Source organism: Oncorhynchus mykiss, chromosome 21, assembly GCF_013265735.2.
Source record: "Oncorhynchus mykiss isolate Arlee chromosome 21, USDA_OmykA_1.1, whole genome shotgun sequence".
Classification (NCBI taxonomy): domain Eukaryota; kingdom Metazoa; phylum Chordata; class Actinopteri; order Salmoniformes; family Salmonidae; genus Oncorhynchus; species Oncorhynchus mykiss.
Window position 1 is genome coordinate 40,309,171 of NC_048585.1, and position 61,320 is coordinate 40,370,490.

Here is a 61,320-nt window from a genome sequence, read left to right on the forward strand (position 1 = left end):
GTGCGCACGCATGTGTTTGTGTGCACTATACACAGTCTCTGCAAGTCTTTCAGTGTGTCTCTACTGAGTGTAATTACTGAGATACATAGCAAGCCAGAGAGACGATTTATATTTTCTTCATAATAATTTTTGATTCCCTCATAGATTCAAAACTGCAATGTCTGTCTAAAACACATTTTATGGATTTTTCCTAATTTTCTGTTTCTTACCCTCGCCCTCTTTCTCTCTCTCCCCTTCTCTTTCTCCCCATCTCTCTTTCCCTCTTAATCTCCCTGCCTCTCTCTTTGTCTCTCTCTCTGTATTCCTGCCTCGCTCTCTTTTTCTCTCATTTTCATCACACCACACCTCCCTCCCTCCCTCCCACCGCTTGCACTCATTAGCACTATAAGTCGAAGTGTCACATTCCCAGTTCCCACCATGCATCTGGTCTTAAGGAGGTGACAGGATGTACAGTCCGCGTATCATACTGTGCATTTCACAAGGCTTGATTTAGAAGAGCAGAGCACATGTATTCACTTATTTAAGGATAAATAATTTTAGATCACCTTGCATTGTTTTGGTATCATAGGTTATCATAACTTTAATATAGTATAGGTTGATTGCTTCGCTTATATTTTATCATCCACTTTATTTACATCCAAGATTGGTGACATGACTATCACATTTGTGTAAACAGTGCCATCTCCTCTGTCTTCATTTGTTTGACAGCAAACACAATTTACAATGACCACTGCAGCCTACCATTTGACAGACTAGGAGAACCAGACTAGGTGGGAGCGAAGGAAACTGTGTGCTAGCTTAGACAGCTAGCCCTACGGAGTACCCCGGGGCACAGCAGGATGGGGCGACACTGTGTGCTAATTAGCTAACTAGCAAGCTAGCACACTGTTGGTAGCACACAGTGTCGCCCCTGCCTCCCGCCTGCTGTATACCAGAGTAGCTAGAGGTAGGTGGGGGCGACACCGGTAGACAGTGTCCCTGGTATCGCCTGTCGGGCACGGTTTTCTCAGGTACACAACAGGCAGGGTTGACTCTATGTGCTAGCTAACTAGCAAGCTAGCACATGGTGTCGCTAACGAGCAAGCGGTGTTGCTCCACTAATGGGATGCTCTAGGGAATGCCCTGAATTGTGGGCTGCAGTTGCATACTGTTGAACATTTTGGGCGACTTGACCAAATTAACACAGTCAAGCAATCTCCATAGACAAAAATTGTCAGTAGAATGGCCTTACATTTCCGGTCACAACTTGCAGACTTGTTGCTGTGCATTTTGTTGCCAACCTTACTTTGCTACCTGGCAACTTTACGTTTTTAACTTTTTAATTACCGTTTATATTTTTAGTTTTTCCCTCACTCAACTTTTTTTTCATTCAACTTTTTCACTCCGGACGCTTTATCTGGACATGGTTCGTCAGGACTTCCAACAGCCGACGCTAAGTAGTAACATTAACACGATGCCTTCTAATTGCAGTCACTCTACTCATAATATACAGGAGAACGATCGCCTTATGGCGAGGATAGCTGTACTGCAAGCCCAGCTTCAGACGTAAGCGTTAGGCAAGGGTAATTTCAGTGTAGGAAAGAATGAAACAGTGTCTGTGCCACCAGAAAGTACAGATAGTAACGTTAGTATAAATCCCCTCACACGGTCTCCGCAGCCGGACAACTTTCTCATGGCTTCTGGAGGGAAATGCTGTAGGAATGCTCAACTGGTGTCGCTCATTCAGCCGACAGAAACTTTCAACCGGTTTTCCCCATTAAGCAGCTAGTCGGAGTCTGAGGCCGAGCCTTCTCTTGTCTCTACTCCTCCCGTTACGGGGTCTGAGACGCCGAAGCTTCCCACCATAAGCTCTGACAAATTGAAATCCCTAGTCATTGGCAACTCCATTACCCGCAGTATTAGACTTTAAACGAATCATCCAGCGATCATACGCTGTTTACCAGGGAGCAGGGCTAACGATGTTAAGGCTAATCTGAAGATGGTGCTGCCTAAAGCTAAAACTGCCAAATGTAGAGAGTATAGAGATATTGTTATCCACGTCGGCACCAACGATGTTAGGATGAAACAGTCAGAGGTCACCAAGCGCAACGTAGCTTCAGCGTGTAAATCAGCTAGAAAGATGTGTCGGCATCGAGTAATTGTCTCTGGCCCCCTCCTAGTTAGGGGGAGTGATGAGCTCTACAGCAGTCTCACAATTCAATCGCTGGTTGAAAACTGTTTTCTGCCCCTCCCGAAAGATACAATTTGTAGATAATTGTCCCTCTTTCTGGGAATCATCCACAAACAGGACCAAGTCTGGCCTGCTGAGGAGTGACGGACTCCATCCTAGCTGGAGGGGTGCTCTCATCTTATCTACCAACATAGACAAGGCTCTAACTCCTTTAGCTCCACAATGAAATAGGGTGCAAGCCAGGCAGCAGGCTGTTAGCCAGCCTGCCAGCTTAGTGAAGTCTGCCACTAGCACAGTCAGTGTAGTCAGCTCAGCTATCCCCATTGAGACAGTGTCTGTGCCTCGACCTAGGTTGGGCAAAACTAAACATGGCAGTGTTCGCCTTAGCAATCTCACTAGGATAAAGACCTCCTCCATTCCTGACATTATTGAAAGAGATACCTCACATCTCAAAATAGGGCTACTTAATGTTAGATCCCTCACTTCAAAGGCAGTTATAGTCAATGAACTAATCACTGATCATAATCTTGATGTGATTGGTCTGACTGAAACATGGCTTAAGCCTGATGAATATACTGTGTTAAATGAGGCCTCACCTCCTGGTTACACTAGTCACCATATCCCCCTAGCATCCCGCAAAGGCGAAGGTGTTGCTAACATTTATGATAGCAAATTTCAATTTACAAAAAAAAAGACATTTTCGTCTTTTGGGCTTCTAGTCATGAAATCTATGCAGCCTACTCAATCACTTTTTATAGCTACTGTTTACAGGCCTCCTGGCCCATATACAGCGTTCCTCACTGAGTTCCCTGAATTCCTATCAGGCCTTGTAGTCATAGCAGATAATATTCTAATTGTTGGTGATTTTAATATTCACATGGAAAAGTCCACAGACCCACTCCTAAAGGCTTTCAGAGACATCATCGACTCAGTGGGTTTTGTCCAACATGTCTCTGGACCTACTCACTGTCACAGTCATACTCTGGACATAGTTTTGTCCCATGGAATAAATGTTGTGGATCTTAATGTTTTTCCTCATAATCCTGGACTATCGGACCACCATTTTATTATGTTTGCAATCGCAACAAATAATCTGCTCAGACACCAACCAAGGAGCATCAAAATTCGTGCTATAAATTCTCAGACAACCCAAAGATTCCTTGGTGCCCTTCCAGACTCCCTCTGCCTACCCAAGGACGTCAGAGGACAAAAATCAGTTAACCACCTAACTGAGGAACTCAATTTAAACTTGTGCAATACCTTAGATGCAGTTGCACCCCGAAAAACTAAAAACATTTGTCATAAGAAACTAGCTCCCTGGTATACAGAAAATTCCCGACCTCTGAAGCAAGCTTCCAGAAAATTGGAACGGAAATGGCGCCACACCAAACTGGAAGTCTTCCGACTAGCTTGGAAATACAGTACTGTGTAGTTTCGAAGAGCCCTCACTGTTGCTCATCCTATTTTTCCAACTTATTTGAGGAAAATAAGAACAATCTGAAATGTATTTTTTATACTGTCGCAAAGCTAAGAGAGGATGGCTTTCTTTGAGGAAAAGATCATGGTCATTAGAAAGCAAATTACGGACTCCTCTTTAAATCTGCGTATTCCTCCAAAGCTCAGTTGTCCTGAGCCTGCACAACTCTGCCAGGACCTAGGATCAAGAGAGACACTCAAGTGTTTTAGTACTAAATCTCTTGACACAATGATGAAAATAATCATGGCCTCTAAACCTTCAAGCTGCATACTGGACCCTATTCCAACTAAACTACTGAAAGAGCTGCTTCCTGTGCTTGGCCCTCCTATGTTGAACATAATAAATGGCTCTCTATCCACCAGATGTGTACCAAACTCACTAAAAGTGGCAGTAATAAAGCCTCCCTTGAAAAAGCCAAACCTTGACCCAGAAAATATAAAAATCTATCGGCCTATATCGAATCTTCCATTCCTCTCAAAAATTTAAGAAAAAGCTGTTGCGCAGCAAATCACTGCCTTCCTGAAGACAAACTATGTATACGAAACGCTTCAGTCTGGTTTTAGACCCCATCATAGCACTGAGACTGCACTTGTGAAAGTGGTAAATTACCTTTTAATGGTGTCAGACCCTAGACCTTAGTGCTGCTTTTGATACCATCGATCACCACATTCTTTTGGAGAGATTGGAAACTCAAATTGGTCTACACGGACAAGTTCTGGCCTGGTTTAGATCTTATCTGTCGGAAAGATATCCGTTCGTCTCTGTGAATAGTTTGTCCTCTGACAAATCAACTGTAAATGTTGGTGTTCCTCAAGGTTCCATTTTAGGACCACTATTGTTTTCACTATATATTTTACCTCTTGGGGATGTCATTCGAAATCATAATGTTAACTTTCACTGCTATGCGGATGACACACAGCTGTACATTTCAATTAAACATGGTGAAGCCCCAAAATTGCTCTCGCTAGAAGCCTGTGTTTTAGACATAAGGAAGTGGATGGCTGCAAACTTTCTACTTTTAAACTCGGACAAAACAGAGATGCTTGTTCTAGGTTCCAAGAAACAAAGAGATCTTCTGTTGAATCTGACAATTAATCTTGATGGTTGTACAGTCATCTCAAATAAAACTGTGAAGGACCTCGGTGTTACTCTGGACCCTGATCTCACTTTTGACGAACATATCAAGGCTGTTTCAAGGACAGCTTTTTTTCCATCTATGTAACATTGCAAAAATCAGAAACTTTCTGTGCAAAAAAATTAATCCATGCTTTTGTTACTTCTAGGTTAGACTACTGCAATGCTCTACTTTCCGGCTACCCAGATAAAGCACTAAATAAACTTCAGTTGGTGCTAAATACGGCTGCTAGAACCCTGACTAGAACCAAAAAATGTGATCATATTACTCCAGTGCTAGCCTCCCTAAACTGGCTTCCTGTTAAGGCAAGGGCTGAATTCAAGGTTTTACTGCTAACCTACAAAGCATTACATGGTCTTGCTCCTATCTATCTTTCCAATGGTCCTGCCGTACATACCTACACGTACTCTACGGTCACAAGACGCAGGCCTCCTGATTGTCCCTAGAATTTCTAAGCAAACAGCTGGAGGCAGGGCTTACTCCTATAGAGCTCAATTGTTATGGAATGGTCTGCCTACCCATGTGAGACGCAAACTCGGTCTCAACCTTTAAATCTTTACTGAAGACTCATCTCTTCAGTGGGTCATTTGATTGCTGTCTCAACCTGGCCGGTTCCCCTCTCTCCACCATGGTCAGTCTGAATTTAAGTATGCTCTCTCTAATTCTCTCTTTCTCTCTTTTTTTCTCTCTCTCTCAGAGGACCTGAGCCCTAGGACCATGCCTCAGGACTACCTGGCACGATGACTCCTTGCTTTCCCCAGTCCACCTGGCCGTGCTGCTGCTCCAGTTTCAACTGTTCTGCCTGCGGCTGTCCCAGACCTGCTGTTTTCAACTCTCTAGAGACAGCAGGAGCCGTAGAGATACTCTTAATGATCGGCTATGAAAAGCCAGCTGACATTTACTCCTGAGGTGATGACTTGCTGCACCCTCGACAACTTCTCTGATTATTATTATTTGACCATGCTGGTCATTTATGAACATTTGAACACCTTGACCATGTTCAGCCAGAAGAGAACTGGCCACCCCTCATAGCCTGGTTCCTCTCTAGGTTTCTTCCTAGGTTTTGGCCTTTCTAGGGAGTTTTTCCTAGCCACTGTGCTTCTACACCTGCATTGCTTGCTGTTTGGGGTTTTAGGCTGGGTTTCTGTACAGCACTTTGAGATATCAGCTGATGTAAGAAGGGCTATACAAATACATTTGATTTGATACTGAAGTGACTTTCAACGTGGCACTGTTATAGGATTTCACCTTTCCAACAAGTCAGTGTGTCAAATTTCTGCACCGGTCATCTGCAAGTGCTATTATTTTGAAGTGGAAACATTGAGGAGCAACAACGGCTCAGCCGCGAATTGGTAGGTCACACAGGCTCACAGAACGGGACCGCCAAGTGCTGAAGCGCATAGCGTGTAAAAAGCATATTTCCTCAGTTGCAACACTCAACATTCTCTGGAGTGATGAATAACGCTTCACGATCTGGCAGTCTGACGGATGAATCTGAGTTTGGCGGATGCCAGGAGAACTCAACCTTCCCCAATGCATGGTGCCAACTGTAAAGTTTGGTGGGGGAGGAATAATGGTCTGGGGTTGTTTTCATGGTTTGGCTAGGCCCCTTAGTTACAGTCAAGGGAAATCTTAACTCTACAGCATACATTGACATTCAAGGGACCATTCTGATTTTCCACCTTTGTGGCAACAGTTTGGGGAAGGCCCTTTCTTGTTTCAGCATGACAATGCCCCCGTCCACAAAACGAGGTCCACACAGAAATGTTTTGCCGAGAGTGGTGTGGAAGAACTTGACTGGCCTGCACAGAGCCCTGACCTCAACCCCATCGAACACCTTTGGGATGATTTGGAACGCCGGCTGCGAGTCAGGCCTAATCGGCCAACATCAGTGCCCGACCTCACTAATATTCTTGTGGCTGAATGGAAGCATGTCCCCGCAGCAATGTACCAACATCTAGTGGAAAGCCTTCCCAGAAGAGTTGAGGCTGTTATAGCAGCAAAGGGGGGACCAATTCCATATAAATGCCCATGATTTTAGAAAGGGAGGTTCGACGAGCAGGTGTCCACATTATTTTGGTCATGTAGTGTATTTCACAGCAGTTTTGATGGTAAAATGATTCTCTACACTGTTCATTGGTTGTTTTGTCACATAAACTGAAATAAAGCAAATTATTTCAATATTAGCAACCAGGGAATGGCGGAGCGATTCTGCATATTGCACCTTTAAGATGCACTGAATGCCATAATATTATGCTATTAATTGCCTGTATATGCAAAGGAACTGACTGATAATCATAGTGACTGAGATGTTTTAACATGTGCGGTGCCATTACTGCTATGGCCAGAGGAGGGTGCTGTTTTCCACTGAGGTACACTACGGTCGTCATTGCCTAGGGGGATTGTCCTAACACACACACACACACACACACACACACACACACACACACACACACACACACACACACACACACACACACACACACCACAAACATTCATGCACGCATGCACATGCAGGTTTGGTTGTCGACCGTCAAATAAATACACACACTCACCCTCTCTCTCTCTCTCTCTCTCTCTCTCTCTCTCTCTCTCTCTCTCTCTCTCTTTCTTGCTCTCTTTCTCTCACACACCACCAATAAGATAGAAGTTATTCCAACCTTCATTTAACTTCCCCAAATACTGTACCTACCACCCTTCTGCCCCTGTCTCCCTGGCATCTAAATAGGCACAAACTGTATGAGCCAGCATATGACATGGAGGAGGAGAGGATCAGGTTGCAAACTGTTATTAATAACTCTCCTCTCCTTTCTACTTGGTAAACTAAAATCTGACATGCTCTCTCTCTCTTTAGCTCTCTTTCTCCAGCTCTAGCACTCTCTCTCTCTTTAGGTCTCTCTCCTTCTTTCTAGCTCTCTCTCTCTGGCTCTAGCACTATCTCTCTTTAGCTCTCTCTCCTTCTCTCTCTCTCTGGCTCTAGTGCTCTCACTCTCGAGCTCTCACTCCTGTCTAGCTCTCTCAATCTCTTGCTCTAACTCTGTCTCTAGCTCTCTCCCCTTCTCTCTGGCGCTCTCTCCTTCTCTCTAGCTCTCTCTCCTTTTCTCTAGCTCTCTCTCCTTCTCTCTAGCTCACTCTCTCTCGCTCTCTCTGGCTCTAGTGCTCTCTCTCACTCTAGCTTCCTCTCTCTACCTTCGCTGTCTCCAAGATCCCCTAAATATATATACACTCACTTGTGCATATACTGTACCTAGGCTACATGTGCACACACACACACAATACTAGCTAACATATTACTGAGTGCACAAACATTAGGAACACCCACTCTTTCCATGACATAGACTGAGATCCCTTATTGATGTCACCTATTAAATCCACCTCAATCAGTGTAGATGAGGGGGAGAAGACAGGTTAAAGAAGGATTTTTAAGCCTTGAGACAATTGAGAGATGGAATGTGTATGTGTGCCATTCAGAGGGTGAATGGGCATGACAAAATATTTATTTAAACCATACTGGTTTAAGTGTGTCAAGCACTGCAATGCTGCAGTGTTATTTATTTATTTATTTATTTCACCTTTATTTAACCAGGTAGGCTAGTTGAGAACAAGTTCTCATTTGCAACTGCGACCTGGCCAAGATAAAGCATAGCAGTTCGTCACATACAACAACACAGAGTTACACATAGAATAAACAAACATGCCATCAATAATACAGTAGAAAAATATATATACAGCATGTGCAAATGAGGTAGGATAAGAGAGGTAAAGGCAATAAATAGGCCATGGTGGTGAAGTAATTACAATGTAGCGATTAAACACTGGAATGGTAGGGTGTGCAGAAGATGAATGTGCAAGTAAAGATACTGGGGTGCGAAGGAACAAGATAAATAAATAAATAAATACAGTATGGGGATGAGGTAGATTGGATGCGCTATTTACAGATGAGCTATGTACAGGTGCAGTGATCTGTGAGCTGCTCTGACAGCTAATGCTTAAAGCTAGTGAGGGAGGTAAGAGTCTCCAGCTTCAGAGATTTTTGCAGTTCGTTCCAATCATTGGCAGCAGAGAACTGGAAGGAGAGGCGGCCAAAGGAAGAATTGGCTTTGGGGGTGACTAGTGAGATATACATGCTGGAGAGCGTGCTACGGGTGGGTGCTACTATCGTGACCAGTGAGCTGAGATAAGGCTGGGCTTTACCTAGCAGAGACTTGTAGATGACCTGGAGCCAGTGGGTTTGGCGACGAGTATGAAGCGAGGGCCAGCCATCGAGAGCATACAGGTCGCAGTGGTGGTTAGTATATGGGGCTTTGGTGACAAAACGGATGGCACTGTGATAGACTGCATCTGATTTGTTGCATAGATTGTTGGAGGCTATTTTGTAAATTATATCGCCGAAGTCGAGGATCGGTAGGATGGTCAGTTTTACAAGGGTATGTTTGGCAGCATGAGTGAAGGATGCTTTGTTGCGAAATAGGAAGCCGATTATAGATTTAATTTTGGATTGGAGATGTTCAATGTGAGTCTGGAAGGAGTTTACAGTCTAACCAGACACCTAGGTATTTGTAGTTGTCCACATATTCTAAGTCAGATCTGTCCAGAGTAGTGATGCTGGACGGGCGGGCAGGTGCGGGCAGCAAACGAGAGCATGCATTTAGTTTTATTTGCATTTAAGAGCAGTTGGAAGCCACGGAAGGAGAGTAGTATGGCATTGAAGCTCATCTGGAGGTTAGTTGACACAGTGTCCAAAGAAGGGTCAGAGGTATACAGAATGGTGTTGTCTGCGTAGAGGTGGATCAGAGAATCACCAGCAGCGAGAGCGACATCATTGATGTATACAGAGAAGAGAGTCAGCCCGAGAATTGAACCCTGTGGCACCCCCATAGAGACTGCCAAAGGCCCGGACAACAGGCCCTCCGATTTGACATACTGAACTCTATCGGAGAAGTAATTGGTGAACCAAGCGAGGCAATCATTTGAGAAACCAAGGCTGTTCAGTCTGCCATTAAGAATGTTGTGATTGACAGAGTCGCAAGCCTTATCCAGGTCCAAGATTACAGCTGCACAGTAATGTTATGGTTATGATATCGTTTAGGACCTTGACCTTGGCTGAGGTGCACCCATGACCAGCTCTGAAGCCAGATTGCATAGCGGAGAAGGTATGGTGAGATTCGAAATGGTCGGTAATCGGTTTGTTAAATTGGCTTTCAAAGAACTTAGGAAGGCAGGGTAGAATAAATATAGGTCTGTAGCAGTTTGGGTCTAGAGTGTCTCCCCCTTTGAAGAGGGGGATGACCGCGGCAGCGTTCTAATATATGGGAATCTCAGACGATACGAAAGAGAGGTTGAACATGCTAGTAATAGGGGTTGCAACAATTTCGGCAGATAATTTTAAAAAGAGAGGGTCCAGATTGTCTAGCCCGGATGATTTGTAGGGGTCCAGATTTTTCAGCTCTTTCAGAACATCAGCTATCTGGATTTGGGTGAAGGAGAAGTGAGGGAGGTTTGGGTGAGTTGCTGTGGGGAGTGCAGGGCTGATGACCGGGGTAGGGGTAGCCAGGTGGAAAGCATGGCCAGCCGTAGAAAAAGGCTTATTGAAATTCTCAATTATTGTGGATTTATCGGTAGTGACAGTGTTTACCTCAGCTTCAGTGCAGTGGGCAGCTGGGAGGAGGTGCTTTTATTCTCTATGGACTTTACAGTGTCCCAGAACCTTTTTGAGTTTGTACTACAGGATGCAAATTTGTGTTTGAAAAATCTTTCCTATCTGCCTGTGTATATTGGTTCGTAATTTCCCTGAAAGTTGCATATCACGTGGGCTATTCGATGCTAATGCAGAACGCCACAGGATGTTTTTGTGCTGGTCAAGGGCAAATAGGTCTGGAGTGAACCAAGGGCTATATCTATTCCTGGTTCTAAATGTTTTGAATGGAGCATGCTTATTTAAGATGATGAGAAAGGCACTTTTAAAGAATAACCAGGCATCCTCTACTGACGGGATGAGGTCAATGTCATTCCAGGATACCCCAGCCAGGTCGATTAGAAAGGCTTGTTCGCTGAAGTGTTTTAGGGAGCGTTTGACAGTGATGAAGGGTGGTCGTTTGACCGCAGACCCATTCCCGATGCAGGCAATGAGGCAGTGATCGCTGAGATCTTGGTTGAAAACAGCAGAGCTGTATTTGGAGGGTGAGTTAGTTAGGATGATATCTATGAGGGTGCCCGTGTTTATGGATTTGTGGTTGTACCTGTTAGGTTCCTTGATAATTTGTGTTAGATTGAGGGCATCAAGCTTAGATTGTAGGAGGGCCGGGGTGTTAAGCATGTCCCAGTTTAGGTCACCTAGCAGCACGAGCTCAGAATATAGATGGGGGGGAAATCAATTCACATATGTTGTCCAGAGCACAGCTGGGGGCAGAGGGTGGTCTATAGCAAGAGGCAACGGTGAGAGACTTGTCTCTGGAAAGGTGCATTTTTAGAAGTAGAAGCTTGAATTGTTTTGGTACAGACCCGAATAGTAAGACAGAACTCTGCAGGCTATCTCTGCAGTAGATTGCAATACTGCCCCCTTTGGCAGTTCTATCTTGGCGGAATATGTTATAGTTAGGGATGGAAATTTCAGTGTTTTTTGTGGTTTTCCTAAGCCAGGATTCAGACAGGGCTAAGACATCCGGGTTGGCAGAATGTGCTAAAGCAGTGAATAAAGCAAACTTAGGGAGTAGGCTTCTAATGTTAACATGCATGAAACCAAGGCTTTTACGGTTACATAAGTCAACAAATGAGAGCACCTGGGGAGTAGGAGTGAAGCTAGGCACTACAGGTCCTGGATTAACCTCTACATCACCAGAGGAACAGAGGAGAAGTAGGATAAGGGTACGGCTAAAGACTATAAGAACTGGCCGTCTAGCACGTTCGGAACAGAGAGTGAAAGGAGCAGGTTTCTGGGCACGATAGCATAGCATTGGAAGACTATCCATATAGACAGAGGCTTTTGCCTTTCTAGTTTTGTGTTTTACTTGCGTTTCTTAATTTTCTATAGGAAATGTAATAACAGTCACAAAATGTCCAGTAAAAGCATTGAAGATTGCTGTTCTTCTTGTCCATCATGGGAACCTACACTCTTAGAAAAAAGGGTTCTGAAAGGGTTCTTCATCTGTCCCCATAGTATAACCCTTTTTGGTTCCAGGTAGAACCCTTTTTGGGTTTCCTTAAGATGTTTTAACATGCTCATAGATGACCAGCAGGGTCAAACAATAATCAAAGTGTTTATTGAGTTATAGAGTCAGCACCCCAGGAGTAAATGTCAGTTGGCTTTTCACAGCCAAGCATTCAAAGGTCGAAAGAGAGCGAGAGACGAAACAGCGAGTCCGGGGTAAAGGTAGCACGTCCGGTGAACAAGTCAGGGTTCAATAGGCAGAATTGAAGAAACTGGATCAGCAGCACAACCAGGTGGACTGGGAACAGGGGAAGCTAGGAGTCATCACCATGACTCTGAATGTACAGTATTTCAAGGCCTTTACGCTGTGCCAAAGAATCTGTGCCATCCTGTCTGTTTGTCTGTCTAGGCACTCAGCTATGCACCGCACTGGCAGACTACAGTCGGGCCGACCTAGTTCGACATCTATGTGTCTCATGCCGTTTATACTCTGTGCCACCCTGAATATGCCTTTCTCTGTCTGTTTCTCTTTGTCTGCCACCCAGCTACGCACTGGTAGACAACTACCAAGTTCAACATAATCACCAATGTGCATCATGCCCTATACTCTGTGCCTATGACATTATGCCCCATTCTCAATATGCCCCATTCTCTCTCTCTCTCTCTCTCTCTCTGTCTCTCTCTCTCTTTGAACTTGCAGGCTACAGTACACCTCCATCAAACCAAGCTCATCAACCCTCAGGATTCCATGGTGGCCATCTTGCTCACACCGTTTGTGTCAGTATTTTTAGCCGTGGTCAGGGTCCCCTACAAAACTTAATATGGGAATGGAATCCTCTCTCTCTCTCTCTCTCTCTCTCTCTCTCTCTCTCTTTCTCTCTCTCTCTCTCTCTCTCTCTCTCGCCCTCCCTTTGTAGCCATGGTATCCAACAGGTGGCCATGCGATCCAAAGATAGCCCCTCCCACGTTTCCATCCATTTGCTATTTACTAACCCCCCTCAAACCCATTGTCACCAAGCCCCCCCCCCATCCCCCTCTCACTTTCTCTCCCTACTTTTTGGTTGCCCACTCTCCCCGGGTTGCAGCCTGCTTCTCTCTCCCTCCAACTCGCCCTCGTCGTTGGAACCCCACCCCTCACTCACCCCCTTGGACGGTAGTGTCTGAGCCCGCATGTAAAAGGGGGGGTTCAACACTCCGACCTGCTCTTCTCTGGCCGGCGTCGAAACGAAGTGGACCTTGTTCCTAAGTGGCGTTTTTTAATTTTTAATTTTAGGAACAACGCAAAAATATATTCTTCCGCAACATTAAACAATTCAGCAATTGACGTCCAAGTCGTGGGAGACCTGAGTGGGGGGAACCAACAATAACCTGGAACAATGAAGTGGGGTTGGGTGTTTCTGGGGGCCCTGCTCTCTTTGGGGAACATGTCCTGGGGAGAGAAGGGTCTGGAGATCCCTGAGTATGATGGGAAAGACCGCGTCCATGATCTCAATGCTAAGAACTACAAGTCTGTGATGAAGAAGTACGATGTCATGGTGATCTACTACCATGCACATGTGGAGAGCAACAAAAACGCCCAGAAAGCATTCGAGATGGAGGAGCTCGCCCTGGAGGTGGGTCCTATGGAGGGAATGGATGGAGGAATGGAAGGGAAGAGGGAGTAAGGATGAGTGAAATGGAGGAGTTGACCCTGGATGTGGGTGTTGGGACAGCATGACGAAACTGAGGGATAAGGGGAAAAGGGGTTGGAGGGATGAAGGGTTGAGGGAGGACTTATGAGGGAGATGGAGGAGAAGGTACGTGAGGCTAGATAACATGACTTCTGATGTGGGGCAAAAGGATGATGAGAAAGGGGGCGAGTGGATAGAAGGAAACTGAGGGATGAGAGAATGGAGGGAGGGGCAACAATGAGGGAGAGAGACAACATAGTTTGCGCTGCAGTTCCATTCTAGGAAGCCAGCAGCATCATAAACCCAGGGGGAAATGGAGAGAAGAGGGGATGAGGGAGAGAGAGAAAGAGACAATGTGGCCGGGGAGAACACTACACGCTGAGAGATGCTAAAAAAGCACCTTAATAGAAATGATAGTCTGTCTTTCCTAAGAATATTAGGAGCCTGGTTAGTTAGACTGAACCATGATGTGGAGCACTCCAAATGGTTGGGCCTTGGACACATCACGTTATTGGTTGTTGGAAAGCAAGAGTTGAAGCTGGTCAGGTCTAGTCTGCGAAGCTGAGTCCTAAATCCATAGGTTTTTTGCTTCGGGGGTTCTCTGGGCTATTTAGTTCTGCTTGAGGGTGTCCAAGCGGCTTGTCGGTGTATGAGACTGTGTGCGTGCGTACAGGTACAGTATGTGGGTGTAGTGGATGAACTATCAAACTGCTGAATTCAAAGAGGATCAAAATGAAACTATGACATCATAACAACAACCGATATCTACCCCTGCAGTTCTTCTGCACCCTGCACTGCACGCCCACAGCAGATCAGGGTAAGTCCGGCTCTGTATGTATCAAGCGTCTCAAAGAAGGAGTGCTGATCTAGTATCAGTTTTTTGATCATAGTCTATAAGATTACATGGACAGGAGGGACCTGGGGCTATTTCTATCAAGAGTATTGAAGTAAGAGTACTGATCTAGGATCAGGCCCCCCCTATCCATGTCATCTTATTCATTGTGATCAAAAAGGGAAAATGTATCCTATATCAGCACTCATACTTTGAGATGCTTGATACATACAGTGTCTTCTTACAGGTCTAGAGTAGCGCTAGCTGTCATAACTGCAAATAGCCCTGGACAGGGATGGCGTAGTTACCAAGAAGGCGAAGAGCCTTCCGGGGAGAGACAGAGAGACATATATCACAGCTCTAACTTCTATCAGTGCTTTCAATGCTCTCCCTGCACCATAATACACAACGCTAGGCCGCAGGTGAACATCTTAACCTTTTACTGCAGTGGGCTAAATCAGGGTCACACAGAGTGTTTCTTGGTAGTCTTAACCTTTGAGACAAAAGTACACAGCTCACACATATGGTTATGAGCTTAAAAAAAAGATACCTGGAGCATGCCAGATGTAGAGTTGAAATGTGTTACATTTTTTAGTTTGCATCTCAATATTACACTTTATATAAATCACAGAAGACTGAAATATTACAAAACCGTTTGACATAGAAACAACGGATTTTCAGCGTTTTAGAAATATATATGTTTATTAATTATGAAATTATGAAAAATATGAATAACATTCCAACCATGAGGCCACTGCGTCATTTGACTGCAGGAACGGGCTACAACATCGTTTATGTACCTACCACACTTTGAATACGATAGATTGACTACAAGCACGTGTGTGCCCATGTGCAGCCATGTAGCTGAGTTGAGTAGTGTATGTGTGTGTATGTGTGTGTGTGTGTGGGTGTGTGTGTGTGTGCGCGTGTGTGTGTGCGTGTGTGTGTGAGTAGCTAGACTGCTGAGTTGCTGAGTAGCTTGACCCCTCACTGTCTTACTGCTGACTCCTGGTCAATGTGGAGCGTTAGTTAGCCAATCAGAAACAAGCTTTCAGGGGTCTAAAATACATACTGAAAATAGCATTTCCACCAAACAGGATATATTAATTATTAAATGATGCACCCTGACAAAATCAGATGTAATTGGATTTTTAAGAGTACAAAACTCAATATCCCCCAGTATATAAAATATGTGAATGGTTTTATTGCAGGAAAGACCCCAATATCTCAAGATACTGATCAGAGGACTGGTCCAGCACGACAGTTTGTGTTGTGCGACTTACCCTGAAGCATTTCACAGATGGAAAATATCGTACGATTTAACTTCAACCCTGTAATGTTCAGAAACTCTATTGGACAGATGAGTAGGACAAGGTGTGTAATCCAATGTCCTCTATCTGTAGTAATGAGGCTCCTGAGCTGCCATCTCCTCATGGATGTGTCAAACCATAGACAGTGTGGATGACAACGATTCAGCCACATACAAATGACAGCAGTCCCACAATTTCTAGATGTATCTTGCTTCTTTACACTGAGCGTTATTGAGGTTGTGGTGGTGTCTGCATTCAAAAGCAGCGCTTATGTGAAACAACTGGATGAAACGGTAATCTAGAGGTTTTGGGTGACACGCAGTAATTGTTACGAGTGTTGAGGGAGAGAGATAGCAAGTTAAAATCCAGATGCACCAGAAACACTGACGGTTAAAGAGATTGAACGTGATCGTAAGCGCGTAGAAATTCATAACGTATTATACAAATTGGAATTTGTAACATATCAAACGAATTGCAGAATAAAAAAATGAGTTACTGATTTAAAAAAAATTATAATAATAATTAAAAGCTTGTGAGTGCTACTTTCAAAACGAGTGCTACTTTCAAAACGAGTGCTACTTTCAAAACTACTGGCTGAAATTATACAAAAACTCTGCTGCGTCACTTTAAGACAGATAGCCTGAGCAAGATCACAAAAAAAAAAAAACTCAGGTTACCATCTTCTTGCCTGTGACTTCCCTAGTCCACCTAGCATGGCGAGAAAGTAATCCTCCTCTGCATCTTCTTCTCGGAGAGGTCAAAGGTCAGAACGCTAGCCTGTGTCTCCCCGGCCAGTCACACCTGAAATGTCACCCCTCTAAGAGTCAGATTACTGGAGTCAGATTATCTCTCTCTCGGTCAAAGACAAGATAATGGAGATGAAGATGCGATATCTATATGCGGTTGGGCGTTGATTTTGGAGATGTATCCATTTTGGGGTTTGCTTGAGGCTTGGGGCGGCAGATAGCCTAGTGTTTAGAGTGTTGGACTAGTATCCAAAAGGTTGCAAGATTGAATCCCTGAGCTGACAAGGTACAAATCTGTTGTTCTGCCCCTGAATAAGGCAGTTAACCCACTGTTCCTAGGCCATAATTGAAAATAAGAATTGTTCTGAACTGACTTGACTAGTTAAATAAAGGTAAAATAAAAAATTGTATGAGGTGACTTGGGTGTGAGAGAGTATTCATGCTTGTGTTTCCTCACTCTTTCTTACTATATGTGGTCATGCCCTGATATTGGACCTGTGTTGGTTTTTGGGTTTAGGAGTGCATGAGGCTACTTGAGGATGATTTGGGTGTGGGAGAGTATCAGTGTTCATGCGGGTGCAGTTTGTGTTTATGAGGTGTAATAATAAGTCTGATTGAATGATTTGTGTATTTGCAAGGAGGAGATGAGAGATGCAGAGAGAGAGAGAGACAGACAGAGGAGGAGAGAGGAGGAGAGTGACATAGAGAGAGTTCTTTGTTCTCAAAGTCCCATGTCATGTAGCCTACTGTAGTTTGGTCCAGATCGCAGATGTTTGGTCACTATGGAGATTTGTATTAATTTGAGTCAGTCAGTGACTCATGCTAGCTAAGCTAGCATCGCTGCATTAGGCCTAATAACAGTGACTCATGCTAGCTGCCATTGCTGTACTGTACTAGGCTCAATCAACAGACACCCAACTAACAACAAATGTTCTCACAACTTTAAGGAACGTTCCCTTAAGAGTCGCCTTAGGTTATTACCTGACGTTTTCATAGGAATGTTCCAGTGATGTGCAAGGACTGTTTCCAAGAGACCATTTTCTCGAAGTTAACCGGAACCCAGAACATGGTTACCATGTTCTCAGAATATTTAATATTAATGTTCTGGACACTTCTCATGGGAATGTTCCTGTGTCCAGTTTTCTGAGGGATAGGAGAATATTCCATCAACGTCACACCAAACACACGCAAAACGTGGTTACCATGGTCTTAGAATATAAGATATTAATATTCTAGACAAGTTTCATGGGAATATTGCAAGAACATTCCTGCGTCCAACGTCGTTTAAAACATAGGACATTCTGTTGTGGTCCCCCTGAGGTTTTTGTCGTGTTCCCAGCTTCTTTCAGGTACGTCCCTAAATACGTTTTTTAAGATGTCGCCTGATGGTCCCTTAGAAACGTTTTTAAAAATGATCCTGTTTCTTTACAGACCACCCCTTGTTACTGTTGTCGAGCCTATCAAGGCCCTGATTGGTGAACCACTGATCCATTCACAGACATTTGTTGGCAAGGATAGGGACACCCAAACAGTGCTTTCAAACATGCAGCGTTTTCAACGTACATATTTGACATATAGTACCTTCAGAAAGTATTCACACCCCTTGGCCTTTTCCACATTGTGTTGTGTTACCGACTGAATTCAAAATGTATTACATTTAGATTTTGTGTCACTGGGCTACACACAATGCCCCATAATGTCAAAGTGAAATGATGTTTTTAGAATTTTTTACAAATGAACAAGAAATTAAAAGCTGAAATGTTCTGAGCCAATAAGTATTCAACCGCTATGTTATGGCAAGCCTAAATAAATTCAGGAGTAAATATTTGCTTAACAAGTCACATGATAAGTTGCATGAACTGTGTGCAATAATAGTGCTTAACATGATTTTTAAATGACTACCTCATAACTGTACCCCACACATACTGTACAACTTTCTGTAAGGTCCCTCAATCAAGCAGTGAATTTATTGGTAGATGGGTAAAAAAAAAGCAGACATTGAATTTCCCTTTGAGCATGGTGAAGTTATTAATTACACTTTAGGTGGTAATTAATAACTGCAGCCGGCAGTTAAGCTTTTATGGCTCACTGGCTTTGAACAGGGGAATAGTGAAAAATAGATGCATCTATCAGTAGTGCAAGTCCAAATGATACGTTTTCACAGGTCAAACGTGGGGTGTAGTTTTGTACTCTTCTTTGGGATAGGTATGGAGCTAGCCTGACTTGAAATGTGATATGGGGCAGCGGGCTTAAATCATATTTGGACCAACAGGTAACATACTATGTTAATTGTGTAGATAATCGTCCAAGAAAACCAGTGGTTCAACCCTCATGTCTCTATTACAATCTGTTCAAAGGTTATTGATTTTCTACCCTTGTTGGCTGGCCAGAGTTAGGGTGACTAATTCAATGGGGGCCAGAGAAAAACAGTGGTACAAAAATCATAAAGCATCGTGTCGTCTAGGCTGGACGCTATGACGGAGAGTAATGGCTACCTGGCAGTCTCACTTTCCCCGTAGAACTCATCATCTTTCTTTTCGCATGTACAGGACACATAAAAACAATATAGAGGTAGGATAGATATTGATTTTGAGTCATGACATATTTTAGTATAAGCTTTTCATAATAATACAAGACTCCTGTTTTTTTTTTTTTTAGAAGATTTCTCTCAAAAACAAACTGTATCTCTGTGAAATGTCACTGGAGCACTGAGTGAGCATACTGCAAGCTTTTTTTTTCTTTTTTCAAAGCCTTTCACATTTATTTCAGTTCAAAAACCGTTACACACTGTGTCCCTCAATGGCTGAGATTGATTGGCCACCCCTGAAGCTACCTGTGGATAATACAACATTAGCCAGTTCCTCTACATCTTTCTTGCATGACTAGCTGCATCTTCTACAGTACCATGTGAAATAGACATTCTCTGTAGTATTGAGCTGAACGTTCAGACCATCGCCATGGCAACCGTGTCACTCTTCTGGCACCATGCTGTTGATGCGAAATAACATCATCACTGCTCATTAGGCAGCAACACCAACAACAATACTTGTATTACTGCCAGTTCTCATGAGAGTAGTGATGTAATGCAAGCCCAAAGCTACTAACTAACAAATTAAAAAGGTTTTAGAAGTGGTTGAGTACAACATTTGGGGATGATTACAATTTTACAAAGGATAAAGTATCCTATGGTTAAGTTTGGATAGTGTGAAGGTTAAACTGTGCGTCTTGGGCTTCATAGTTTGCGATTTATTTATTCTATTCAATCCATTACTCTTAATTGTGCTCATTTAATTTGAACAAAGTTTCAATGGTCCTGCTCTTCCTTATAGCCCTTCCTGACTGTATGCTCCATACTTTTGAGTAAGATGGTGCCGACAGATATGGCAGCTCTGCTTCTAGCGCCTAAGCAACTTTGCAGTATTTTGTTTTTGTGTGTGTTATTTCTTACATTATTAGCCCAGAATTTTTTTTTGTGTTATTACATACAGCCGGATTTTTGGGGGGGATATCAGAGTGGCGGTAACTTACCAGCATTAAAACCAGGAATACGACTTTCCCGAATTGGATCCTTTGTTCGTACCCCCCAGGGCAATTTAACTTATTCCAGAGGCTGCTCCAAAACACCGCCGGCGGAGAAGAGGTATTCGGAGTGGACTTCTAGTCCAACTCAGGAGGCGTGCACACCATCCACCGCTTCCGAGTATGTTACTCGCTAATATTCAGTCTCTGGATGATGAAGTAGATGAGCTCAGCGCGAGGATCTCTTTCCAGAGAGACATCAGGGATTGTAACATACTTCACGGAGACACCGCTCTCTCGGGATATACTGTCCCCGTCCATTCAGCCATCTGAGTTCTCAGTACATCGCACAGTCAGGAATTAAAGAACTCTCCGGGAAGAAGAAAGGCGGGGGTGTATGTTTCATGATTAACCACTCATGATGTGATTGTGATAACATACAGAAACTGAAGTCCTTTTGTTCACCCCTGCAGACCATATTACCGCCCAAGACAATTCTCTTTGGTTATAGTCACAGCCGTGTATATTCAAGCCGATACCACGACAGCCCTCAAAGAACTACACTGGACTTTATGCAAACTGGAAGCCACATATCCTGAGGCTGCATTTATTGTAGATGGGGATTTTGAGGAAAACACTATCGAAGTTCTACCAAAACATTGACTGTAGTACTTGTGCTGGTAAAACATTGGACCACTCCAACTCAACTTTTCTAAATGCCTACAGGGCCCTCCCCTGCCCTCCCTTCGGCAAATCTGATCACGACTCCATTTTGCTCCTCCCTTCCAATAGGCAGAGAGTAAAGCAGGAAGTACCCGTGCTAAGGTCTATTCAACGCTGGTCTGACCAAACGGAATCCATGCTTCAAGATTGTTTTGATCACGCTGACTGGGTTAAGTTTTCCCTCCGTAAGGCAATCAAACAAGCAAAACGTCAGTACAGAGACAAAGTGGAGTCACAATTAAACGGCTCAGACACGAGACAATCATGGACTACAAAGGGAAAACCAGCCATGTCGCGGATACCAACGTCTTGCTTCCGGACAAGCTAAACACCTTCGCCTGCTTTGAGGATAACACAGTGCCACCGACGTGGCCCGCTACCAAGGACTGTGGGCTCTCCTTCTCCGTGGCCGATGTGAGGAAGACATTAACCCTCGCAAGGCTGCCGGCCCAGACGACATCCCTAACTGAATCCTCAGAGCATGCGCAGACCAGCTGGCTGGAGTGTTTACGGACATATTCAATCTCTCCCTATCCCAGTCTGCTGTCCCCACTTGCTTCAATATGTCCACCATTGATCCTGTACCCAAGAAAGCAAAGGTAACTGAACTAAATGACTATAGCCCTGTAGCACTCACTTCTGTAATCATGCTTTGAGAGGCTCGTTAAGGATCATATCACCTCTACCTTACCTGACACTCTAGACCCACTTCAGTTTGCTTACCGCCCAAATAGAACCACAGACGATGCAATCGCCATCGCACTGCACACTACCCTATCCCATCTGGACAAGAAGAATACCTATGTAAGAATGCTGTTCATTGACCGTAGCTCAGCATTCAACACAATAGTACCCTCCAAGCTCATCATTTAGTTCTTGCCCTGGGTCTGAACACCAGCCTGTGCAACTGGGTCCTGGACTTCCTGACGAGCCGCCCCCAGATGGTGAAGGTATGACATAACACCTCCACTTCCCTGATCCTCAACACAAGGGTGCATGATCAGCCCCCTCCTGTACTCCCTTTTCACCCATGACTGCGTGGCCATGCACGCATCCAACTCAATCATCAAGTTTGCAGATGACACAACAGTTGTAGGCCTGATTACCAACAATGACAAGACAGCCTACAGGGAGGAGGTGAGGGCCCTGGGAGAGTGGTGCCAGGAAAATAACCTCTCACTCAACGTCAACAAAATAAAGGAGATGATCGTAGACTTCAGGAAACAGCAGAGGGAGCGCGCCCCTATCGACATAGACGGGACCACAGTGGAGAAGGTGGAAATCTTCAAATTCATCGGCGTACACATCACTGACGATGTGAAATGGTCCATCCACACAGACAGTGTGGTGATTAAGGCGCAACAGCGCCTCTTCAATCTTAGGAGGCGGAAGACATTTGGCTTGGCCTCTAAAACAGATGCACAATTGAGAGCATCCTGTCGGGCTGTATCACCGCCTGATACGGCAACTGCACCGCCCACAGCCGCAGGGCTCTCCAGAGGGTGGTGCGGTCTGCCCAAAGCATCACCTGGGGGCAAACTACCCGATGTCACAGGAAGGCCAAAAAGATTCTCAAGGACATCTACCACCCGAGCCCTGCCTGTTCACCCCGCTATCATCCAGAAGGCGAAGTTAGTACAGGTGCATCAAAGCTGAGACCGAGAGACTGAAAAACAGCTTCTATCTTAAAGGCCATCTGACAGTTAAATAGCCATCACTAGCCGGTATCCACCCTGTTACGCAACCCTGCACCTTAGAGGCTGCTGCCCTATATACATAGATTTGGAATCACTGGCCACTTTAAAAATGAACACTAGTTACTTTAATAATGTTTAACTAATGTTCACATATGGTTTTACTCATCTCATATTTGTATACTCTATTATATTCTACTGTATTTTAGTCAATGCCACTCCGACATTGCTTGATCTAATATTTATATATTTCTTAATTCAATTATTTTACTTTTAGATATGTGCCTTGTTCGGAATCAGGGCAAGGAGAGGAAGATAGTTTAAGTTATTGAGACACACCCCAAGTAAGGAGGGCACATTCATTCATCACAGCCACAGCGGTAATGGTGGGGCTATGATACCTCGGGGACACACACTCACACAGGTAATTACAGCACATTCGAAAACTATTTAGACCCCTTGACATTTTCCACATTTTGTTACGTTACAGCCTTATTCTAAAATTGATACACAATTATATAATTCTCATCAATCTACACACAATACCTCATAATGACAAGGCGAAAACAGGATTTTAGAAATTTTTGCAAATGTACAGTACCAGTCAAAAGTTTGGACACACCTACTCATTCAAGGGTTTTTCTTTATTTGGACTATTTTCTAAATTGTGAATACTTCAAAACTATGAAATAATGCATACGGAGTCATGTAGTAACAAAAAAAGTGTTAAACAAATCTAAATATATTTAGTAGTAGCCACCCTTGCCTTGATGACAGCTTTGCACACTCTTGTCATTCTCTCAACCAGCTTTACCTGGAATGCTTTTCAAACAGTCTTGAAGGAGTTCCCACATATGCTGAGTACTTGTTTGCTGCTTTTCCTTCAATCTGCAGTCCAACTCATCCCAAAGTACATCAATTAGGTTGAGGTCGGGTGATTGGGGAGGCCAGGTCATCTGATGCAGCACTCCATCACACTCCTTCTTGGTCAAATAGCCCTTGCACAGCCTGGAGGTGTGTTGGGTCATTGTCTTGTTGAAAAACAAACGTTAGTCCCACTAAGCGCAAACCAGATGGGATGGCGTATCGCTGCAGGATGCTGTGGTAGCCATGCAGGTTAAGTGTGCCTTGAATTCCAAATAGATCACTGACAGTGTCACCAGTAAAACACCATCACACCATCAGACCTCCTCCTCCATGCTTCACAGTGGGAACCACACATGTGGAGATCATCCGTTCACCTACTCTCCTTCTAACAAAGACACGGCGGTTAGAAGCAAAATTCTAAAATTTGGACTCATTTGGACTCAGACCAAAGTACAGATTTCCACCGGTCTAATTTCCATTGCTTGTGTGTCTTAGCCCAAGCATATCTCTTCTTATTTATGTCCTTTAGTAGTGGTTTCTTTGCAGCCATTCGACCATGAAGGCCTGATTCACACAGTCTCCTCTGAACAGTAAATGCTGAGATATGTCTGTTACTTGAATTCTGTGAAGCTCTGCAATTTCTGAGCCTGGTAACTCTAATGAACTTGTCCTCTGCAGCAAAGGTAACTCTGGGTCTTCCTTTCCTGTGGTGGTCCTCATGAAAGCCAGTTTCATCAGAGCACTCAAAGTTTTTTGCAACAACTGCACTTGAAGAAACGTTCAAAGTTCTTAACATTTTCCGCATTGACTGACCTACATGTCTTAAAGTAATGATTGGCTGTCATTTCTCTTTGCTTATTTGAGCTGTCTTTGCCATAACATGGACTTGGTCTTTTACCAAATAGGACTATCTTCTGTATACCACACCTACCTTGTCACAATGCAACTCATTGGCTCAAATGCATTAAGAAGGGAAGAAATTCCACAAATGAACTTTTAACAAGGGGCACCTGTTACTACATGATTCCATATGTGTTATTTGATAGTTTTGATGTCTTCACTATTATTTTACAATGTAGAAAATACTAAATATAAGGAAAAACCCTTGATTGAGTAGGTGTGTCCAAACTTTTGACTGGTACTGTATTAAAAATGTAAAACAGAAATACCTTATTTACATGAGTATTCAGACCCTTTACTATGAGACTCAAAATTGATTTATGGTCAATTCAATTTATTGGATATGATTTGGAAAGGCACATACCTGTGTATATATAAGGTTGTTGACAGTGCCTGGCAGAACAAACACCAAGCCATGAGGTTGAAGGAACTGTCGGTAGAGCGCAGGATTGTGTCGAGGCACAGATTTGGGGAAGAGTACCAAAAAATGTCTGTAGTATTGAAAGTCCCCAAGAACACAGTGGCCTCCATCATTCTTAAATGAAAGAAGTTTGGAACCACCAAGACACTACCCAGAGCTGGCCGCCTGGCCAAACCGAGCAATCGGGGAGAAGGGCCTTGGTCAGGGAGGTGACCAAGAACCAAATGTTCACTCTGACAGAGCTCTAGCGTTCTTCTGTGGAGATGGGAGAACCTTCCAGAAGGTCAACCATCTCTGCGGCACTCCACCGATCAGGCCTTTATGGTAGAGTGGCCAGACGGAAGCCACTCCTGAGTAAGTGTCACATGACAGCCCGCTTGGAGTTTGCCAAAAGGCACCTAAAGGACTCTCAGACTTTGAGAAACAAGATTCTCTGGTCTTATGACACCAAGTTTGAACTGTTTGGCCTGAATGTCAAGCTTTACGTCAGGAGGAATCCTGGCACCACCCTTATGGGAAGCACAGTGGTGGCAGCATCATGCTGTGGGGATGTTTTTCAGTGGCAGGGACTGGGAGACTAGTCAGGATCGATGAAGGTTCACCTTCCATCAGGACAATGACCCTAAGCACACAGCCAAGACAACACAGGAATGGCTTTAGGACAAGTCTCTGAATGTCCTTGAGTGGCCTAGCTAGAGCCCGGACTTGAACCCAATTTAGTATCTCTGGAGAGACTTGAAAATAGCTGTGCAGCGACGCTCCCCATCCAACCTGACAGAGGTTGAGAGAATCTGCAGAGAAGAGTGGGAGAAACGCCCCAAATACAGGTGTGCCAAGCTTGTAGCATCATTCCCAAGACAACTCGAGGCTGAAGGTCGCTGCCAAAGATTCTTCAACCAAGTACTGAGTAAAGGGTCTGGAAATGTATGTAAATGTGATATTTGCAAAAATCTATAAACGTGTTTTTGCTTTGTCATTGTGGGGTATTGTGTGTAGATTGATGGGGGGGGGGGGAAATTGAATCTATTTTAGAATAAAGCTGTAACGTAACAAAATGTGGAAAAAGTCTAAATACTTTCCAAATGCACTGTATTTATTTATGCGTGTGTATGTATATGTGGTTGTTTTTGATTCATCCCATGTGACAACATGTGACCGGACAACAACAACTTTATTAATATCTTGTTATTTTGTTTGATCATTTTAGAACTTCTTGAACTATAGTTCCTCCCTGTGTTTTTGTACGCGAGCAGGTGTAACGTGTACGCTGGGATTCGTGAAGCAAGTACAGGGAGTGAAAATGTAATAATAAATAAAACATGGAAAGAAACACGATTAGCGTACAGACAGTACCAAGGGGAGTGACAGATATAGGGGAGGTAATCAGGAAGGTGATGGAGTCCAGGTGAGTGTCATGAGGCGCAGATGCATGTAACGATGGTGGCAGGTGTGCGTAATGATAAGACAACTGGCGACGTCGCGCGCCAGAGAGGGTGTAAAAGTAACTCTACCGCCTCCCCTGATGGGTGGCTCCAGCCGCCGGACGACACCAACCAGAGGTACAGTCCCGAGGACCAGGAGCGGGCCGGTCACTTCTGCTGAGGCACAGGAACATGTAGAGCCGGCTGAGGCGCGGGAGCCTGACAAGCCGACTGAGGCGCGGGAGCCTGACGAGCCGACTGAGGCGCGGGAGCCTGACGAGCCGGCCGAGGCGCGGGAGCTTGACGAGCCGGCCGAGGCGCGGGAGCCTGACGAGCCGGCTGAGGCGCGGGAGCCTGACGAGCCGACTGAGGCGCGGGAGCCTGACGAGCCGACTGAGGCGCGGGAGCCTGACGAGCCGGCTGAGGCGCGGGAGCCTGACGAGCCGGCTGAGGCAACCCGTTTGCTTCGTGTTGAATTTATTATGGATTTATTATGGATAAATGAATAAACAATATCCCCATTTTAAATAGAATTGTATCTAGGTAAACTTATACTCTGTATGTTTAATAGACAATATGAGTTCATAAGAAGAAATTGTGTGACAGGAGAAAGGAGTAATAAAATGTTAAAGAACACCATTCCAATTGGGCAGGAACAAATGGGTTGTGGACTGTGTAAACACATAAGGTCGTTAGCCTATGGTTGACCCAACCTGAAACTTAGCTCTGGGGTTTTTAGATTAGGCAGTGAGTGCATTCCTAGGGCTTCTGTTAATTACAACTGTCAGTTCAGTGGTGACCGATAATGTTGAGGGGTCAAAAGTTATCTGGGAGTGTGTTAGTAAGTTAGAATGAACTTTTCACCTTACTTTGTCCTGTCGAGAGGAGGGGGTTCGGTTAAGGCAGTGAAATGACGTCATGATCTGTATTTAAACTGATGCATGTGTTTGAGTGGTAGCGCGCTCCGAGAATAAATTCTATTACCTATTATTGAAAGACTGGTCTGCTTCTATTTTATGCAAACAAGGAATCTTACAAATTCTCATAAAATAGATTAAGGGCTTTCAATTGAAGAAAGCACATTGGCATAATTAAATTATATTAACATTCGGCAGTGGCATTTGGACCCGACGTCACCAGTAAAATAAAAAAAAGATCCCTGTTACTTCGCCTTGGTGAGGCGTTATTCTGTAATGTGTACGCTGGGACTCGGGAAGCAAGTACAGGGAGTTTCATGGCGAAGCTATGTTACTATCAGTCATAGAAAGAGTACTGTGTTTACTCTAACACTAAAACGAACCCTAAATGTAACCCTTCTAAGCGGTTACATATAAACTGATATGCAGTTTGTGTTCATAGTTTGGACATGTAGACCTCATTCCATGGAGGGCCGAGTGTCTGCAGGTTTCTGGTTTCTCCTTTCAATTAAGCCCTAGACAACAAGGTGTGAACCTAAAAGTGTCCTTCGATTGTCCCAGTAGGAGAACCCTTTGAATAACCCTTTTTTTAAATCCAGGTAGAACCCTTTTGGTTCCAGGTAGAAACCTTTTGGGTTCCATGTAGAACCCTTTCCACAGAGGGTTCTATATGGAACCCAAAAGGGTTCTACCTGAAACGAAAATGGATTACCCTATGGGGACAGCTGAAGAACCCTTTTAGGAACCCTTTTTTCTGCGAGTGTACTTTTAGTCATAGAAAGATGTGTGTGTTCATGCAATGTCATCTTTCTTTATTGGGGTCCCCATTACCTGACAACATGGTGACAGCAAGTCTACCTGGAGTTACTATCAGTCATAGTCAGTCAGTCATAGTCATCATTACTGTGTTTACGTAATGCCAAGTGACCCTTGCACTATCCTCACACCAACCAATCAATAAAGACACGATGAATGCATCTCAACTGGCACTCTATATAAAGGTGCTACTTAATCATTCTACTTATGTAACCAATGTGAAATGGCTAGCGAGTTAGCGGTGCGTGCTAGTAGCATTCAATCATTGACGTCATTTGCTCTGAGACCTTGAAGTAGTTGTTTCCCTTGCTCTGCAAGGGCAGTAGCTTTTGTGGAGCGATAGGTAACAATGCTTCGCGGGTGACTGTTGTTGATGTGTTCAGAGGGTCCCTGGTCCGAGGCCAGATTTGGGCGAGGAGAGGGGAGGAAGCAATACTGTTAAACTCACACCATCCAATGATCACACTGCACTGTGTAAACATGGTAAAACTGAGTAATCACGGCTTTCTATGACTGATGGTAACCTATCCCATTTAAGCATGTTGGATGAAAGTGACACTTTCCTGTCAAATGACAGAACACCTCAATGTTGACTTCAACAACATGTGTCCGAACTCTGATCCTGGATTGATGAAATAATAGGATGGAAGAAAACTAACATACTCCTCCTACCTCTACACAGTTTCTACCCTCTGAGCTTTCCCTGCACTAAACCTCAGTCCTAGCGATTTGTACATTGTCTGGTCAATTCTAAAAAAGAAAGAGCAGGATATTGGTCTCAGGCCCTTATGAAGTCTTTATCCTCATCCATCAGTCAGTTTTCCCGCTGCACTACAGCACACCCAGTTAAAAAAACAAGATGTATCCCCTTTTTCGTTATATCCTATTGTGATCTTGTCTCATTGCTGCAACTCCCCAGCAAGCGCAGGGGAGGTGAAGGTCGAGTCATGCGTCCTCCAAAAATTACTGCCAAACCGTGCCCCTTAACGCCGGCCTGCAAGCCGCACCAATGTTTTTGGAGGAAACACCTTTCAACTGATGACTGAGGTCAGCCTGCAGACACCCAGCCCGCCACAAGGAGTCGCTAGAGCGTGATGAGCCAAGTGAAGCCCCCCCGGCCAAGCCCTCCCCTAACCTGGATGACGCTGGGCCAATTGTGCGCCACCCTACGGGACTCACGGACATGGCCGGTTTTGACACAGCCCGGGTTTGAACCCTAGCCTGTAGTGATGCATCGAGCTCTGCGAAGCAGTGACTTAGACTGGTGCCCCCCCCCCACACACACTTTTGTAACCTAGCAGACTCCTATCCCCAGATTCTGGACACACATACACACAAATTCTGCAGCGTTGGCTGTAGCAGACAGTTATGGGGGTTCTGTACTATACTTGTCAGCAAGTCTCCAAAGCCTTGCCAAGAAAGTCCCTGATGAAGCCAGAGAACCGGTCATCCGGCTGCTCTCTCTCTGTCTGTGTGGAGCTACATTTAACCTACCTACCATGCCATCTCCACTAACACATGGTGCAGTTGATGGTGGCGACTAGGTTGCTGAGCTTTAGTTGATTTCTACTGTCTTCTCTGTCATTCAGAGCCTACGATGTCTTTAATGTCTCAAAGGGAAGACATTTTCATTGTTGTGCTTCCATGAGGTGAATTTGACCTCAGTGCAGGTTCCTTGAGGTTGTGGTTCCCAGATTTAGTCACAAGTGACAGGCAACGTGACACACTGTTGCTCCATTGTGTTTGTACTGTAAGGACTAGATTCTAGAGGACACACACACACACATGCACAGACACACACACACACACACACACAACGTTGCTGTTGTGTTATAATAGCCTGTGCTTCATGTTGTGCCTAATGATTAATAGATGACCCTCTGCTCTCTCCGTAGGCCTCCTGAATGTTGGAATGTATTTTCATATCTTATTCATAGGAGAGGTAATGTCAGGGAAAGATGTGCCAACACGCACGCAGAGAGGGGCAGTATTTCTGATCCCTCAACATAACTGTCATTTGCATTTTAGTTTGATACACTAGTCTCTAGAGTGTCTTCTATTTCTAACAAGGTACATGTTTAAGTATATTTTGCCCATCTCCGCATGCATACACACACACATGAAAAGGCAAACGAGGAAAAGAAGTGCCTGGTTAAAGTTTAAAACTCACATTTTTGAGTTTTGTCGAGCACACGGTTTGCATTTCCTGTTTTATCCCCTTGGGCTAGAACTAGAGAGAGAGAGCCAAAGTAGAAAAGGCTGTAAGGGTTGTCACTTGTTGGTGTCGTGGTTACTTTGGAGTATAAACATTATAAACACCTGTTCTTTGGCGTATCATGTGGTAACGTCTTGGGCTTAATATGTCAACTATCTGTGGCACCAGTGGAGGCTGCTGAGGGGAGGACGGCTCATGATAATGGCTGGAACGAAGTGAATGGAATTGACATCCAACACATGGAAACGCTGTGTGTTGAGGTATCTGATACTATTCCCGCCTACTCCACTCCAGTCATTACCACGAGCCCATCCTCCCCAATTAAGGTGCCACCAACCTCCTGTGTTGAGCACGTTTGGAGTGATACACAATAAACAGTACAGATTGGTAAATAAAGGAGCTGTAGTTCTAAGTAGTATTGTAGGTCCTGGAGTTTTGGCAGTTCAAGTCATGTGGTCTGGAAAAACTCATGGTCCCGGCTATAAGTAGTAAAGTTGAACCCAGTTCTGTGCATTATTTGACTTCTGACATCCAGATAAAACAGCCAGAATGATGTACTCCAGGAGAAGGGACCGTTTCTGATCAGTCTTTGCCACAAAGCCTCACTGATCTCTCCGATTGATTTATCCTGCTTGTCTAAACAGCAGCTGATGCCTGCAGAGTGATGTGCGATGCGATGAGAACATTGGCTGGTTCCTTGTGTGACATATTTGCAATGGAGTTCAAACTGTATAGGGAGCATGAGTCACTCACAGTCGGTGACAGACAGACCTGCTTAACTCCTCCACACTCCTCAGCTATCCACCAGGAGATACTGTAGTATGTGCTGGTGTGAAGTCCGATATGACATGGAATGGACATTCAATATCATGCAAAACTGGTGCGATAGGCTATTAAAGGTGCATTTGTAACTTTCAATTCGATTGAATTCCACAGTGGAATGAGATAGGACTAATACAAAAATAGCCTAAATTAGGCCAAGACCGCTACAATCATCAAGACCCACTACCACCTACAAAGAACAGGGGCAACACTTTCGACCAGAAATAAAAGTTTCAGAAATCACATATTTTATACCCAGACAGCTTTTTTTATTACATATATGTAGGGCATTTGTTTATTTTAGGGCATTTATTTTAGCCACACCTAGAGTATGCGACTGTAGCAATGTGTATACATACATCTGTTGTTTAACTCTTTAATGCCCACCCTGCTCAGTGTTGTTGTAACATGTCGGTGTAGGCTGTAGGGACGTCCTGGTGTGTTAAAGCTACATCGTCACACACAAACACAAACACACAGGCACACAGGCACACACACACACACACACACACACACACACACACTGGTGTTTTACAGTTACGTCCATTAATTATTGACACTATAGCTGGAAGTGGATGCAATAGAACTACAGGAAATGGGGAGAAGAGCACTCTGAGTTTCTTTGTGTCTCAGGGTACAAAGATTGAATTGTGAAAAGCCTTTGTGATATTTGGGGTGTGACGTTGAACTGAGGCTGAGTAGAGAAGCTCTGACAATACAGCAGGTTGAGATGGAGTGAAAAAACAGACATGGTGACCAAATGGGAGATTCTACATCTTGGTAAAAACATTGGATGTTACTTATAGCTGTGCAGATGGTTCTGCGTTTGAATGATGAGGAGGGTTTGTAATTTGAATAAAGCTGCGAAACGTTGCAACAGTAGTCATAGAAACAAGGACGGATGCACATTCAGCCATTCCCACACACAAGCTACAACCTCCCTCCCAACACACACACACACACACACACACTCCTTTCCCACTCTATATACTGGCGCAGTCAATAAATAACAACAACATTGTAACAGCATCATCATACAGACTATCCCCGTGAGTGGCTCACAGGTGAAGCACACACAAATGTGTGGTGACTCATCGAACAACGTGCACTTACAACCACACTGGCAGCGTAAAGATACTATACAGCTCCCAGAACAGTTTTACTGCACTGCCACACAGCAAGGTTGAAGTGACCTGATAGAGCTACAGCTGTTCTGTAACCATGAGTTATTTTAGCCTATGAACATCATATGAATGCATGATTTACAGGAAATTACGGATCTACTATACTAGCTGTGTTTTCCATGCACTTAGTCCGTCCCTCATTCAACCATAGAATATGAATGAGGTTGCTTCTAAACATTGATACAGAGGCTGACACTTCTTCAACCCGCTTAAGGATGATTGAAAGTTGGGTAATCTGATCCAAGATCTGTGATTAGGAGGAACTTCTTCACCTGTGGCTGGACAGTGAGAGAGGGAACCAAGAAGTCACACCTTCTCTTGGCACATACATCAGCAGAGCATGGTGGAGAGAAAAACAGAGAGATTGTGTGAGAGTGAGACAGACAGAGAGAAATATTGAGAGAGAAAGAGAGAGTGCTAAAGAGAGAGGTCACAATGAGTTAGATATAAGCTGCAGTCAGAGAGAAACAGAAAGTGAGACTAATCTCTCTGTGAGGAGATGATTGATAGTCTGACAGACTAGAGTGAATGTTAGTCATGTATTAGCTGTCCTTCTCCCTCCCTTCTCCTCCCTCCTGTCCCTCCCCCTCCCATATGTATCAAAGCTTAACATTTTCTCCGGTCTCCTTCCCCTCCCTCCCTCTTTCTCTCCCTTCTCCTCCCTCCTTCCCTCTCTCCCCCTTCACGTTTTCCCCGGTCTCTCTCTGTGCTCCCCAGAAGGCCTTATATAGCTGTAGGACTGTCTTGCCCAGCTCCTCACCGCAACGGCAGTTCAGTTCAGTCTCTCTTATAAATACCCCTGCTCAGACTAATATGGAAGTGCCTTGGCGGTATCGGATGGATAGCCTGTGATGGAGGAGGAGAAGTTGGAGGGGGCTGTATGGGGGGGCAGACCTTTAGTGGGGCAGGTGCCTTAATTTTCTGCAAAAACACAGTCATCACACATCGTAGACTAAGCAAGCTAGAAAAACAGATTAAAGGGGGATGAAGCGTGTAGTGCGTAAAAATAGTCTGTCCTCGGTTGCAACACTCACTTCCCAACTGCCTCTGGACGCAACAAGAACTGTTTGTCGGGAGCTTTATGAAATGGGTTTCCATGGCTGAGCAGTCGCACACAAGCCTAAGATCACCATGCGGAATGCCAAGCATCGGCTGGAATTGTGTAAAGTTTGCCGCCATTGGAGCAGTGGAAACACATTATCTGGAGTGATGAATCACCATCTGGCAGTCCGACGAATGAATCTGGCTTTGGCGGATGCCAGGAGAACGCTAACTGCCCGAATGCATAGTGCCAACTATAAAGTTTGGTAGAGGAGGAATAATGATCTGAGGCTGTTTTTCATGGTTCAGGCTAGGCCCCTTAGTTCCAGTGAAGGGAAATCTCAACTCTACAGCATACAATGACCTTCTAGATGATTCTGTGCTTCCAACTTTGAGGCAACAGTTTGGGGAAGGCCCTTTCCTGTTTCAATATGACAATGCCCTGTGCACAAAGCAAGGTCCATACAGAAATGGTCAAGATTTGTGTGGAAGAACTTGACTGGCCTGCACAGAGCCCTGACCGCAACCCCATCAAACACCTTTGGGATGAATTTGAAGGCCAACTGCGAGCCAGCCTAATCGCCCAATATGGGTTCCCGACCTCACTAACGGTCTTGCGGCTGAATGGAAGCAAGTCCCCACACCAATATTCAAACATAGTGGAAAGTCGTCCCAGAAGAGTGGAGGCTGTTACAGCAGCAAAGGGGGGACCAACTCAATATTAATGCCTATGATTTTGAAATTAGATGTGCGACGAGCAGGTGTCCACATGCTTTTGGTCATATAGTGTGTCATGAACCACTACTAGAGTGGGCTATATCAGCTAATCATCGCTAATGTGGGCTAGATAAATCAGCTAGTTAGCACAGCTATGCTGTCAATACAAGCTAGTCTTCACTTGATTTAAATTTGTCCTCCTAATGACAAGCAGTAGAACTGCAGTTGCCCCTTTCCCTCACTGTGAGTCCACACATGCTAGCAAAGTAACTTACTACTGGCGGTATTTATTTCAAACTCACTGCTGTGAGCCGGTGGGTAGCTCATGCATGCTACCAGGACGCAATGCACTGGCGCGTTCGCGGTGACAGAAGGGCGGGGGATGGGACTTTTTTCAAGATTCATGACCTCTACAGGATCGGTGGGTCCCCGGCAGGACGGTTGAGCCAATGTAGGCTAATGGGATTAGCATGAGGTTGTAAGTAACAAGGAAATTTCCCAGGACATAGACATATCTGATATTGGCAGAAAGCTTAAATTCTTGTTAATCTAACTGCATTGACCAATTTACAGAAGCTATTATAGTGAAAGAATACCATGCTATTGTTCGAGGAGAGTGCACAAAATGTATTAATAAACCAATTAGGCACATTTGGGCAGTCTTGAGACAACATTTTCAATGGTTCATTGGATCAGTCTAAAACATTGCACATACACTGCTGCCATCTAGTGGCCAAAATCTAAATTGTGCCTGGGCTGGAATAATACATTATGGCCTCTCTCTTGCATTTCAAAGATGATAGTACAAAAAATAAATACAAAATAACTTGTTTTTTTCTTTGTATTATCTTTTACTAGATCTAATGTGATATATTCTCCTACATTAATTAAACATTTCCACAAACTTCAAAGTGTTTCCTTTCAAATGGTATCAAGAATATGCATATCTTTGCTTCAGGTCCTGAGCTACAGGCAGTTAGATTTGGGTATGTCATTTTAGGTGAATTTTTTTTTAAAAGGGGCCGATCCTTAAGAGGCAAGCAATTTGTTGCATTTAAAGTTACAAGGGATAAGAGACTAAACATTTTATACAAAGTAATTCCTTTTTTTTTTAAGCGCCACCAATCAAAAGTGCACTTTGTCCTTAGGAGGGCAAATACTTTGTGAATATGGGCCCTGAACTATAATCTTTCAGTCTGTTGTTGAAAGAGCAGTTGCCCTCATTCTGAATCTCAGTTGTCTGTTGAAGTTGGATTATTCTGTACTTTGCGTCTTGACCTGTCAGCATATCTGTGTACTATTGACAGTCCTGTATGGTGGAAGTATTCTGCAATGTATATACCATCCTGTTATGTCATGACCAAATGTCCTAATATACACCGAGTGTACAAAACATTAGGAACACTTGCTCTTTCCATGACATAGATTAACCAGTTGAATCCAACTAGCTATTATCCCTTATTGATGCCACTTGTTAAATCCACTTCAATCAGTGTAGATGAAGGGGAGGTGCAGGTTAAATAATGATTTTTAAGCCTTGAGAGAATTGAGACATGGATTATGCTTGTGTGCCATTCAGAGGGTGAATGAGCAAGATTTAAGTGTCTTTGAACGAGGTATGGTAGTATATGCCAGGCCCTGCGGTTTGAGTGTGTCAAGAACTGCAACGCTGCTGGTTTTTTTATGCTCAACAGTTTACCGTGTGTATCAAGAATGGTCCCAACACCCAAAGGACATCCAGCCAACTTGACCCAATTGTTGGAAGCAATGAAGTCATCATGGGACAGCATCCCTGTGGATCGCTTTCGACACCTTGTAGAATCCATGCCTTGACGAAGTGAGGCTATTCTGACGGCAAAAGGGGGTGCAACTGCCATACTAACTTCCAAAAATGAATGACGACATAATTAAATTGACAAGCATAGTAGTGGATTAGTATCCAGATTAGATCACACTATGAAAAGTACTATTGTGACTAGGCACAATATGTTAGTCTGGATATTGGGACACGTGCGCTCGGTGTTATGCTTAGTTTAAGGTCTTTTTTTTTTTACAGTCCTGTTGAATGAGGGTCTTGATATAGTCTCTGAAGGTGAATGACTATGGCCAGGATTCAATCAAAAACCCATTGTCGACAATGCACCTTCTAAAGGCAACTTCCAGACGTTCGAGGAGATCGCATTCACGGTAACTCTGCGGAAGTTGGCTCAAGGGTGAATTACCTTTAAAGTCAAGTGCAGTGTGCTTGTCAAGGATGCACCTTTGATTGAATCGCAGCCTATATGTGAATGTCCTGTGCTAAAGCAAGACTTCTCTCTACAGTTACTCACCAGTCCAGCCGCCCTGACGTACCAGGTATGTTCAGGCCCTCAAAACACCCCTCTAGAAAGCTGCTGCCCTACAGCAACCCCCCAGCAGCTTTCTTCCAATGCTCTGTGACTGTGTGTGTCCCAAATGGCACCCTATTCTCTAATTATTGCTCTACATTTTACCAGAGCCGTAGGGCCCAGGTCAAAAGTAGTGCACGATATAGGGAATAGGTTGCCATTTGGGAGGCAGACTAAGATTGTGCACAAATGGACTGCAGTAATGAATGTAATGTTGCAAGTAAAGATGTCCTATACTCACCACAGCTGAGAAAGAAATAAGCAAAACAAATGAAATAGGTTATAGCTGGTCTAACCCCTTCATCCCTTCATTCATTTGTTATTTCATTTGTTTGTTTGTCCATCCATCCATCTATCCATCCATCCATCCATCCATCCATTCACCTACCTACTCACCCACCCACCCACCCACCCAATCCTTTAACAAATGTTTGCAAAACAGAGATGCTGGCCGCAAGGTATTGCTTGACAAGAGAGCAGAACTTGTACCATTGGCTTTACTGTTAACCAAAGCCACATGATAGCAGCCATCTAGGTTTAGCGGCCATCTTGCTGCCAAATTCAGGGTTGCTGTGGGAGGCTGGTTTGGCTGAGGTGGAGTAGAGGCTTGTGCCGAACCATGACATGGCTCGAAAGGGTGTAAATATTGCCCAGCTGACTGTTTCCCTGAGTTGGTGTTATCTGAGCTGGACATATTAACAAAACGTTTGTTATGGATATTGGCTGCTTTTAAATGACACATATTCCGCAATTAAAGAGTACAATGTTTTTTCTACTGATGAAATGTGTTTCACATATTGCCATAGATTGGTGGCGCCTAGTGGATAAGAAGAGAACAAAATGTGTGCGTCTCTGTGGGTGTGTGTGCGTGCGTGCATGCGTGTGTGTGCAAGTGTGTGTGTGTGCGTGTGTTAGTGAGTTTGCGTATGTAGGCAAAAACCCCACAGTATGTGAGTTTACTTTCCCATAGCCTGAGCCCTTCTCCTTCCACCGACCACTGCACCTGTCGTGACCACGTCTTTACCCGTCGACACACTCACACTATGTCCCATACCACCGGCCCCCCCTTTTCATTACTCTGCCCTCTCGTTGGCCGGGCTAGCTGTCCGTCAATGGGTCCAGTTTCACACAGATTTAGAAAGTGCAAGGCAGCGCTCTAAAGCTGTTGCTTTTAAAGGCCTTGAAAGTAGGAAGAAATACCATGGGATGGGGGGTGGGAGTGGGGGGTCCTTACACAGAGTATGTGGGAAATATATTTTTCATTCAGGCAAGCGGAGTGCAGTGCGGTCATATGTGTCTAGGGCTGGACTGGAGTGCTGAGCACCCCATTCTTAAGTGAGGTCACGGCACAGCTTCAAACATAGACTACAGGTATAAGTTTAGCCAATAGGAACCTCTTTCAAGCTGAACAGGCGGGTTGGGGGGGGGGGGGGGGATTGTGTTGGCTCACAGTTCTAAATCAACCCCATGCCCCTATAGGCACTTGTGTAGATCTGAAATGATATGATAGGCATAAGCAATATGGCGAAGATTCCACTTAGCCTATCAGAGGGCAAGGTTGAGCTACTAAGATATTGCTAATAACTATCAGATCTATTCATCTATTCAGGATTGTTCAGTGCGCAAACAGGGCTAGTGATCTATTTGAAATGGAGCGGAAAACAGACGTTAGGAGGCGGGCTCTGATACTGCTCAGACTCTTACACTCTCTTTCTTTCTCTCTCTTCTCTGCAGCTTGCAGCCCAGGTTCTGGATGATCTCGACGACGAAGACATTGGATTCGGCCTTGTGGATGAGAAGAAGGACCTCTCTGTCGCCAAGAAGCTGGGTAAGACCGCACTCATCTCTTGACCCCTTTTCCTCATCATTAAAACGCCAGCTCTTCGGTCTGACTTCGCATGGAATCCTGATCTTTCCTGCCCTCTTCTGCCTGAGGAGTGGTATCACTCCCGTTGGAATAGACTGAAGTAAAGACAGGCATGGCATTTACAGTATCTTGGGGCCCAAAATACAGGCAATGTTTAACGTATATTTGCAGCTTAAACTTTAATATTATATGGGCCCTAAGTTTTTCCTGACAAGGAATGTTCTTGGCCCTAGTTGAGCCATAGCTATAGTCATGAAAAATGGTGTTCATGATACGTGGTTAGGAAATACTCAGGGCCCTAGAAACCAGACACATACAGTAAACACCTCGGTATCACCCACAGGACATCATTCAGCCACCAGCATCCCTAGCAGAGATCTAAGGCTCGAGCAGAGATCATCCCTAGCAGAGATCTAACTGGCTGCTTCTCTACACAACCTATGTCTCTTTGTCATATACATCTTATCCTTTTCTCATACTGCCACGCCCCTGGGCGAATATAAAAGTCAAAGAGGGTCAGTCACCGCTCTGCAAAGAAACAATAAAAGCATTCTACTTCAAGAGGGAGGCATTCACATGATGGTTATACTGTGTATAAAAAAAGAATACATTGTTTTACAAGTGAGGTCAAGTCATGCAACTGTAAATGGTAAAGCCTACTGGGGTAGAACTTGGTTCAGGCAATAAACAACATTGTCTGGATGGAATTCATTCAATCACAGATAACGTCGTTAACCACATTGCAGGTTTACGCTGAATTTTTGCACTCTATTTTATTAAGGCCAAGTGTGGTTTCAAGCCCATATTCAAAATCCAATGAACAAATCCTCTGCAAGAAGAATGGCTTGCAGTTACCAACTAACTTGCCCCATCGCTTCCCTAGCCCCAATTTCTGACCTCCTAGCTAGAAATCCTTACCTGTCCCCCCCTAAACTTCAGCCCCTAACCAGAGTTCCTAACCTGTCCGCTAAACCCTAGCCCCTAAGTAGAGTTTCCTAACCTGTCCAGTAACACCTAGCCCCTACCCAGAGGTTCTAACCTGCCCCATTCCACCCCGAGCCCCCATCACTTCCTTAACCCTAGCCCCTAAAGAAAGTCCCTAACCTGTCCTTCTCTTATATCCCAGGTCTGGATGAGGTGGAGAGCATCTATATCTTTGTCGATAATGAGATAATTGAGTACGATGGCGAGCTGGCCGCTGACACCCTGGTGGAGTTTCTCTATGATGTGAGTAAATATAACAACATTATATAGTTATTTGGTTGTCGTCACTTTACTTTATCTTGGTTGCAGTCACTTGGTTGTAACTTTACTATGGTGCTCTTACTCTGTGTAAACCCCAAATTGTAACGACAGTGCTGAACATGAGGCATTATTACAATCTATTTACTAATGTCATTTCATAATAATATCAATACTTAGAAATATTGTTTGAAAAAGAGTTTAATTTGTCAAAGAAGGCAAAAAAATGATTGCCTAATACTATATACATTGTCAGTGTCAAATCTCTTCTAATCCGCTCCTCGCGTAAATCTTCTCTCTCCACCTCTTCTCTCCCTCTTCCTTCACCTCTCTTCTCTCTCTCCCCATGTCGCTTCCACTCTGCAGGTGATTGAGGACCCTGTGGAGATCATTGATAATGAGCGTGAGCTCAAGGGCTTCCACAACATCGATGAGGACATCAAGCTGGTCGGCTACTTCAAGAGTGAGAAATCCCCCCGTAAGTACAGCCAATCAACTCTGCAGGAAAGACCCGAGAAATCATGACTGAAGTTGCTTGGATATGGAAAGCTAGCCTGGTAACAGAACTGTTTGTGCTGTCCTGCTAACTCCTGTGGTCATTGTCACACAATTGGCACAAACAGATCTGGGATCAGTCTAATGGAATGCTAGGCACAACACCTACAGTGTATTTGTGAACCACATACAGGTACTCGATGCTGTATTCTGACAATTTCCTCTTATTAAGTATGTCAAGGGGATTCTCACATTAGGTTAATGTTGTATTTCTCTTTTACAGACTTCATTGAGTATGACGATGCTGCCGAGGAGTTCCACCCCTTCATCAAGTTCTTCGCCACCTTTGACGCCAAGGTATGGAACCACAGAGGCCTGAATTAGAATCGTATATATTCTAAACTCCATTCTGGAAAATTGTCATTGATCCCATTGCAAACGGACCCTTCTTACACTGTATCATTTTTTGTTTTTTTCAAATTGAAGACATAAGTTACCAAAATGCCTTCACGTTTTAAGTTAAGTCAACTCAATAAATTAAGTGGAGTTACATTACAATTGAAGTTACATCACAAGAAACAACTTTCATCCGTGAGGTAACTTAACTTTTTAAAATTCAAACACAAATTATTTACAGCCTAACTGATGGTCTTTGTCCCCATCCAGATTGCCAAGAAGCTAAAGATGAAACTGAACGAGGTTGACTTCTATGAACCCTTCATGGAGGAGCCAGTGACCATCCCAGGACAGCCCTACTCTGAGGCTGAGCTCGTAGACTACATTGAGGAGCACGACAGGTGAGTTTGGCCCTACAGTACAGCTGACCTACAATGCAAAGTTGGAAGTCCCATGGTAGGTTATGAGGTGATTTACTTCACACATGTAGACAAAATGTGTCTAAACTACATTACTTGTTTTTCCTGGCCACTGTGCTCTTGCTTCTGCCTTTGCTTGCTTGCTCTTTAGGGTCTAGGCCCGGGTTACTGTAAAAGTACTTTGTGAAAACTGATGTAAAAAAGGGCTTTATAAATTAATGTGATTGATTGACTGATGTCATTCTCATTCCAGGCCCACTCTGAGGAAGCTTGAGCCCCACAGCATGTACGAGACCTGGGTAAGATTTCTTCACTCACTATTGAACTGGAACTATACAGTAAGCCTACTTTTCATGGAGATGTACAGTAGGCCAGAGTCTCATCCCTTTCTTTCTTTCTTTCTTTCTTTCTTTCTTTCTTTCTTTCTTTCTTTCTTTCTTTCTTTCTTTCTTTCTTTCTTTCTTTCTTTCTTTCTTTCTTTCTTTCTTTCTTTCTGTCTGTCTGTCTGTCTGTCTGTCTGTCTGTCTGTCTGTCTGTCTGTCTTTCTTTCTTTCAGGAGGATGACATAGATGGAGAGCACATTGTTGCCTTTGCTGAGGAGGATGACCCTGGTAATGTACATTGCACTAGTTGAAAGTAAAGCTGAAATTCTACGGCTGCTACATTCTACGGCCGCGTTATTTTAGGTCATAAAAGGATTGCTAGAAAATCATTTGAAAGGTTGAGAATTGAATTGTCTTTCAATGAAGAAAGGTAGCAGGGGGGAAAAAACAGCAGTACCTGACCTTTGACCTTTCCCCAGATGGTTATGAGTTCCTGGAGATCCTAAAGGAGGTGGCCCGTGAGAACACTGACAACGCTGACCTCAGCATCATCTGGATTGACCCCGACGATTTCCCCCTGGTAAGACCTGAAGAAATCGGATGCATATGTGCCTGGGCAATGGAGTAAACGGAGCAGCTGCAGACCCACTTTAAAAATAGGGGTGCAAAAGTATGTTTTTGCACACCTACTTTTTTAGCAAAAAATGATCATGATCTATTGGGTAATTTGACATTTAAAACGCAATCTTCGAAAATATATGCGACAATATAATGATTTGTGGTTTTAAGAACCAAAATGCAATTAGATTATGTATGCCGTGCCGTTCTTTGTTTCTATCACAGGAGGTTGGTGGCACCTAAATTGAAGAAGACGGGCTCGTGGTAATGGCTGGAGCGGTATAAGTGGAATGGTATCAAATACACAAAACATGGTTTCCATGTGTTTGATGCCATTCCATTCACTCCGTTCCAGCCATTATTATGAGCCGTCCTCCCCTCAGCAGCCTCCACTGGTTTGTATTCATATTCATTAAAATTAGGCCTAAACAATTATGAAATATGCAGGCTGAATATGATTAGCTCTCAAAAAATGTATTGGGTATTAAATAACTGTTATGAAAAAAAATATTGGAGACCCCTGCTCCAGCCTAAACCAAAATATTTGTTATTCTATTGTGGATTCTGGGCAAATAAATTAATAATACGTTTGCAACATTATTTTTATGTGAACATAATCTATGTTTTTGTTCAATGCCCTACCAGATAACTGTACAAAATGACGTGCAAAGTTCTAATTCAAGTCCTTATTGGATAAAACAATATTATTCCTTCCATCTTGATTTCCTTTGCACATTGTCATGTGTTATCCTGGCCACATTCTTAATAGTTTGGCCTGTCAATCAATCACTGTGGGTGGGATCGCCAAGGGAGGAACTGGATATTGAGAGTCACAGGACTGGTAGGGTTTCAAACCTGTCAATAAATTATTGGGGGTGGAATTTTTAGGAAAGGGGGTAGATTAGAATATAATTTATTGTGGCAAGACCTACGAAACATAGCAGGAAAATGATTTTCAAAATTCTGCATTTCCTTTGCCTTTTTCTCTTTATTTCCTTCTCTCCTTTAGCTTGTGCCCTACTGGGAGAAGACATTCGGCATTGACCTTGGTTCTCCTCAGATCGGTGTTGTGGATGTAGAAGATGTAAGTCTAACATTCTCATCCTTCCTGGTCGCTCTGCTGTCTTTAGTACAGTAATTTCATTATGCTGTTTCATCAAACTCAACTGTACATTTTCCTCCTTGCTCCCTGGGGATTGTTGCTGGTCAATTTTCAGTCTCTCGTTAGCTTCAATGCCTGTTTGCCTTTAGCCTATTTAGTGTCCATCTTGTGTGTTTTCAAACTGTGTATTCCCTCTCAGGCTGATAGTGTGTGGATGGAGATGGATGATGATGAGGACATGCCCACTGCTGATGAGCTTGAGGACTGGATCGAGGACGTGCTGTCTGGAAAGATCGACCCAGACGATGATGATGACGATGATGACGACGATGACGATGATGACGATGATGATGACGACGATGATGATGACGATGATGATGATGATGACGATGATGACGACGACGATGATGACGACGATGATGACGACGATGATGACGACGATGATGATGATGACGATGATGACGACGACGAATAAATGATCGCTTGCCATCCTTGGCTTTAACCAACAGTGGCCAAAAGCCGGCACCAATATTCAGTTTCCTATCATCTCGTCGTAAACACATGCTGTGTCTCTTCCTGTTTGCTTTCTGTATCTCTTTCTCAAATCCCCGGTCAGATAGTCAAGTGACACACCCAAAGGGCAACTCCTAAATCAATTTCACTGGGTAAGAAAAGACACGAAAGCAGGGGGGAAGTTTTTGTCTGTGAAAAAAAGAATGGGTTGTGGTTGAATTGTAAGTTCTGTGTTCTTTGTTGTATGAAATGTTTGTCTCTCGGGGTTATAACTGTCTGTGTGTATGTGAGAACTAAGCTGAGGTAAACTAGCATGTTTGACCTGGTTTTGTTTATCTCGTTTAGCACTAGTCAGGGATGCCCTCTTTCCCCTTTCTCCTTTATCCCATTTTTCTGTATTCTGGAACCACTACATGTTTTCTACAGGTAAAGAGAAGCAACAACCAACTTATTGTACCATTTTTTAAAGAAAAGGAAACTTAACCTCTCTGAAACGTCTTAAGAATAACACTGTTTGAGAAAGTGATAAAGATCTTGGAATTCACAAAAAATGCAAAATCATTTGATTGTTTCTGGTCCGATATTGGGAAAAAAGAAAATATTTAAAAATCCATTCTTGTTGTTTGTCATAATTTCTTAATGAATGTGAAAGTGTGTGTGTGTGTGACCAACTATCAAACAAATACATTTCCATTTCATAACAATTTCAAACTACATAATTGTGAAACAATAAAAAAACAAATTCATATTGATGATGATTACAAATCAAAAACAATCCAATTCAAACATTTGAAGACTATGTTAGCTTCATGTTAGCTTCATATTTCTTGGCAAAAATAAAAGGTGCAAAATTCCCACAACAGCAAACATTTCATAAATCTGGCTCAGAGAGTATGTTACTGCCGTGATGACAGGAGGCATAAAACACATGGTATACAGGTATGTGTTATGATATAGCACACATAGAGTATGCATTATGCTTGCAGTAACTTAACTGGCCATGGTGAGGCAGGTTTCCTATAAAGTACTCTACTGAGTAAGACTATAAAATACACATTCCGTTGTCTTGATAAAACCTGAACTCTCCCAGGTTCGCTACATGGTTCTTGTTGGAAGGTTCAACTGACTGATTGCACATTAACCAGAGGAGCCACAGTATTGTATGTTGACTCTTTTAAAATCTCAGATGGCCTTTCACAAAAAAATGCATTAGTATTTTGGTAAATGGGTACTTGGTATGAATCCTTTTTGACAGTAAAAGGGGTAAACTGTATATACAGCAAAATTCTCTCTCTCTCTCCCTATCTCTCGCTTTCTCTCTCTCTCTCTCTCTCTCTCTCTCTCTCTCTCTCTCTCTCTCTCTCTCTCTCTCTCAATTCAATTCAATTTAAGGGCTTTATTGGCATGGGAAACATATGTTAAGTAAAGTAGATAATAAACAAAAGTGAAATAAAAAATACAAACTAACAGTAAACATTATACTCACAAAAGTTCCAAAATAATAAAGACATTTGAAATATCATATTATGTGCAAATAATTAAAGTACAAAGGGGAAAATAAATCAACATAAATATGGGTTGTGTTTACAATGGTGTTTGTTCTTCACTAGTTGCCATTTTCTTGTGGCAACAGGTCACAAATCTTACTACTGTGATGGCACACTGTGGTATTTCACCCAATAGATATGGGAGTTTATCAAAATTGGATTTGTTTTCAAATTCATTGTGGGTCTGTGTAATCTGAGGGAAATATGTGTCTCTAATATGGTCATACATTTGGCGGGAGGTTAGGAAGTGCGGCTCAGTTTCCACATTTTCCTCATTTTGTGGGCCGTGTGCACATAGCCTGTCATTTCTTGAAAGCCAGGTCTACCTACAGTGGCCTATCTCAATAGCAAGGCTATGCACACTGAGTCTGTAAAAAGCTTTCCTTAAGTTTGGGTCAGTATATGGTCAGGTATTCTGCCTCTGTGTGCTCTCTGTTTAAGGCTAAACAGCCTTCTAGTTTGCTCTGTTTTTGTTCATTCTTTCCAATGTGTCAAGTAATTTGTTTGGGCCTAATTGTGTTGCTGTCCTGGGGCTCTATGGGGTGTGTTTGTGAACAGAGCCCCAGGACCAGCTTGCTTCGGGGACACTTATCCAGGTTCATCTCTCTGTAGGTGATGGCTTTGTTATGGAATGTTTGAGAATCACTTCCTTTTAGGTGGTTGTAGAATTTAACGGCTCTTTTCTGGATTTTGATAATAATTAGCGGGTATTGGCCTAATTCTGCTCTGCATGCATTATTTGGTGTTTTACGTTTTACACAGGGGATATTTTTTGCATAATTCAGCATGCATTGTTTCAATTTGGTGTTGGTCCCATTTTGTGAATTATTGGTTATTGAGTGCACCCCAGACCTCACAACCATAAAGGGCAATGGTTTCTTTAACTTATTCAAGTATTTTTAGCCAAATCCTAATTGGTATGTCGAATTATATGTTCCTTTTGATGGCATAGAAGGCCCTTCTTGCCTTGTCTCAGATCGTTCACAGCTTTGTGGAAGTTACCTGTAGCGCTGATGTTTAGGCCAAGGTATGTCTAGAGGGAATTTGTATTTTTGGTCTTGGCAACAGGACCTTTTTTGGAACACAGTTATTTTTGTCTTTACTGACAGGGCCCAGGTCTGACATAATCTGTAAAAGATCTAGGTGCTGCTGTATGCTCTCTTTGGTTGGGGACAGAAGCACCAGGTCATCAGAAAACAGTAGACATTTGACTTCAGATTCTAGTAGAGTGAGGCCGGGTGCTGTAGACTGTTCTAGTGCCCTTGCCAATTTGTTGATATATATGTTGAAGAGGGTGGGGCTTAAGCTGCATCCCTGTCTCACCCCACGGCCCTGTGGAATGAAATGTGTGTTTTTTGCCGATTTTAACCGCACACTAGTTGTTTGTGTACAATGGTTCTTCCTTTAAAAGTTTTGAGCTTATGCCGCCACCATTAGTGGTAGATGTTGGCATTCTGTAATTGCACCACACTATCACAAGGGGGAGTTAGAACCCTGATCTATCGGTAGTCTAAACTGTGGCACAAATTGACTATCTATTCGTAAATGAATTGAGCTGTTTTCAATCTGAGAGCCTCTCTTCTCTGGCACTAGAGTCCTGCATCAGGGAACAACAACAAAAAACTGTTGATGATCCTGGAGTTAAGAGAGAACTTGGGAAAATATAATGGGGGAATTACACTTGACATGTGGACTAACGATTTTCAAAAAATAGGCACTGTGGGCTTTCGTTTCTCTCCCTCTAAAAACAGAAATAAAGAATTCTATATAACAAACTGACTTTATTTACCACAGTGTGAAAGACTGATAGCCCCTCTATATGAAGTGAGTTTCTGAAACACGGAGTCCTTCTTTGCTGATGTGAAGAAGAAACGGAATGAAAGAGTCCATCGAGGGTTTGTCAGCATAAAGCTGAGAGACACACTCATTCATGGCTTTGGATCAAAATAAATAAGTACCAACATTCTTTCTGATTGTCTTTAGTAAAGAAATGTTTTGACTGTTTAACCAAGTTAATCTGCTCATGTTGTGTGTGTTCAATTATTTTTGACATTGTGGTTACTATGAAGAATGTAAACAAAATGTATCAGAATTGATGGACGCCTAAGGGAACGCAGGAGTGAGAGGAGGTCTGAAGACTGTTTTTCAGAGAGGATCCGAAGCCACTAGAGCTCGCTGGAGAATCATCGATGATGGGTGAGTCGGATACACCGGAACCTATGCGACTGGGAGGTGCTAGATTATCGCCTAGGGAACGTTCAATTAGGCTAAACTCCAAGAGTGGTCTGTATTGCGGTGCTGCAGGGCATTTCATTGCTTCCTGTCCAGTGAGGAGACCTAAATCATTAGTAGGTACAAGTAGACTGGTGAGTCAGACTGGGAATTCTCTAATTCCCATTGCCCGTACCACTTTTGCTGTTATTCTGCTCTGGGGAGATCATTCAAAATCTTTTCGGGTGCTCATTGACTCTGGGGCTGATGAGAGATTCATGGCTGCTACCCTGGTATCAGAACTAGGTACAGTGCCTTGCGAAAGTATTCGGCCCCCTTGAACTTTGCGACCTTTTGCCACATTTCAGGCTTCAAACATAAAGATATAAAACTGTATTTTTTTGTGAAGAATCAACAACAAGTGGGACACAATCATGAAGTGGAACGACATTTATTGGATATTTCAAACTTTTTTAACAAATCAAAAACTGAAAAATTGGGCATGCAAACTTTGACTTTGACTTGGCCATTCTAACACCTGGATATGTTTATTTTTGAACCATTCCATTGTAGATTTTGCTTTATGTTTTGGATCATTGTCTTGTTGGAAGACAAATCTCCGTCCCAGTCTCAGGTCTTTTGCAGACTCCATCAGGTTTTCTTCCAGAATGGTCCTGTATTTGGCTCCATCCATCTTCCCATCAATTGTAACCATCTTCCCTGTCCCTGCTGAAGAAAAGCAGGCCCAAACCATGATGCTGCCACCACCATGTTTGACAGTGGGGATGGTGTGTTCAGCTGTGTTGCTTTTACGCCAAACATAACGTTTTGCATTGTTGCCAAAAAGTTCAATTTTGGTTTCATCTGACCAGAGCACCTTCTTCCACATGTTTGGTGTGACTCCCAGGTGGCTTGTGGCAAACTTTAAACGACACTTTTTATGGATATCTTTAAGAAATGGCTTTCTTCTTGCCACTCTTCCATAAAGGCCAGATTTGTGCAATATACGACTGATTGTTGTCCTATGGACAGAGTCTCCCACCTCAGCTGTAGATCTCTGCAGTTCATCCAGAGTGATCATGGGCCTCTTGGCTGCATCTCTGATCAGTCTTCTCCTTGTATGAGCTGAAAGTTTAGAGGGACGGCCAGGTCTTGGTAGATTTGCAGTGGTCTGATACTCCTTCCATTTCAATATTATCGCTTGCACAGTGCTCCTTGGGATGTTTAAAACTTGGGAAATCTTTTTGTATCCAAATCCGGCTTTAAACTTCTTCACAACAGTATCTTGGACCTGCCTGGTGTGTTCCTTGTTCTTCATGATGTTCTCTGCGCTTTTAATGGACCTCTGAGACTATCACAGTGCAGGTGCATTTATACGGAGACTTGATTACACACAGGTGGATTGTATTTATCATCATTAGTCATTTAGGTCAACATTGGATCATTCAGAGATCCTCACTGAACTTCTGGAGAGAGTTTGCTGCACTGAAAGTAAAGGGGCTGAATAATTTTGCACGCCCAATTTTTCCATTTTTGATTTGTTAAAAAAGTTTAAAATATCCAATAAATGTCGTTCCACTTCATGATTGTGTCCCACTTGTTGTTGATTCTTCACAAAAAAATACAGTTTTATATCTTTATGTTTGAAGCCTGAAATGTGACAAAAGGTCGCAAAGTTCAAGGGGGCCGAATACTTTCGCAAGGCACTGTATTCCCACTCAACTCCTCTCCGTTCCCATGGATGCCAGAGCACTGGACGGCCATTCCATTGGCAGAGTGACGCACAGCAGAGTTCCCATGACTCTGCGGATATCTGGCAATCACAGTGAGTCAATACAGCTTCTTCTCATTGAGTCCTCTCACATCCCTGTTGTTTTGGGATTTTCTAGGTTCCAGAAGCAAAATCCCGATATTGAGTGGACCACGGGTTCAATCCTGGGTTGGAGCACGTTCCCCTGAACGTCTGCCTCCTGGGTTAAGTATGGCCTCGGATCTCTCTGCCGTTCCCACAGAGTATCATGATCTCTGGGAGACATCAAAACTATGAAATAACACATATGGAATCATGTAGTGACCAAAAAACTGTTAAACAGATTAAAATGTATTTTATATTTTAGAATCTTCAAAGTAGCCACCCTTTGCCTTGATGACAGTTTTGCACACTCTTGGCATTCTCTCAACCAGCTTCACCTAGAATGCTTTACCTACAATCTTGAAGGAGTTCCCACATATGCTGAGCACTTGTTTGCTGCTTTTCCTTCACTCTGCGGTCCGACTCATCCCAAACCATCTCAAATGGGTTACGGTCGGGTGATTGTGGAGGCCAGGTCATCTGATGCAACACTCCATCACATTCCTTCCCGGTCAAATAGCCCTTACACCGCCTGGAGGTGTGTTGGGTAATTGTCCTGTTGAAAAACAAATGATAGTCCCACTAAGTGCAAACCAGATGGGATGGCGTATCACTGCAGAATGATTTGGTAGCAATGATGGTTTAGTGTGCCTTGAATTCTAAATAGATCACAGACAGTGTCACCAGCAAAACACCCCCACACCATCATACCTCCTCTTCCATGCTTCACAGTGGGAACCACACATGCAGAGATTTCATGTGGGCTTTCAAGCATGAACTGCTCCTTTCAACGTCTGCCACAACATCACAATTGGGATTAGGTCTGGACTTTGACTATGTCACTCCTGCTCCAGCTCCCCCTCTTTGGTGCTCGAGGGCACCAGGCTGCCCTTCATTACGCACACCTGTCACCATCATTATGTGCAGCTGTGAAACACTGGACTCACCTGGAATCCATTAGTTTGTTGTTTACCCCCTGTATATGTCTGCTCCTCACTTTGTTCCCTGTGTCAGCATTGATGTCAATATTTTTCCCCTGTCCAGACGCTGTTCCTGTTCTGTTTCATGTCTGTGTTTCATTAAATGTTCACTCTCTGTACCTGCTTCTCGTCTCCAGCGTTGACCCTTAAAGACTAGGCCATTCCAAAACTCAAAATGTGGTGCTTTTTAGCCATTTTCATGTAGACTTGTGTGTTTTGCATCATTATCTTGCTGCATGACCCAGCTATGCTTCACATGCGGATAGTCTGACATTCTCCTATAGAATTCAGTGATACAGAGCAGAATTCAAGGTTCCTTCTATTAAGGCAAGTTGTCCAGGTCCTGAGGCAGCAAAGCATCCCCAAACCATCACTCTAATACCACAATGCTTGACCGTTGGTATGAGGTTCTTATTGTAGAATGCAGTGTTTGGTTTTCGCCAGGCATAATGGTACCCATGTCATCGAAAAAGTTTACTCAAGTTTGACACAAAGCACCCGGAAGCACCTGGAGGATCATCAAGACTTGGAAGAATGTTCTATGGACAGGTGATTCAAAAGTATAACTTTTGGGATGACACACATTCATTCTACACACACATCACAACTGCTGCTACCAGACTCTTATCATTATTGCTAAATAGTGCACCATTTAAACACTTGCTCCCCAATCCCCCCCTTCCCCAAAACACGTGTATATTTTGGACTAAAAATAGTGCCTTCCTGTATTATACTTATGCTAACCTATTTATTGTATTCTACTGAGCAATTTACTTTATGTTCATATTCTAATCTTTCATTATTTGTTATAGTTGTTGCATTGTTGAGAAGGAACCTGCAAGTAAGCATTTCATTGGACGGTGTATACAGTACCATGTGTATCCTGTCCGTATGACTAATAAAACTTGAAACTTGATAGTATGTCAATTGACATATAAAGGAATTTAATCTACTGAACGGTACACATGATGTACCGTAGATAGATAATAAAATGTTAATGATCATTTAGTGATGTTTACAGAATATTTCTCAAGTATTTATATTATTTATATTAAATATTAATTTACATCAAATAGCATCCTTGTCATTATCTAAGTCAACTAATTCACACATATTGGAGGTACAGCTGTCTTATTATGATGAACATTTGGTATTTTATTTAACAAAAATACAATTTGCACGTGTTAAAAACAGTAAAAATGTACCATTGTTACAATTATAGTGTTGTTCAAGATTAAATTAGCATTAGCTAGCTGATATAGCATTAGCATCTACCTTGGAACACATAGAAAGGTGAACCATAATATCCAGGACCACTGAGTCTAGTCTCCAGATCTTTCACAGTCAGCGTTTGCACTCTGCCATTGTTATCAGGACCAACATACCCTGCAGACTCTGTAGTGTGACTCTTACTAATACAACAGTATGCGCTCCAGTAGTACTTAGCCACTTTTACACCATCACCTATCTGGGTGTCATCAGGCACTACACCTGTGACCACATAGGCCTTGGAGCAGGCGTTATTCAGTAATTCAGCGAGGTCCTCTTCATGTACCCTCCACTGGCCCCGGTTGAAGCCTGGGTCTTGGGGTGCGGCGTTGGTCAGGGTGGAGGTGGCTAACATGGAGGACTGGGTGGAGGTGTGATGGACGGGGTAGAGGTGGCCCTTGTCGTAGCCAGATTTCTCGTAGTCTCGGTTCAAGGCCTGGTGATCACCCCTATTGTTGGACGGGATTTGGTTCAGTCCACTCATGCAGAGGTGACTACCACCATCGAGCTGTGAGAGTCAAGAAAAGTAATTGATTACAGGCAACACATTTTTTTATCAGTCTGTAGATACCTTTGGCAAAGGGAAATTCATGAAGTTTGAATTTTACAGCGATTTGCCTGACATGCACGTAAAACTTAAAATACAAAATATATACCATTGTTCTGTCTCTGTACCTTGTTGGTGAATGCACAACATACAGTATGTTTCCTAACAAATATATAGACATTAATATATAGACATTTAGGTTACACTTTACTTGAAGGGGGTACATTCAAGACATGAACACCTTCATGGGCATTGCAATATCATTCATAACAAACTTCCTACCACATTTATTCAACATCATTCATAAGGAGTTTTCAAAAAAGAATAGTCCCTTCAAGTAGATCTTTATGTATGTATTAAATTTTTTATAACCACAGTACCCAACCCCCCAATATACCATAACAACATGTTTTTGGCATATCTTGGCAGAGAACATGCTGTATACCTAGTGCTTCAGAACTCACTCTAGGCCAGGTACTCTGTTAACTTCAGATCCGCCTTCTCCCGGATATCACAGAATTTAATACAATAATTCATGATGATTCTAAGGAATGTTTACCCAGTGGCATTCTACCAAATTGAAAGGTTATCAGAGAGGATGTACAATAGTCACTAATCGCTAACCCTCTGCTAACCCTGTGCTGCTCCCAACCTGTTAAGTATGTTGACATTTATTGTCATGAATATTGCCCTGGAGGCAGAATTGAGCGATTTTCTCTAGATGGGTCAGCTGCAAACTCAGAATTGGCTATATTGTAAAATTCGTGAAAACATAAATGTGCTTATTGGTCTTAATTTAAGGTTAGGGTTGGGCATTAGGGTTAGCATTGTGGTTAAGGTTAGGGTTAAGGTTGGGGTAAGGTTTAAAATCAGATTTTATTACTTTTATGCCAGCTAGTGACAATTATGCAGAGCTGCCTCCAGTGCATGAGTCATCCCAATAAATGCAAGCCTGTGCCTGTTGGGTACCGTGGCCGTAAAAATAAATATGAACATTGTAAAATGGATAAATAAAAATCTAATTTGAAAACTCCTTTTGAATTACATTGAATAAATGTGTACTGAAGGTTGTTATGGAAAATACTGAAGCACTGATGAAGGTATACTGCCTTATGTACAGTATACCCACTTCAAGTAAACTGTTACAAAAATGTTAAGGTGTGAAAACAAATGTTATACATGTCAGTAAATACAATTCTGTGCCTACCTGAGGTTCGACATACCAATAGTCCTTTCGTTCAATGTCTGCATGTTGAAGCTCATAGGCAGAATACACAGGAATCTTATTGTTGGTGTCGTAGAGTGTGGCATAGTAATATTGCAGTTTATTATTATTGTCCAGGAGACACTGGCATATTTGCTGGTAGCGATTGTTGTTTGTAGGATCACTGAGAACCGTAGGAGGAACATGGTTCAGAAAGAACTGACTGCATTTTACGAACGAGGTCACTTCCCCCTGGGAGAACAGAGGAAACAACAGCAAAACAAAAACTTCACACCGGAGCCCCATGGTGACAGACGTTTGGTCAGCACTAGTGGAGATAAAATGGTGACTGGGCTGGGGTTCTCTGGTGAGAAGTACCACAGGCTTTCCACTTACACTATATAAACAAAAGTATGTGGACACCGTTCAAATTAGTGGATTCGGCTCTTTCAGCCACACCCATTGCTGACAGACGAAAATCGATCACACAGCCATACAATCTCCATAGACAAATATTGGCTGTAGAATGGCCTTACTGAAGAGCTCAGTGACCTTCAACTTGGCAACTTCATAGGATGCCACCTTTCCAACAAATCAGTTCGTCAAATTTCTGCCCTGCTAGAGTAGCCCCGCTCAACTATAAGTGCTGTTATTATGAATTGGAAATGTCTAGGAGCAACAACGGCTCAGACGCAGATTGGTAGGCCACACAAGCTCACAGAACGGGGCCGGCGAGTGCTGAAGCGCGTAAAAATCATCTGTCACACACACCCAAGATCCATACTGCCTCTGGGAGCAACATCAGCACTATAACTGTTCGTCTGGAGCTGCATGAAATGGGTTTCCAAGGCCAAGGAGCCTGGAGCAGTGGAAACATGTTCTCTGGAATGATGAATCACGCTTCACCATTCTAGCAGTCCGACGGCCGAATCTAGGTTTGGCGGATGCCAGGAGAACGCTACCTATTTGAATGTCTAGTGCCAACATTTGGTAGAGGAGGAATAATAATGGTCTGGGGCTGTTTTTCATAGTTCAGGCTAGGCCCCTTAGTTCCAGTGAATGGAAATCTTAACGCTACAGCATACAATGACATTCTAGATGATTCTGTGCTTCCAACTTTGTGGCAAAAGTTTGGCCAATTCATCCCAAATTCATCCCAAAGGTGTTGATTGGTTTGAGGTCAGGATTCTGTGCAGGCCAATCAAGTTTGTCCACACCGATCTCGACAAACCATTGCTGTATGGACCTCGCTTTGTGCACGGGGGCATTAGCCCTTTCCTGTTTCAGCATAACAATACCCCCGTGCACAAAGCGAGGTCCATACAGCAATGGTTTGTGGAGATCGGTGTGGACGAACTTGATTGGCATGCACAGAATCCTGACCTCAAACCAATCGAACACCTTTGGGATGAATTTGGGATGAATTGGCCGACTGGGAGCCAGGCCTAATTGCCCAACATCAGTGCCCGACCTCACTAATGCTCTTGTTGCTGAATGGGAGCAAGTCCCGGCAGCAATGTTCCAACATCTAGTGGAAAGCCTTCCCAGAAGAGTGGAGGCTGTTATAGCAGCAAAGGGGGGACCAACTCCATATTAATGCCATGATTTTGGAATGAGATGTTCGACGAGCAGGTGTCCACATACATTTGGTCATGTAGTGCATGTTTTCCTGCACGTCCTGATACTGTCAAGCCTGGAAGTTCCCCAGGGTCAACATTATGGCTAAATTCCAGGCTGACTACCAGTGGTGTAGTGTTGCCTGGATACACTCTAATTTTGCCAAACATTTTCCAAAGGCGCCCTGTGTGAAAGATTCTATGAGAAACAGAATGACCTAAAATGATAAATCCTATATTGGTCTTTCACAGTCAGGCCAACCAAAGCGGTACTGTGCAAATAGTCTAATAGTAGGCTTACCAGTGAAACAGATAAATGAGGCTGTCAACTAAGTCAGACATATTTTCACATGATTCAGATTTTTCCACATTTTTTCAGGTTTCCACAAAAATGGTTAAACCACATCCGGAGACCACTTTTGAGCTCTGGTTAAAATAAAATACATTTAGATTTTTTGTGTGTAGTTAACCTCTAATTCAAGTGCGCAGGCACCTAGCACTGTTGTTTGGTTAGCGGTGTTTGAGTTGGAGTAAAGCAAAACAATTGGCCACTGGTAGGCATAGGTGTAACGGCTCTCGTTTGTAGAATGAAGAGTGGACCAAGGCGCAGCATGGTAGGCGTACATCGTCTTTTTATTGATGACACCAAAACAAAATAACCAAGACACCAAAACAAAATAACAAAGACACCAAAACAAAATAACAAAGACACCAAAACAAAATAACAAAGACACCAAAACAAAATAACAAAGACACCAAAACAAAATAACAAAGACACCAAAACAAAATAACAAAGACACCAAAACAAAATAACAAAGACACCAAAACAAAATAACAAAGACACCAAAACAAAATAACAAAGACACCAAAACAAAAGCACACAGTTCTGTACCACTAAGAAAACTAAACATAAAACATGATCCCACAAAACCCCAAAGGAAAATGACAACTTATATATGCTCCCCAATCAGAGACAACGACAGCTGCCTCTGATTAGGAACCACACGCGGCCAAAAACAAAGAAATAGAAAACATAGACTTTCCCACCCGAGTCACACCCTGACCTAACCAAACATAGAGAATTAATAAGGATCTCTAAGGTCAGTGCGTGACAATAGGATACTTTGTACAGTAGCTAGTTAACATTTAATTCAGAAGGTTTTTTAGAAAGCCTTCCATCTACCATAAGATGGTTAGACCTATCATCAGTGTCGTATATTTTTCCTGTTGTTTAATTGTTTGCAACCTGGACATTATACTTCATATTATGAGGTGTCTTACCTTGTTTGAAAGTGGCCTATAGCCAAACTCCCACCATAGAAACATGGAAGCAATTATTTGGTGCGCATTTTAGAATGGTGTTTCCTCCTGCAAATGGCATTTTAGAACATTCTCACACAGCCTACCGCTATGTGCACATTACTGAGCTGAAATTGGGAAGAAATACTCATTTATCAACATTTTAAACAAAACATTTTGATCTGTTCCATCAGCCTTATTAATTGATATGGCGTATACCTCCCCTGCACTACTTTCATACGCATTGTGGGGATTATTAAGAAGTGAGCATGCGCAATGCCCACTGAAAATATGTGAAATGGGTATACCCTCCACTACACCACTACATTGCAAGAAGCATGCCAGATCTCACAACGCCTGGATAGGTGCTCAACAAATCAATTAACCACATCATTATGGTATCTGATGTCTGTCTGCTCAGTCAATGACGTGGCCCAAAAACATTGTTTGATAGAATGCAACGTCTGCGATGTACTCGACCTGGAACAAGACCAGATGTGTTCCCATCTGTACGAACCAACTAACTGTGGAAAAGTATTCTTGCATCCCAAAGATACCTTTTATCTCAGAAGGTTAATGATTAGCAGGGTTGCACACCAGTGTGAATGTGAACAGATTGTGTGGCAACGACACAACTGTGCCCATGTTCTGTCCTAAGAGGGTAAACCACATGTAGATAATTCATTTACCTCATTGAAACTAGTTCTGAACATAAGGAAGCACACTATATATTTAATTTTTTAACTAAAAAACATCCACAATCTGTCCAGAATAAATGTTGTAAATTGGCTTGGGTTTCTGATGTGATTGTTGTGTTGATGTTATGTCTGCTTGCTTGAGGCCAAGACAAATGATTATCACCTTTATTAAAAAGCAACAAAAAAACATTTATTCTGATATTTTCTTGCTTCATGGATTTCATTATATATTCCCCAGAACTGTGGTCAAAAAGTACCTTCTAAGCTAAGGAGAAGATACACAATCTTTAAGCATAATCTATATTTAATAATTGAATAATTGAATAGGTCTAAATGGTTTGATTTTCTTGTATGCCCCCCCCCCCCAGAATAAATATATGATTATACAATATTAATCCAGCTGCTATATTATTGTGAAGAAAAACAAACAGAAAGACAAAAACCAAGGTACCAATCATTATAGCACATTACAACACAGCCTGTATATTTGTTGAGATTTCACAAAGCTTGCCATTAGGAACAATAAAAGGTTGAATGTACAATAAGAGTAATACGTCTGCAATATCAAATCAATAGCGAAATGCTTGTGTTCCTAGCTCCAAAGGTGTAGTAATATCTAACAATTCACAGCAATACACACAAATATCAAAGAAGAAGAATTAAATTAAGAATATATAAATATTAGGACGAGCAATGTCAGAGTGGCACTGACTAGAAAACAGTAGATACAATATATACAGGTCATTCGGAAATGATTCAGACCCCTCGACTTTTTCCACATTTTGTTACATTTCAGCCTTATTTCTAAAAAGGATTCAATCTTTTCCCCCTCTCATCAATCTACACACACTACCCAATAATGACAAAGCAAAACAGGTTTTTAGACATATTTGCAAAATAAATTAAATTAAACATCACATTTGGTGAGGGTAGGCAACAACATCTCCACCCCGCTGATCCTCAACACTGGGGCCCCACAAGGGTGCGTTCTGAGCCCTCTCCTGTACTCCCTGTTCACCCACGACTGCGTGGCCACGCACACCTCCAACTCAATAATCAAGTTTGCGGACGACACAACAGTGGTAGGCTTGATTACCAACAACGACGAGACGGCCTACAGGGAGGAGGTGAGGGTGTGGTGTCAGGAAAATAACCTCACACTCAACGTCAACAAAACTAAGGAGATGATTGTGGACTTCAGGAAACAGCAGAGGGAACACCCCCCTATCCACATCGATGGAACAGTAGTGGAGAGGGTAGCAAGTTTTAAGTTCCTCGGCATACACATCACAGACAAACTGAATTGGTCAACTCACACAGACAGCATCGTGAAGAAGGCGCAGCAGCGCCTCTTCAACCTCAGGAGGCTGAAGAAATTCGGTTTGTCACCAAAAGCACTCACAAACTTCTACAGATGCACAATCGAGAGCATCCTGGCGGGCTGTATCACCGCCTGGTACGGCAACTGCTCCGCCCACAACCGTAAGGCTCTCCAGAGGGTAGTGAGGTCTGCACAACGCATCACCGGGGGCAAACTACCTGCCCTCCAGGACACCTGGTGTAGGTAACCCAATGTTACAGGAAGGCCATAAAGATCATCAAGGACATCAACCACCCGAGCCACTGCCTGTTCACCCCGCTATCATCCAGAAGGCGAGGTCAGTACAGGTGCATCAAAGCTGGGACCGAGAGACTGAAAAACAGCTTCTATCTCAAGGCCATCAGACTGTTAAACAGCCACCACTAACATTGAGTGGCTGCTGCCAACACACTGACACTGACACTGACTCAACCCCAGCCACTTTAATAATGGGAATTGATGGGAAATGATGTAAATATATCACTAGCCACTTTAAACAATGCTACCTTATATAATGTTACTTACCCTACATTATTCATCTCATATATATACTCTACGTATATACTCTACTCTATATCATCGACTGCATCCTTATGTAATACATGTATCACTAGCCACTTTAACTATGCCACTTTGTTTACATACTCACCTCATGTATATACTGTACTCGATACCATCTACTGTATCCTGCCTATGCTGCTCTGTACCATCACTCATTCATATATCCTTATGTACATATTCTTTATCCCCTTACACTGTGTATAAGACAGTAGTTTTGGTATTGTTAGTTAGATTACTTGTTGGTTATTACTGCATTGTCGGAACTAGAAGCACAAGCATTTCGCTACACTCGCATTAACATCTGCTAACTATGTGTATGTGACAAATACAATTTGATTTGATTTGATTTGACATTTAAATAAGTATTCAGACTTTTTACTCAGTACTTTGTTGAAGCACTTTTGGCAGCGATTACAGCCTTGAGTCTTTTTGGGTTTGACGCTACAAGCTTGGCACAACTGTAGTTGGGGAGTTTCTCCCATTCTTCTCTGCAGATCCTCTCAAGCTCTGTCCGGTTGGATGGGGAGCTTCGAGATGTTCGATCGGGTTCAAATCCGGGCTCTGGCTGGGCCTCAAGGACATTTAGAGAATTGTCTCAAAGCCACTCCTGCGTTATCTTGGCTGTGTGCTTAGGGTTGTCGTCCTGTTGAAAGGAAAACCTTCAACCTAGTCTGAGGTCCTGAGGGCTCTGGATAATATTTTTTTCTCAGGGTCTGAGAGTCTTTAGGTGCCTTTTGGCAAAGTCCAACTGGGCTGTCATGTACCTTTTACTGTGGAGTGGCTTCCCTTGGGCAACTCTACCATAAAGGCCTGATTGGTGGAGTGGTGCAGAGATGGTTGTCCTTTTGGAAGGTTCTCCCATCTCCACAGAGGAACTCTGGAGCTCTGCCAGAGTGACCATTGGGTTCTTGATCACCTCCCATACCAAGGTCCTTCTCCCCCGATTGCTCAGTTTGGCCGGGCGGCCAGCTCTAGAAAGAGTCTTGGTGGTTCCAGAACCTTTAAGAATGATGGAGGCCACTGTGTTCTTGGGGACCTTCAATGCTGGAGAATTTTTGGTAACCTTCCCCAGATCTGTGCCTTGATTCAATCCTGTCTCGGAGCTCTACGGACAATTTCTTTGACCTCATGGCTTGGTTTTTGCTCTGACATGCACTGTCAACTGTGGGCCTTATATAGACAGGTGTGTTCCTTTCGCAAACATGTTCAATCAAGTTGTAGAAACATCTCAAGGATGATCAATGGAAACAGGATTCACCCAAGCTCAATTTCGAGTCTCAAAGCAAATGGTCTGAATACTTATGTCAATAAGGTATGTGTTTTTTTTTAATTATACATTTGCTACAATTTCTAAAAACCTGTTTTCGCTTTGTTATTATGGGATATTATGTGTAGATTGATGATAACATGCTTTAATTCAGTCTATTTTAGAATAAGGCTGTAACCTAGTGCTTCTCAATGATTTACTGTTACGCGCCCCCTAGGAAGAAGTAAACATTTTGCGCCCCCCAACTCTCCGCCGCGACTGTAAATAGTATAATTTGTCTATACAATTGTTATAAGTACACCTCTGCATAACATTGTATCCTTATTAACATTAAAGAAAATAAAAAAAGAGAAAAGAAAGAAATATAGATCAACTTACAACAAAGAATAACTTTATTAACATTGTTTTTTAGTCTGTAACAGAAAATACTTAAAGTGCATAAATTTGCCTGAAATGTATAAAAGAAAATCTATCAAATTAAATCAATTTAAACTGTATTTTTTTTGACCATTTGAAACTGAAAAATAAAATAAAATATAATCAATAAATAATAATAAATTCAAATTGATCAGCAACATTAACTCAGGAGCACAATATTTGAAACACTTTGACCTATAAAACAAAAATGAATAAAACAATTTGTGCTGATTTTTTTTTAATCAAAATTAGGAATTCAGGATTAATGGCTACAATGAGTACGTTTTGCTGAGCACAGCTTTTCGAAGCGGGGTTTGAAGCATGATACTGCAACTCTCAGCTCCTGCTCAATGTTTAGCTGGGACCTGTACTTGGTCTTCAGTGCAGCAACAGCAGAGAAGCCAGTCTCACAAAGATAAGATGTTGCAAAAGGAAGAAGAATGCCCATGGCCCTCTGCCCTAAGAGTGGATACTGCCTCTCTACACTCAGCCAGAATTCACTCAGTGTCTGTGATGTGAACTTCAGTCTCAATGTGGAGTTAGACGTCATATCAATGAACTGGTCCTCCTCTGCAGAGCTGAAACCAGTTGAAGCTGGTGCATTGAAAGGATCTCTCACCCAGTCATTTTGGGAACTGTTTTCAGGGAAGTACTTTTTAAAGAATCCCATCAGTGATGAAATATGCTCCTTAATATATGGGATCACTGAGGTGGCATCATAGTCAGTAGTGTCAACAAATTAATGCAGGTTCTCGAATGAATCAGTATTTCCTTCATCAAGTCGCCTGCCATACATTGCAAGCTTTCGAGTGAAAGAGCTGATCTTGTCTGACCTGAGGGAGGTGTTTATCTTTCCCTTGAAGCTGTAGATTTAGTTCATTTAGCTTTCCAAATATGTCACTCAGGTAGGCCAGTTTTGCCAGGAAGTTCTCATCACTAAATTTTTCTGCGAGGTTATACTTGTGCTCCTGTTCCGAAAACATTCTTATCTGCTCTCTGAGCTCAAAAACTCGGGACAAGACATTTCCTCGTGACAGCCACCTTGCTTCACTGTGAAACAGCACAGCTTGATGTTCAGCTCCCATCTCCTCACAGATAGCAGAGAAGACTCTTGTTTTTAGTGGTCTGGTCTTTATAAAATTAACTACACCTACAATGTTAGTCATAACCTCACTTAATTCAGAGGAAAGGTGCCTTGATGCCAGTGCTTCTCTGTGTATAACACAGTGTGTCCACTCAGCATTAGGTGAGGTCTTCTTGATGAGTGCCCAAAGTCCTTTTCTCATCCCATTCTCATGCCATGGTCTGTGCACCATCACAGCAAACACCAATGCAGTTCTCCCACTTTAGCCCATTCTCAGTCAGGAAGCAGTCCAGCATTTTGAA

The 61,320-nt window shown here is 43.1% G+C and overlaps 2 protein-coding genes across 3 annotated transcripts; one reads left to right on the plus strand and one right to left on the minus strand.

The window, feature by feature from the left end:
• The first annotated feature begins 12,999 nt into the window (after window positions 1-12,999).
• LOC110500405 (calsequestrin-1) lies at window positions 13,000-43,719 on the plus strand. 2 transcript variants are annotated; one of them, XM_021577764.2, is made up of 12 exons: window positions 13,000-13,542; window positions 36,067-36,099; window positions 37,866-37,959; window positions 39,125-39,225; window positions 39,607-39,718; window positions 40,019-40,092; window positions 40,402-40,532; window positions 40,804-40,849; window positions 41,107-41,161; window positions 41,353-41,453; window positions 42,501-42,575; window positions 42,793-43,719. In XM_021577764.2, the coding sequence occupies exons 1-12, from the start codon at window positions 13,306-13,308 to the stop codon at window positions 43,066-43,068; spliced, it is 1,335 nt and encodes a 444-aa protein (XP_021433439.2). In that variant the 5' UTR covers window positions 13,000-13,305; the 3' UTR covers window positions 43,069-43,719. The 2 variants fall into 2 exon arrangements, with proteins under 2 accessions (XP_021433439.2, XP_021433440.2); XM_021577765.2 differs by lacking the exon at window positions 36,067-36,099 and having other exon boundaries at window positions 13,002-13,542.
• A 7,111-nt stretch (window positions 43,720-50,830) lies between these two features.
• On the minus strand, window positions 50,831-53,075 carry LOC110500406 (endonuclease domain-containing 1 protein-like). Its single transcript, XM_021577766.2, has 2 exons — window positions 52,720-53,075; window positions 50,831-51,473 (listed from the first exon to the last, which is right to left on the minus strand). The coding sequence occupies exons 1-2, from the start codon at window positions 53,020-53,022 to the stop codon at window positions 50,961-50,963; spliced, it is 816 nt and encodes a 271-aa protein (XP_021433441.2). The 5' UTR covers window positions 53,023-53,075; the 3' UTR covers window positions 50,831-50,960.
• Window positions 53,076-61,320: the final 8,245 nt, after the last annotated feature.

Coding starts and splice junctions, on each gene's coding strand:
- LOC110500405 (XM_021577764.2), top strand. CDS start 13,306: ATGAAGTGGGGTTGGGTGTTTCTGGGGGCCCTGCTCTCTTTGGGGAAC. Junction 36,100..37,865: donor CAGCCGCCCTGACGTACCAG/GTATGTTCAGGC, acceptor TCTTCTCTGCAG/CTTGCAGCCCAGGTTCTGGA. Junction 40,850..41,106: donor ACAGCATGTACGAGACCTGG/GTAAGATTTCTT, acceptor TCTTTCTTTCAG/GAGGATGACATAGATGGAGA.
- LOC110500406 (XM_021577766.2), bottom strand. CDS start 53,022: ATGGGGCTCCGGTGTGAAGTTTTTGTTTTGCTGTTGTTTCCTCTGTTC. Junction 51,474..52,719: donor ATTGGTATGTCGAACCTCAG/GTAGGCACAGAA, acceptor TGACTCTCACAG/CTCGATGGTGGTAGTCACCT.